This window comes from Dromaius novaehollandiae, unplaced genomic scaffold (genome assembly GCF_036370855.1).
Source record: "Dromaius novaehollandiae isolate bDroNov1 unplaced genomic scaffold, bDroNov1.hap1 HAP1_SCAFFOLD_64, whole genome shotgun sequence".
Lineage (NCBI taxonomy): Eukaryota > Metazoa > Chordata > Aves > Casuariiformes > Dromaiidae > Dromaius > Dromaius novaehollandiae.
This window is the reverse complement of record NW_026991421.1, coordinates 144,521-202,218: the sequence shown is the minus strand read 5'-3', so window position 1 is coordinate 202,218 and position 57,698 is coordinate 144,521. Positions and strand designations below refer to the sequence as shown.

The 57,698-nt window shown below is 47.0% G+C and overlaps 2 protein-coding genes and 5 long non-coding RNA genes across 8 annotated transcripts; 5 read left to right on the top strand and 2 right to left on the bottom strand.

Annotated features, from left to right (window-relative positions):
* Positions 1-630: 630 nt before the first annotated feature.
* LOC135326478 (uncharacterized) lies at positions 631-9,145 on the bottom strand. 2 transcript variants are annotated; one of them, XR_010386862.1, is made up of 2 exons: positions 8,692-9,145; positions 631-5,586 (listed from the first exon to the last, which is right to left on the bottom strand). It is a non-coding gene; the product is annotated as an uncharacterized LOC135326478 (long non-coding RNA). The 2 variants fall into 2 exon arrangements; XR_010386861.1 differs by lacking the exon at positions 631-5,586 and adding an exon at positions 7,780-8,122.
* Positions 9,146-16,496: 7,351 nt separating this feature from the next.
* Positions 16,497-17,689, top strand: LOC135326442 (uncharacterized). Its single transcript, XR_010386832.1, has 3 exons — positions 16,497-16,563; positions 16,824-16,916; positions 17,626-17,689. It is a non-coding gene; the product is annotated as an uncharacterized LOC135326442 (long non-coding RNA).
* Positions 17,690-18,603: 914 nt separating this feature from the next.
* LOC135326460 (maestro heat-like repeat-containing protein family member 2B) lies at positions 18,604-21,736 on the top strand. Its single transcript, XM_064504328.1, has 7 exons — positions 18,604-18,671; positions 18,818-18,937; positions 19,991-20,098; positions 20,456-20,606; positions 21,062-21,102; positions 21,441-21,582; positions 21,717-21,736. The coding sequence occupies exons 1-7, from the start codon at positions 18,618-18,620 to the stop codon at positions 21,734-21,736; spliced, it is 636 nt and encodes a 211-aa protein (XP_064360398.1). The 5' UTR covers positions 18,604-18,617.
* Positions 21,737-22,299: 563 nt separating this feature from the next.
* LOC135326443 (uncharacterized) lies at positions 22,300-23,184 on the top strand. Its single transcript, XR_010386833.1, has 3 exons — positions 22,300-22,337; positions 22,652-22,759; positions 23,100-23,184. It is a non-coding gene; the product is annotated as an uncharacterized LOC135326443 (long non-coding RNA).
* A 21-nt stretch (positions 23,185-23,205) lies between these two features.
* On the top strand, positions 23,206-36,034 carry LOC135326459 (maestro heat-like repeat-containing protein family member 2B). The gene is made up of 19 exons (XM_064504327.1): positions 23,206-23,219; positions 23,387-23,509; positions 24,037-24,189; positions 25,004-25,126; positions 25,491-25,570; positions 26,055-26,187; positions 26,334-26,426; positions 26,916-27,020; positions 27,389-27,512; positions 28,274-28,377; positions 28,969-29,121; positions 30,147-30,301; positions 30,564-30,726; positions 31,036-31,229; positions 32,536-32,673; positions 32,870-32,981; positions 33,172-33,318; positions 35,544-35,666; positions 35,915-36,034. The coding sequence occupies exons 3-19, from the start codon at positions 24,079-24,081 to the stop codon at positions 36,032-36,034; spliced, it is 2,178 nt and encodes a 725-aa protein (XP_064360397.1). The 5' UTR covers positions 23,206-23,219; positions 23,387-23,509; positions 24,037-24,078.
* Positions 36,035-36,143: 109 nt separating this feature from the next.
* Positions 36,144-37,294, top strand: LOC135326441 (uncharacterized). Its single transcript, XR_010386831.1, has 2 exons — positions 36,144-36,491; positions 37,045-37,294. It is a non-coding gene; the product is annotated as an uncharacterized LOC135326441 (long non-coding RNA).
* Positions 37,295-43,270: 5,976 nt separating this feature from the next.
* On the bottom strand, positions 43,271-53,498 carry LOC135326476 (uncharacterized). The gene is made up of 3 exons (XR_010386858.1): positions 53,391-53,498; positions 52,633-53,199; positions 43,271-52,063 (listed from the first exon to the last, which is right to left on the bottom strand). It is a non-coding gene; the product is annotated as an uncharacterized LOC135326476 (long non-coding RNA).
* Between the last annotated feature and the right edge of the window lie 4,200 nt (positions 53,499-57,698).

Here is a 57,698-nt window from a genome sequence, read left to right as displayed (position 1 = left end):
CTAAGCTTCAGTACACTTCTATTCATAGAACAGTGTAAAGTACCCTCAGGTACCTGAAAATGAGGCCTGAGAATTTTAGTTATCTGTTTGTATTTCGGGGCATTCAGTAGTAATGATAAACCATTATACTGCAGGATGAGCTGGTCTGTTAAAGACATATTGACATTCGATAAAAGTTGTCTTCATACAACAACTCTGAATAAAAAAGATTCTATGTTTATGACTCAGTACTTAAGCCCTTTCATAGTAATCGTAAATCTTTTTTCTGCTTTCCCACTATCTACTGAGATTTTTCACTTGAACATTCACCAGCATTTACAAATTGAATGTATTCTGTTCAGTAAGTTCAGAAACTGATTTAAAACCGTATTAGATGGCAAACGCAAGTAAGCACTAATATTGGAGGTCATCGTTGCTCTCATTGATTCACAAGTGCTATCTTGCTTATCTCTAAGTGATCAACACAGAAAATTCCTTCCAAAGTTTAGTCAGATTCCCTGGATTAAAATCATTCAATTAGAAGTATTTTAAATGAAAGTTATTAAGGTAAAATTCATTTTAACAGCAACACAAAAAAATCATGTGCAAATTCACAACTTTCAAAGAGTAATGAAGACAATTTAAAAATAATTTCTATTTTAGAACTGAGTCTAATGGATTTAATTCTGTAAATTTAGTGCAAACTTACAAGTGTTGCATAGGATAAAACTTAGCCCAGGCAGCTTACATTAGATTGTTGAACCCAAAGCCCAAGGAGAAAAGTTTTACTAAAACCTCCCAGGTAAAAAACAACCCTGTGGGAAAAACAAAGCAAAACAAAACCCAGAAACCGAAAATAACACTTGCCAAATTCAGAAGAACAGGAAACGACCAGTTATAGCTTTTGCTCTTCAACCAGAAAGGTAGACTCTTAAAGATACCTACAGGGCTTATTTTATACTTTTCTATTGCTCTGTTCTTCTCTGTCAATGCAGTACTCAAGGGAGGAAAAAACACTTACAATTTGTTTTTACAGAATCAATAACATGCCCATTTATTCCTTTTCTCAGATTTCTTTGATTTTTTTACTGTAATTTCTGTATGTTTCTTTTTTTTTTATTCATCCAGAGAATCTCAGAGCCTCATTAAACTCTATAGATTTTCATGACAGATATGAAATAGCCAAAACACATTGGATTGACATTAGGTTTAAAGACAGGGATCACATGCCTAAAAGAGAATATAAATGTATCCTGCCTATATTCTCAACCACTTACACTTTTTTATTTGTTAATTATGATATTTTGCCTATATGTTAACATATAATATTACTAGGATCAAAATAAATAATAGTGTTATGCTCAAAATCTTGTTTATGGGCAAAGAGGAAACATACCTTACATATAAAGCCAAGAATTTAGTGTTAATATAGTGGGAATCTTAACGGTCTAAATGCAGGATCATTATTCGTCCAGAAGAAATTGTTACATGAGAAGAAGGGTTCTATACACCAAAAAAGCCTCAATAATAATAATAATAATAATACTGTTAAAATTGTTACACTTCAGAGTTTCTACCTCTTTTCCCAGTATTATGTTCACCCTTCCGCTGCTCCGTAGGTCCTAGGTCTGTGGTTCATTTATGGCGGGATGACGGTGGGTGTTAGAGCGAGCTGTCAGCATCTGGGCTCCTTCGCCGGGAGGAATATGATGTTCATGGTGATGGTTTCCTCCTACTCACTCTAGGATTCATCTGCGGCTATTTTTATATGTTTTCTAGTATGCTTTTACATCATTCTTTCTTCATTGGTCTGCAGCTCTGTGTTGGATATGAACTTCTGGTGTTTGGGGCCTTTTACATAAGTTAAATGTGCATTTTTTGTTGTCCTGTTTGTTTATCAACCTATGGTTCTACCGTACAAAGATAAACACAAGTAAAATAAAATAGCCATCGCCATCCGGGCAGTCAGAAAAACTGCTGCCCCAGCTAAGCCGAGGGAAGCAGAGCTGCAGGCGAGACGAGTTCAGACAAAACTCGGGCCAAGCCTGACCAGCCTCAGTCCCGAGGCTGTGCAAACTCAGTGCGAAGCTTACGGCCAGGAGCTAGCAATGCCCATACTGTATTACAGGGTAACAGTAAAATCTCTCAAATTACAAAAATTCAGATTTGTTTTATAAAAACAAATTTAGACATCTGAACTGTCGACGACCACACATGAACTGGAAACTCGGAGTAGTTGAACGATAGGTGAGACAAGTCCTAAAGCAGCTGTCTTCTGATGTGTCTGACTACACTTAACCTAAATAATCTGGGAATTTAAATTGGTTCCCAAGTCTGGCACACACCACTTTGACCCATTTACTCCAGTGTTTGACAGAGACTAAACCTGGGTTCACCGCCTAGGAGGCAGCCAAAACACATCTAACCTGGACCAGGCGAATCCTTGTTTTCTCTCCTTTCTGTCACCATTCCCAGCAAATCTATGTACAACCCGAATAAGCAGCACATGCCGAATTTGGGTTCTGACTCAGGTGAGAGTCAGAATCATTTACCAATAGGTAAATGCAGCAGAGATAAGGCATAAGGATTCACATACACCACATGCTTTTTATGTTTGATATGAATATTACTCTTGTTTTTGTTATGCTCAAAATTATGATTATGGATAAAATTGAAACACAACTTTTATATTAAGACAAGAATTTATCAGCAGTTGCTGATTTTTGGAAGAGTTGAATTAGCTCGACAGTGGTGGCTGCAGTGATGGTTGTACGAGGCATCAGAGAAAGCTGGCTGAGATTTCTGTGAACAGAGGCATGTGCTACTTCTGGATTTCCATGAACGCAGGTGGTGCTAAATGGTGCACTGGTGTGAATAGACCTTATTGACATATCCTTGAAAACCAGGTAGAAATGTTTGTTTGTGTCACCTTTCTAGTCAAAGCTTGCACACAGAAAGCAGCCACAATTTGGTCCTAAGTCTATCCAAACTATCTCAGAATTTAAGCAAAATCTGCTTTTAGCATATTTTTAATTGAAGAATAAGAAATTAAAATCATGAAAAGACAATGCGTATAGCTGTGCTAATGATTTTTTTTATAAATTCAGGGTGAAATATTTCAAATCACATTAAAATGAAATCAGACATGTCACATTTAAAATATACGTATATGATTTTCTGCTGTTTTAATTCATTATCAGTACACAAAACGCAGTATGAATACATAGGATCCCAACACTGAACAAACAATATATCTGAACCAGCAAGAAACCCTGCTTAAAACACAGATTGCCCTGCTGAAGTCCTGTTAACCCCAAAATATATGTGAGATTTCTATGTCTGTAGCAAAAGGTCAGAAAAAGAAGAAAAGAAGGTGTGTTTTGACTAATACATTGACTTAAACTTTGGCTAGTGTGTCATTTTTTTGCTATGACATGTAGGGACTACTTTATCCGCAATCAAATTTCTTGAATGAAAATACAGTATGCAGGTGCTATAAAAAAAGAAATAATATGGTCAAAGTAATAAAAGAGGTAAAGTTCATACATTTGATTTGTTTCTCATATTGCTCATATTTACTTTATTGACCAGAAGGGTGCAATTGGTCAAGGGTTGTAATTTTTAAGCTCTTCATATTGATATATACATATTGTGTGTATATGTGTATATATACATATATATATATATATCTATAAAAAATGTTGAAATGAATTTTAGCCTAGATATTATCTTCCTTGACAGCTAAGAAGAAAGTCTTTCCTTTAAATAGTGTTCTTCTCACATAGCTGTTTGTGGTTTGTAACACAGAGGTATACATGCACACAAGGGAAGATATTTAGTTATAGTGCACACAGGGCATAGTTTAAAGTGGGTTTAAAGAAGAGTAACATTTATTTTTGGTGGCTTTTTTCTTTTTTTGCCCTCCCATGAACATTTGGATAAACAGCAAACAGCTTATCAATTGTTGGATTTGTTGTGGCAAAAACCTGTGCCGTAGGGCTCTGCGACCCAAAAGGAAAGATAATGAAGTCGGTCAGTGAAATAAGATAGAAGTAATTGAATCGATTTTTTCAAGTAAAAAACAAAACAAGGAATCTGTAAGTCTGTTTCATGATTTTTGACTTTCTCTGAAAAGCCTTCAAAGGCGGTTATAAAGGTCAGGTATCTACACACAGTTAGCCATTTTTGGTAATCTGTGAAAATTTGTGGTTATTCTTAGGAGGAATCCTAGCATTTTTAATATGTCTGACTTTTTTTTTTGTCTGCTGATAGATGACCCAGTGTATTAGCGTTAACTCAGCATTTACAATGGAATGCAGTGAGCGTTTTTTGGGAGGGGAGCTGAGTCTGGGGGAAGGGAGAAAGGAGGGGCAGGGAGGAGGAGATTCTTATAATGAAGTTGTGGTGTTAAAGCTGAAAAGTTAAAGGTAAAATGTAACAGCTTGTCATAATTATGTTTCATATTGGCAGGTGTTCTGAACTTTCTGTTTGATAACTAGACATACAAATTTCAGCTCTTAAAGCTTTGCAGCCAATTTAAGGGCTCATTTATTTCACTGACAGCAAGATGTATATGTTGCCTGGCAGAGTGGATGTCTGGGGCCAAATCCACCAGTTTGTTGCTTGCTTGTCTCACGGGAAGTAAATAGTAGCAATTTTTCAGCATAGGCATACCAGCACAAGGTGTTTAGCAAATAAATGAGCATAAGATGACCTGTGGTGTCCTGAAATTACTAAAATTCATGAATAATAAAATGATCTATAGCTTGTTAGCAGAGGGCTATAGCAAAGGCTAATTTGCAGTCACTGAAGCTTTACAGGATAATTTGTAACTTTTGAAAATTTAATGACTTCATCAGCTTTTACCAGTTTTTCTTTTTACCAATATAATTGTCTGAAAGCTACCTTCGGCAGAGCTCTTCTGTCTAGATAATATCACAATCACCTATGTCATCACATTATGAATACTTAACGGACTTTATCTGAAGAACTACTTCTCTTTTCTTTTATCTTTCCTTTCATGTCTGTATTACGGTAACTAACAAAAATGTGTCTTTATCCTATGAAGACATACTTTTCATTTTGTTAAATCTTCTTGACATGGGAGACAGTTATAAGAAAAAAAATCAGTAGAGTAATGCAAAGGGAAGAGGAATTTAAAACATATATATGTTAACATATACATAAATACATATACATATTTGAGCAAACTATAGCTCACTGGAAATACACTGAAAGCACCCTAAAACAAGATCAAAGAAATCAGATGGAATCTTAAAGGGCTCTGCACATAACATATCACACATATTCAACAGCATTTAGTTACGGCTTTGTCAAGGAAAAGAGGGACCTGTGAGTTTTGATCCTCGATCACAGTGTTTATTTTTAATTAGATGAGATAGTCACTAACCCATGCATACAGAAATAATCAAGGGAACAGGGACCAAAACCACAGCTGTTGTCTCCTTCACCTGAAAGGCTGATCACTGAGTACGCTGTTCTTTCGTCCTTCCAGATTCAAACATTTTGAATTCTTTGGTGTCTTAATACTCGCTGTCTCCTACGTACATTACAGTTGGAGCCAGATTTGTGTTACCTTGGATATTGCTACATGAAAACGGGATGTAAGCCAATAGTCAGGCATACTTCAAAGTGAAGACTGTGGTTATGTTAAGCATTGCAGGAGTGCACACACTCCTGCAGCTTATAATTTGCTTTTCAAATGGTGACACTGTTTTAAGGCCTCTGAATTCTCTGTGTCACCTATCTCATAGGTTTCCTGGGCACATTTAGAAAAATATGCCCCTTCGCTACACTTTTGTGTGTCCCCTTTCTACATAAAGATCCCCACCCCTCGACGGGTATAAATATAACTACAGGTTGACGGCACCTTTTTCTCACCTAGTGCCATACCTTTGAGAAAGAAGAGATCCATCTAAAACTAGTGAAGAAAGTCCTATGCCAGGATTTATACGGGACTAACTCATTTCAATACCAAATGTACCTATCAGAGGAATGTTCCACCTGCAAAAACATACATTTCTATCAGGAAATATTTGAACGTTAATCTAGAAAAGCAAAAATAGAAAATGGGAGCATCCCCTGTGCAATCGCTACTTTTTTAAAAACATACTCTTAGTTAGGGAAGTTGAATTTTTAAACCATTAAAAAGTAAAGATAATTAACATCATTCACATAATACAGAGAAACAGCGATATTCGTCAGATACTTTTTAAAGTGCTTTAAGGGGATACTTACGAAGAGAATATTAGAAAAAGAGAAAGTACAACTGGAATATAGCAATATCTGGAAAATACAATTTAAGGAAAAGAGTATTCAAAGGAGGAAAGGGAAAGATAAAATAAATGAAATAAGTAGCTAGTGCACTTATTTTACAATTTTAATTCATTTTTAACCTTTGAACACTATTGAAGGCAAAAAATTGCAAAATTTATTCATTTATAGAGCCTTTTTAGTTTATTTTAGAAGTAGTTATTCTCTGACAATGCAGAACAAATCTCTCTTTTTAAAATATTTTTGATTTATGATTTAAAATTAATGACTTAGAAAGTATCATTCTACACAATATTTATATTGGTCTTCAAGTATTATATGTTGAGAAATCGCTGTATTATATGTTGAGAAAATATAAGATAGATCATGTGCAACAACGGGTTTCTCCAGATAACGGGCATCCTGAAGGAAACTTTACATAGGTAATCACAGTGACCTTGCTCTCTGTGGACAGTGTTTTTTGTAGTCAGAGCATATGGACCATGTACTTAGTCCCAGAACTTCAGAGTGGGTGCTTAAATCACAGTAAGTGGGAATTGCTCCTGAAAAAGGAGCTCAAATCACAGTAAGTGGGAATTGCTCCTGAAAAAGGAGCTCTTTTTTTTTTTTGATTTTGTTTTATCCCCATCTCTGTCAAAGCAGTGATGTATCCTTCTGAGTTTTCTTGGGTAGAGGAAAAAAAAAAAAAAGATTAGGGACCTTGATCATATCACCTTCACTAGTCTGCTACTAAAAAAAAACTGAAAAAAAATCCTATTTCATCCCCTTACCATGCTTCCCCAGGAACTTAAGCTCTGTGAGCCAAAGGTAGTAGAACAATGAAGCAGTAGTTTAATGTTGTTTTTATGTTTAAATAAATTATTATCCTCTTTCTTTTTTCTGTATCCCATATCTTTTTTGTTCTTTCAGGCTATGAATATGCAGATCAAGTACTCTGTCTTTCTCTTTTTTTCCAGTAGCAAAACCATTAATAATTCCGTATAGGATTCTGACTATTTGGTAGTCTAAGAGCAGCTGTGAATTGCCCAGAAAAGATCCACCCCTTGTGGACACCGTGTCGGCATGATACCCGGTGATGACAGTGCACCTGAAGTCTCTTTAGGCTTGAACACACCACAGGCACAGTGTGCTGGGTCTGCCTGTTTGGCTACAGGCTAACCTGGACACAGTTCGCTGGGAGTCTCTGAATAGTCACACACCCAGAAGGCTGAAACTTGTATACATATACATCTCTGGAAACCGTCTTTTTAGGTTGTACATACGCTATAACATTGCTATATGTCTTGGCTGCAGAAAGTATTTTCTAAATGTGTAAGGTTGTTGGATAACTGCATTCATTCTGAGCTTGCATGGCAAATCTCATATGCTCCATAGGTAGAGAAACAGCAATTAATATTATCTACCAGGATGAGAGAGAGACTCCTGCAGCACCGAGACTGAAGAATAAAGATATTAAATTTTCATACCATCTTAACACCAAGTAATGTTTACCAGCTCATTCAATCTCCTTATTCAAGGTCTAAAATGAAATAATCACTTTAACTGTTCATGGAGAATATTGCACAATTTTGACTATGTGATATATTCGTGATCTAAACCAGAATCCATTTAATCAGTTACCGAATCAAACTTGAGATCTAGGGTGGCTTTTCTATCGAGGACAGCGGGATGCGTTCCCGACAGAACTTTATCAAGGGTTCTCACCACAAAGGTCTGTCTTAGTTACTCTTTTTTGCACTAAGCACAGACAGCAGCAGTTCACACACCAGCACGAAGCCCGGCATCACAGCCCTCGGAAAGGAAGTCGACTGTGCCTGCTCGGTAACCCTCAGGTGGGGAGGTGGGCGAACTGCACCAGATAAAAGCATTAAAGCTGTTAACACTCTGGTCTGATCATTCTAATATGCAACATTCCAGCAAGTCAATTTAATGAGCTTAGTGCAGTAAGAGCAATTTCAGCTATTTTCACATATTTGAGTGCTTGAATGTGAGCTATATTTCCTTCTTTTATCTTTTTAATACACCTAATTAAAACTACACAGACTTGGTTAACTTTTTAAAATAGCCACTCTCTACAGAATACTGGGAAAGGAGCAAAATTAGTCAAGTATTAGTTTAAAAAATAATCCTTTTTTTTACCTGATATTTTTACCTGATATTGTGTGGTTTAATGGCTTTGGGGGGGTGGTTGCAGGAAGGGTGGGACTCTGCGGGGCCCTCAGGGCAGGGGTGCCATCCCAGATGCGTAGGGAGCGCATAGGGGTGCCCCACGTGGCTGTCAGCTTGGCAGGAGGAGCCACGGGTCTCCCACCCCACCAGACAGGGTGGGGGGGGAGGGGGAGGAGGAGGAGAAGGAGGAGGAGGAGGGGGGATTTATGAGCTCGCAGAGGACGCCAGAGGAGGCAGCAGGGAACTCACCAAGGGCCCCGCATCCCAGACGAGAGGAGGCATCAGGCTGCTGTGCCGCTGCTGGAAACATCCAGACCCCTGCGCAGCGTACGAGCGCCTGGGGAGATGTCAGAGGCAATGGAGGACCCATCGACACATGCTGCACCAGGGAAACTCATGGCTTTAGGGCAGCTGTACAGGAGGGAGCAGGGCTCAGCGGGGGTTCCAATCAGTTGGTGCCCAGGTCGGCTGGTACCCACAGTCTGTGCCTGGGGGCAGGGGAGGCCTCAGGGTGTCCAGGAGCATCTGTCTTCTACCCATCTTCTTGCTTGCCTAGCCACAATTCTCAAGTAAATAACTTGGGGCTGCACTAATCGTATCTAACTCAAGTTGACCTTAACCCTATTTGGTCCAGAGGTTTTAAACTCCTTCATGACCTACCAGCACTCTCGGGCACGCCTATTGCATCAGGAGCCGTCCTCCCGCCGACACCGTGCCCTAATCCCGCTCCGGGGCCCGCCTGCCCCCCCGCTCCTCCAGGCTGCGTCCGCAGGGGCGAGCGCACGCCCCGGCCCGCGCTGGGGAGGAACCGGGGCCCTACAGGCGACACACGCAAAAGGGAGAGTCAGAGCCGCGCTCCGGCAGACCCGGCGCCGCGCAGACCCGGCGCGGCGCGGCCCCCGGCCCGACTCCCCCCCCCCGCCCCGCCGCCTCCACGCAGCGACGGCCCCGGCTGGCAGGACACAGCCCGACACCCGCGGCCACCCGAAGGCACACGCTCGCCTCACCTCGCCTCACCGCGGCCCCCACATGCTCGACTCCAGCGCGCCTCTGCCCTCGCCCGCCGCCGTCCAGCCAAAACACCCGCCCTGCTCGCCGCCATCTTGCCCGAGCGCGAGGGGCGGGGGGAGCGCGAGGGGCGGGGGGAGCGCGAGGGGCGGGGGGAGCGCGAGAGGGGCGGGGGGAGCGCGAGGGGCGGGGGGAGCGCGAGGGGCGGGGGAGCGCGAGGGGCGGGGGGAGCGCGAGAGGGGCGGGGGGAGCGCGAGAGGGGCGGGGGAGCGCGAGAGGGGCGGGGGGAGCGCGAGGGGCGGGGGGAGCGCGAGGGGCGGGGGAGCGCGAGGGGCGGGGGGAGCGCGAGAGGGGCGGGGGGAGCGCGAGAGGGGCGGGGGAGCGCGAGAGGGGCGGGGGGAGCGCGAGGGGCGGGGGGAGCGCGAGAGGGGCGGGGGGAGCGCGAGAGGGGCGGGGGAGCGCGAGAGGGGCGGGGGGAGCGAGAGAGGGGCGGGGGGAGCGCGAGGGGCGGGGGAGCGCGAGGGGCGGGGGGAGCGCGAGAGGGGCGGGGGGAGCGCGAGAGGGGCGGGGGGAGCGCGAGGGGCGGGGGAGCGCGAGGGGCGGGGGGAGCGCAGCGCGAGGCAGCCCAGACCCGCAATGGCCCCACCCTCGCGTGGTCGCAGAGCCGCACTGCAGCCGGCCGGCTCCCGCGCGCCAACCGCAGCCCGCCGCGCCACCCCGGCGCTCAGGCCGAGCAGCGAGCGCCCCGAGGCTGCTCTGCCCGCGCCCGAGAGAGCGGCGGGCATCAGCGAGCAGGCGCTGGGGCTGCCCCGGGGAGAGAGCGCCGCGGAGCAGCTCCGAGACAGCACTGCCCGTCCCCGCGCCCCCAGGAAGCACCGAGAAGGAAAAGCCCTCTCGGGAAAAGCGCTCCCGGTCCGTGAGCACCGGGCAGGGGGCACGAGCGCGGCCCCTGCGCTTACCCGTCCCCGAGAGAGCGCAGAGTAGCGGCCAACGCGGCGACCGGCAGCGCGCACGTGTGCGCCGGCTGCCCGCAACGGTCTTCGTACGCAGCGGTGGCCGCCGGCGGCTGCAGTGCTGCCTTGTCGACACGCGAGGGCAGCCGTGAGCGCGCCGGAACGCAATGCGCATGTGATTTCCCCCTCCCGCGTGCAGTGCCGCCTTTCAGACACGCGAGGGCAGCAAGGAGCAGGGCGCAGCGCTTTCCTGTCCCCCTTGCAAAATACTCGCTAGGCAAAAGTGGCTTGGGCTCCTCCCGAACGCTTACCTGGCTTCATTACTACAGCTATTAGGAACCGAAGTGCATAGCCTTCTAGAAAAGGGAACGACCGTCTTTTCAGAACTTCCCGCGACTCCCCAGACTTGTCACTGCCTTGCATCAGCAGCCAGCTTCTTCCAACCCAGCCGCAAGAAACATTTTGCCTTCCCGGCAGAACTTTCTGCTCCCCGGGGGGTCCAAAGGAAACCCGTCACTCACTACTGTCTGTCAAAACGTACCGGAAGCCCTCAAATACAGGACAAGACGCCTTCTCTAAGGAAGCTGACTACTAGGTCTGCTTCACGGCAGCTTCTCCCCAGTATCAGGGCCCACTCAATAAACAAAATAGGACGAGAAATGTCTTAATCTGCTCCAAGTGCTTTCGTAGAAGAGAACAACATCAAAACGAGGTATTATTGCATTTAGCCTCCACTACACGTGCTACCCCAGCGCCACTGTGACTGCTTATTAGCAATAGCAATTAACAACTATGATTAGTGGTTTGATTTTCTGTTAGTCTAAGTATCTGATGTTCTTATACATGCTATATTAGATTTTTGTCACAGGAACAGTGAATAAACAAGAAGCCACTGTCTTACCATGTGAGCAAAATGAGAATTGTGAATACAGTTCTGTGATTAAACATTTGGGTGGGGGGGATGTCTGAAAGTTCCTGGCTAATGAATTCCCAGGAGTTGGCTGATGAGAAGAATAATTTAAGATTTCTTTAATTGATATTTTTTAAACATTTTAATATGTGGATCTAAATGGAAGTTGCTTGTAACTCAAAAATCAATTTTTATATTTTAACATTGCTATCTGTAATACTTGTACATTTAAAATATATTAATTGAAATGCACACTAACTGGAAAAAAGCTTTAGGCAACAATAATAGAATGCTGTTACTTTTTTTTTTACATTTGATTGGAAATATGCACAAAAATGTATTTCCATACACAGAAAAAGAAATTTTCCAGAAAATATGTTTACAATTTTATCTTTATTCACTGTCATATGAAAATTACAGTCACATAAGGTTGTCTTCTTGTAATCTATTGAGAAATACTCTATCTCCAGGGTATGGCATAAGCCTCTTTTTCTGAGGGCATCGACATCATGGCAGAAAAGAAAGAAAGAAAAGAGCCCATCAGCCCAGGTGACCACTCCATCTCCGGTCGCTGGAAAATGCCAATTGAACAGAAAAGGAGGTGTGAGAAGACGCGCAGATACCGTCCATACTCCTGACCACTCCAGAAGTAAGACCCACGAACGAGTGACTGAGCGAGATGGGGAAAAGTGGCTTTGTGGGAGGGCAAGGAGCCTGCTCCTGAGCCCGTGCCCACCTCTGGTGCCATCCCCCAAGGGAGGGACTGCCTGGGACACCAGCCCGCAGCGGTCAGCAGACGTCTGTGAGGTGTGCGTGGGACGCGGGGGTGTCACAATGGCCTTGGCTGCCCGCCCGGGCGTCTGGGGAGGTGGGGTCTTCAGTGGCTTGCTCCTTCACCTGTGAGGAGGTAGCTGGAGCGAGCACTGCTGTCCGGAAGGAATTCCTTCTGAGATGAAGAGATTACGATTGTGGTGGGGTAAGGGCCACTCCTCAGTTCTTTATGGCAGGCCCACAGAGCTCCTCCCGTTCGGGGCTGTCCTCTGCTCGATTTCTAAATGCCTGATCTCGACCTGGATCCTCCTGCTGTGAACTTCTCACCCAAGGAACTCATCCACAAAATCCCTCGGAGGGAAGGGAAAGGAAGCAACCAAGGCAGAGTCGTTTTTCTGCTGTGTCTCCTCGGCACACTGCAGACAACTTTGATGCCATCTACCAGACGTCAGGCCTGCCTGCCTGAATCTGGTGGCTCCAATACGCCCACCTTTGGCTGGGTAATAGAGGCACCTGCTGCAAACCAGCTGGTCTTCTGGTGTTAGCAGTGAGGGGAGGAATTTCCCTGAAGGCTGGGGAGCCGTTTGACCCTGCCTGATGCTAGTACCTGAGGGCAGGTAATCCTCAGCTTGTTTCCTTCCAGGTCGCTTGACTAAAAGAGCTTCCCGGGTGAGACCTGAGGAGCCTGAGGATGGAGGCGTGGATGCAGAGTCTCCTCCTGCAGCCACCAACACCTTGCCTGGCTCTGTGGTCTCCTTTCTGTGCCAACTGCAGGAAAATGAGGTAAGGGAGTGGCAGTTTCAGTGGATTCCGCCTGAATTCAAGCACTTGGATTCCGAACGTGCCTGGCTCAGGCACCAGGGGATGTGCTCTTGCCACATGGTAAATGCACTCTCCTGCAAACACCGCATCACAGAAATGCAATTTTTGCCAGTCATTAGGAGACAATGCTACTGCACATCATCCTTTCTCACAGAAGGCAGGAGTGCAGTAGAGGACACGGCCAACCTTCTGGTCATTTGCTCTCCCCAGGCTTCCTCCTTTTGTCGACATATTCTCTGAAAACTTCCTGAGCGCAGCAGTAGTCCTACACCCACCCTAAGCCCCCGGCCACCTCTCTGTCTGGGCTGCTGTCTGCGGCTCCGACCATGCTTTGATCTTTGTCGACTTCTCAAAGACAGTGAAACATAAACATAATTTGAGAACCAATCTGTGCAGGGAAGGCAGATCTCCCGGTATGATCCACAAAAGTTACCCCAGGAACTTCCCTAAGGAGCCGGGGGAAGCCTGTGAGTCAGGCCCTACCAAGGAAGTCTGGAAATGCCATTGTCCCGTGTATTCCTTTTGCCCCCGGCACTTTGTTTGGTCTAGAGGAGCTATGAGCTCTTTGGGGCAGCAACTGTGTGGTTGCAGAATATCCAGCAGAGTGGAGGGAGCTGTGAAGTTGGGGAGATCCTTACCAGAGCAATGGGTGGATCCTCCGTTTGGCGAAACACTTCCTTGTGAGGCTGGTCACTCAGCTACTTTCTAGGACTAGATCCTCGAAATGGAGCTGTCTGCATGATGCCGTTTGGGAAGGCTGTACGGACCAAGTGCTCTACGACATCCTGGTCATCAAGGAGAAAGAAGTTCAGATGTTCCCTGTTCTGATTTGTCCTCAGGGTAATCGGGTAGAAATTTACCAGGAACTGGGGAGAATCCTCCAGGAAGATGGCGACCATTTGGAGAGAGATCTGTTAAGCCAATTAATAACATTGGCTTCAAGGGATTTGAGAGTGGCAAGCTTGTTCTCTTCGAAACTAGTCAAAGCATCCTGCCTAGAGCCCTGTTGTCTGGAAAGCTATAGCATGACACCAAAGATCTCCCCTTTGCCTTAAGAACCAATGACAGTCCCCAGATCCCACTATGGGAGACTCTTCCTCAGGGCAGCTGACTCCTTGAGGGAAAGGGCCATATCCAGCCAAGCTCTTGAGCAGGTGCAACCTCTGAAGTAGCTGCCCTGTGTAAAGTGGCACTGGGCCTTTGGCTGCAGCTGAGGCAAGCAGGCCCACGACTGCTGTAACAAGCATGTCTGTGCTGAAGGGAAAGGCTCCAGGCAGGGAGGCAGAAACTCAGCCTGCTTCCACACGGTTGGCCATTGGATTACCGTTCTTAGGTAGTCATCCTGCTTTGAGGAAGAGGCATGGCGAAGTGCCAGTCCCTTCCCTGCTGTACCCAATATTCCATCTGGCCTTCTGTGTGGAGCGTGTTCGTTGCTGGAGCCTTCTGGGAGCTTCTCTGTTCCTATTCTCCCGCTGTCACAAAGGGAAGGGAGAGGCAGCAGTAGCACAGAAGGGCAAATGGTCAAACTCTTTCTTGACCAACAAGTTTAGGACTGCTGAACTGCTTACCTTTCACAAAGGGGCAAAGCGGTGGCAGCCAAACAAGGCAGGGAATATTTATCACTGATGGATCTCTCTGGAGAGATGACGTTTCTCTCACTCTTCCCTTCAACATGGAAATGTAGAGCTGAAGTCATACAGCCATCGTTGGCTAGTTCCATCTGCCCCGCTGCCTCAGTCTTTCCTGTGTTGATGGTTTTCCTTCATGGTCCTTTTGTAGGGTGTAACGGATGTCGTGCAAAGAGCAGCAAGTGACATCCTGGTCTCCCTGGCCCGCTCTCACTTCCTACAAGTCATGGAAGAGCTACAGCGTCATCTGAAGCCTGTGGAGGATATCCCTCAGGAATTTGTTTTTATAACCCTCAGCAAACTGGCCACGAGCTATGGTACGGCAACTTGGGCTGCATGCTTTGGTGCTGGCTTCTTTGAGCAGCGGGAGAAGGGTTTCAGTTGTTGGAATATGGGAGGGCTACAGGGTTATGGCTTCCACATCTTTTGCTGCCTGGGAGCAGTCGGAAGTGGTGGCTTTGTCCCCTGAGCTAAGTGCCCTAAGGATGGGACCGTGGGAAGACCCAGCCTAGCGGAGTTCTGCTCCACTCTGCTTCCAGTCCCACCCTGAAGGGCTTCCCTGCTCCCATCCCTCGGGGAAGGGCACCCTTGCTGAACAGCTTTCCTGACAGCAGGTTGTTTGCTTTCCCTCTGCCCTTCTCTGCAGCACTGAGCTGCATCCCGTTTCTGGAAATGACCTGGAATGTCATGTACACCATGCTGGGGCGAGTACAGAGCAGCAGGATGAAGCAAGCCTTCTGTGCTGGTAAGTGTCCACCTCTAGTGCCAGGGCTGCACTGGGATGCAGAGGGAAGGGGAAGTTAGTGAGCGGCAGTCGGCACCCAAGTCTCTTCTCTCTCAAGCTGCTACTGCAGGTTCTGAACCTCTAGGGAGCTCCAGCCCTTTAAAGCTCCAAACAGTCTGTACAACATAAAAGAATGTCTAAAGCTCAGGAGATGGCTGTGGCCAGGAAGGGAATGGAGTTGTTGGAGTTTTACTACTCAGCTAATTTTACTACTCAACAGCTAATCTTGGAGGGGGGAAAAAGGACTAGCAGGAACAAGGAGGAGAAGAGGGAGGAGAGAAACAGCTTAGCATTTCAAGGAAGGCATTTTCAAACATTTCACGCCTGCCCCAGAACCCAAAACTGCTCTGGAGCTAAGTGCTGATGAGCATGGGACGGCAGTTTGAGACAGGCTGGAGTGATAATGCAAACTCTTCTCTCTGGGACATACTTGACAGAGTGACCTTTCTCCCCATCTTTCATGCAGTTCTGGAAACGTGGTCGAAAGGGGTGACTGTTTACTTCCAAGACTGGGCAAAGTGCTCCTTCCCTCGAATAGGGGAAGCCCAGCTTTGTGAGAAGACATACCCTTTCTTCTGCTACGTGGTCAGAAACTGGCTGGACTGTGAAGAGAAGGAGGTGAGACTGGCTGCCTTTGTGGCCCTTTAGCAGCAGCAGCTGCAATGCTGGAGTTCACCTGTCTTTCTGGGGAACAGTGGTGTCACGTCAGGAGAAGTGCTTTCCAGGGAGGAAGCAGGTCGTTGAGGCGTTGTCTAGAGCTGGGAGCCTGCTGCAGCTCGACAGTGTGGAAATGCTGTGGGCCAACAGGCAGTGTGCCTGGAGTCCTACTTTGCAGCCTCGCGATGAACTAGTGAGGCCAGGCCGGGTCTGGAGAACCGCCGCTGGGAACCAGCCAAATTCCAGTGGCCTTTGAGCCCCAAGGGTCTTGGGTTTAGAAGAGGGGAAATGTTCTCTCTCTTCTCGAGCAAGACCGTTTCCTCCAGAGGAAGCTGGGAAATGGCCGTCTTTGGGAAGGGGGAAGTTTGTGTCTGGGGGATGCTGCCTCCTAGAGCAGAGCTTCAGTCGGAGCAAACAAAGGTCTTCTGTCTTCCTTGTGTGCAGCTCAAGGAGGACATCATCAGGGCTGTGGCAGCTATGATGGGCCTCCTCCTTCATCAGGAAGAGTATCAAGGGCATGTGTGCGACCAGCTCTGCTGGCTCTTGGACCAGTATGAAGAGGTCCAAGATGGTTTTCACGTGACCAAGGTGAGGTGTCTGGCAAGATACGATGTGGCTGCATGGGTCAGGGTGAGTGTGTGCTGGGAGCAGGGAGCTGTGGGAGTTCCTGGAGGAGCTGGGAACCTGTTAGAGAAGAAGCCAAGACAGTCGCACACAGATGGAGGGGGAGGCTTGATACTGCCTGTTTTTTCAGGGCAGAGAACAGCCAACTGTGGAGGCATGCTGTCCTGTGTTAATGAGCTGCTCTCACTCACAAGCCACCCTCTCGTTTTCACTTTTTCTTGTAGCGTCTCAGGCATTTCTTGGAAGCTGTGGAGAAAACTGAGCCCTTTATCCCCAGGGAAAGAGTTTTTATCATCTGCATTGTTGTGCACAACCAGGTAAGCAGGGGCTGAACATCTTGCACTTCCCTCTGGGTTAGCAGGTCTGCCTCTGGTTGGCAGGAAAGACCCATGGGGTGGCAGGGCAGAGTTTCCCTCCTTTGGGCTTTTCTCATACCTTGCAGTCAGGTCCATACAGCTGTTGAGGCCCCCATTCCGGCCAGGTGCCCACGGACTTTTCCAGGGCTGCTTTGCCTGGTTCCAGGGACAGCTCAGTTCACAAAGGAGTTTCCTGCTCGGGCAGAGAGCAGGAGGAATCTGGAGCCCAGAGAGCTGAAGCTGAGCCTTGGAATCCCAGCCAGCCCTTGTATCCTAACGGCCTTTTGCTGCTGCGGAACTGACTGGAACTCAAAGGTTGCTCTTGCCTCTAGGGCGTAGCCTTTGTTTTGGCTGTGGGTCCCCTGTCGTAGGCTCAAACTCCCTCTGGAGCGTTAGAGTGGAGCTGACAAGACGCTCAGGAAGGTGTTCATCTCTGACTCCAGGATCTAGAAGCTGTCTGTCAGAGCACAAGCTCATCTCTGGCCTCTCCGTAGAGTTCCAGAGAGACAGAAGGGTGGGGGGGAAGCAGAAGACAGCTTTGAGAGGACAGAGCACTGTCCTTCTTGAATGGCATCTTTCCCTGTGAGTCCCCAGGGAGACAAGACCTCATAGGAGCGATTCTTTTCAGTCTCTCTCAAGACTGATCCTAAAACGTACCTCATTCCCACAGCTCTCGGATGTGACCAAGAAGCACCGCATTGGCCATAAAACAGAGCTGTGCCACTGCATGCTGCTACTAGGTAAGGAGAAAACAGAATTTGGCTGTGGTTTCTTTGAAACTCTCCTGCAAAGCTCTGCAATGGGAGAAGAGCTTGATTGTTAACCTAGAACATGATTTCTTCCCTCCAGCCCGAAGCTTCCCTGAGGAGACCATGGAGTTTCTGTACTCACAACTGGAGGCTGAGAACGAGGCTTCTAGAATAGCAGCCCTGTCTCTGCTGAGATTCTTTGTTCATTGTGACTGTAAGTAACACTAGGAAGAAAATAGGAGGAATGATGTACTTTGGCTGAGGGACTACGAGCAGAAACAGCCAAGAGCTGAAGCCATGAACTGCCAGAGCCTGATCAGAGGAGGTGTTCAGGCTGTGCAGTTGGGCTGTGGTAGACCAGACTCCTCTGCAACCTGAGTGCACAAGAAGTGCACACTCCCTGAGGTATCTCAGAAGTCGCCCGAGTCCCCTTCAGCTCTGAGAAACAGGCCAGCAGCCTTGTCAAAATCCATGGAGGGCACACGCTTAGTGTGGACCAAGCACCTTACCATGTTTCAGCTGAGAAAGGGTGAAGCACAGAAATGCGTGGGTGCTTACAAAGACTATGTTACCCAAATGAATTGTAGTCTCCAACCGTATCAAACCCAGCCGAGCAGTCTGTCTGGATAGTTATTGACCACGCTTCGTCAGGGGTGACAGCTGAAGCTCAGTAACACTCCGAGCATAAAGAGTAGTGAATTCCAGTGTGGATCCCATTTTTCTAACTCTCTGTGTTAGGCAGTCCCTGTTGCTCCTGGCTTCTGCTGCTTCCCCTGAAGTCAGATTTTGGCCCCGTGCTTTCTGTCTAGCTGTCCATGAGAAAGCAGAGACATTTTGACAGTGCTCTTTTGGAGGGGTGGGCTCTGCCTCAACGTACCTGTACTTCCTTTCAGCAATGGCGATAAGAAAGAACATGTTCCTGGTTGTCAAGGCAGTGGAAACTGTCTTTGGAGACCACCGGAGTAAGGTGAGGTGGCTGGGGAAGGGATGGTAGCCTGATGAGTGACAGGGGAAGCATTTCCCTACGCAGTTTGGATCTAGCCTAGGCATATGTTTCCTGCTTCGGAGAGAAGGACTCATGGTTACTCTTGTTTGCAATCTCCTCCCCGGCAGGTGAAGGTGGCTGTTCTTGGTTTCATCAAGGAACTGTTCAGCTCTGGTGTCGAGAACTGTTCGGCCTGGGGTCTGGTGGCCTATGTTTTCAGGGAGTTCAGTCGGGCCACCAGCAGACTGGTAAGAGGAGAATGTGACATTTGGGGCTTTGTTTTGTGCCTTTTGTCCACTGACTACTGCACTGAGCTTCCCTGAAAATGTGGAGGCCCCCAAGCAGCAGCCCTTGAGTGCCTGGTGCCATGACCTCATCAGCATCCCAACCGACTTGAATCGTGGATCTCTCTGTTGCTGTCAAGGGTGCGGCTGTGGTGCTACACCACCATGTCATGCAATGGGAGGCACCGTGGGAGAGTAAGAAAAGAGCAGTGGTGCTGCCAGGGATTTCAGCAAAACTGCTTGGCAAAAGCCACCCTGGAAAAGTGGATTCTCAGCAGGATACAAAGGTGGACAAGTCTTTTCTGAACTGCTGATGGATGATCAGCAAAAGACAGAAATTGTGGGCTAAGCAGGACAAGCCGGAAAAGCTCTCCAGTTCTTTCCTTGTCCTCCATATTTCTGTCCAAACCTGTCCTGCCCTCCATGCAGTGCTTTCGGGCCCTGTGTGCTTTCTGGAAACAAAGGGACCACAGGCACCTCTTTCTTAGGTGTTGCCAGCCAGGTCCACAGGGAATGACTCCTTGTAGGTGGCTCACCAGAACAAGGACTTGGTGAAACTCTTGGCTTTGGCTGTGCCTTTCCTCTTGTTCAGTCATTTGCTGTGAGGCTCCTGAAGGCTGCATTTGTAAGGAGAAGCGTGTCAAGAACTCCCACCTCCTCTTCCTTGTCCTTGGGGCCAGTTCTGCTCTCCTTTCAGTGCAGGAATTGAGCAGAACTCCTCTGAAGAGCGTTTCTTTGGTGTCATTAAAACAGAGCTCGGGCCATTGAGCATCTGCTGTCGCGAATAAACCATTTACCCCCATTGGTTGGGTAATTGCAAACAGGCAGTTGCTCTCTCTGCATTCTGTGTAGTTTTCCTTGCAGTCCAGGATGTGACCCCTACTATAGGATTTCCCATTGTCTTACCTCAGGTGACCTGTGCTCCCAAAGCAAAAGCCAAGTCTCCTACTGAAGCCTCTAGCCTCTTCCTGAAGAAACAGTAGCTGATGGGAGTGTTTTCAAACTTGTGTCTTGCAGGAGACAGGAAACCTCTCTGAGAGGGAAGCAGTGGCAGAGACCGCGCTTCAAACTCTCTGCTTACATGTCCTCGACACCCTGGACGTCTCAGCAAGCGGCATGACAAGAGTAAGTCATCCCACCACCTGGTGCTACTCCTTGCCTTGAGGATACCTTCTTCTAGCCCTCCCCCTCCCTGCTGACAAGCTCTTCCGAGCACGGGGCTACCAGAATGTCTTGTCGGAGGAGAGGGGAAATGAAGCCTTGTGAATAACAGTCCAAGAGATGGGCTCAAGTGAGGATTAGGACAGTGGACTAGAAGGAAGAGAGACAGAAGAGAAAGGGTGGGAGAGACATGAAGTAATGCCCTGGAGAGGGCTAACAGTGGAGGGGCTGGGTCATAGCCACAGAGGACAGCCACTATGAAAACAGGAGTTGAAGGGATGGAAAGAATGACGTGCTGAATTGCTGTATTTTGCTCTGCAGCTCCTATGGCCAAGGCTCCTCCAGTTCGTAGTGCCAGCTCAGTACACTGGCACTCTGGTCCCACTCTCCCGCTGCCTCAGGGAGCTCGTGGAGAGACAGGAGAGAGCAGAAGAGAAGGAGGAACCCAATTACCTGTGCTACCAAGAACGCGGTAAAAGAGAGAAACTTCCAAAGTATTCTGTCCTGCTCTGTCAGGTGGACAGGCTGAGCCTGTGTGTGTCTCTGTCCCCTGGCAGACCCAACTGGGAGGCTGGGAAGAGTGAACAGCACAGCCTTGCCCTTCTGCTAGGTGACAGGGAGTCCTGCCCTGTATTTCCTTTGTGGAAATTTCCTCTGCATTTCCCAGAGAAAATGCTTTGCTCTTCATTTCTCAGCATTCTCCCTGTAAAATGGAGGACTCCTTGCTGGCAGTGCTGGGGAGTTACCTTCCTTTCGGCACGTTAATTGCATGGATACCCTAAGATGGGAAAAGCTGGGGGAAGGCAAATTTATCAGCAGATTATCAGGCCCCTTCAGTCCTGTCCTGGAGGCTTTGCCTGGGATGGACGGGTGATCATCTTGTGTGGGACTTGGCCTGCTGAAATGGATCTTTCTTTCTCTTTCCAGCCAAACTGCCAACTCCCCAGGCTCTGCTGGTACGTCTCCTGGTGAGTAGTTGGGGACTCCTCGGGGCAGAGTTTTCCTGACCAAGGGAAAGGGGGAGAGCTCCGGATGGAGACTGCTTTCAAGGCAGATGCTTGCAGCCTTCAGGGAGGAACAAGCCTGCTGGAGGGCGTCTTGCCCTCCAAGGACTGCCTGGGCATTCCCAGTGTGGACCTCTCGAATAGCAAGGACGCGCCATTCCTCAGGGAGGCAGTGCAAAAAGAGAAGCAGTTCTGCTGTGTGCTGCCTGCCATGGCACCTGCAAAGCCCCTCTCCTTTCTCAGACAAACTGCTGTTCCTCTGTCAGGCTGGAGCTCTAATTCTCTCTCCTTCCCTCTTCCAGGTGCTTGCTTGCTCTCCTTATGAAGGAGGTGGCCATGGAGCTGTTGCCCTGCAGCTGCTGAAGACCCTTCACAGGGCAATTCACAGAGCGGTGGGGATTCCCTGGATGGCCCAGATCCCTTCCTTGCTGCAGTACCTTGAAGGTAAAGTGTCCGCTGGGAGGGGATTGATTTGAAGAGGACAGAAGGGAAGTCAGGAAAAGGCAGGTCCCCAGAGTGCCTGAGGACAACGGAGCCCTTGAGTGTCTTAAAGCTGTCTTGTTCTTCATCCCTCCCAGTTCCAGGGAGCTGGAACTGACAGCTGAGAGAAGTAATGCTCCTGAAATAATCTGATCCCTGTGTGGGCTTTAGCCTGGCATATTGCATCAGAATGGCAGGCTCTGGCAGCATCCTCCCACCCTTGCTTGGACAGTGTTTGTGAGTGGTTACATTCCCCCTTGAGGAGATTTTGTGGCACTGCCCTCTCCTTGGAAGCTCAGAGTCACCAGTCGAGTCCAGCTTGGCAGTGGCAGTTCTCTCTTGCACTAAGCTCCAGCTGGTTGTGAAAGGCCCTTCTGCCTCATTTTTCTTCCTGTGAGGAAATAGACAGCTGCTTTGACCAGCAGTCAGTATTCCCCAGCGTTGATTCCATGGTCCTGAACAAATGGGACTTGGACATACCTTATGCATTTGGACTCACAAAGGGGCTGGTGGAGTAGCTGCCTTTGAGCCCTGACAGAACAGGTACATTCTGGGAGCTGGTAGCCTGGGAATGCTGGACTTTTTGCTTCCAAAGGAGACGTGTGGATGCTTCTTTTGGGCTCACTGTAATCAGATGACCTGCTGTTGTGTCCTCTTGTTTCCCAGGAAAAGATGAGAGCTCCCTGGACTATGCAGAATGGGAGTGCCGTCTGCTGCAGGTACAGAGTTCTTTTATGACAGCTGGGAGGTGGGGTCTTGGCAGTGAGGTTTTGGGCAAGCCTGTCCTCTCCCAGAACTTGGGCCTGTTGTCCTAAAAGCGCCACTGCCTCTTTCTCTATAGTTTCCTGAGACCCAGAAGGATCTTAGCTGCATATTGGAAGAAGGGTCTGGGGCAGATTAAAGGGGTGGGAAGGGAAGATGGATTATCCGTAGTGTGAGCTGTCCCCAGACACCTTCTTGTTACACTGGAATGAGAGAAAGACCTTGACAAAACCTGAGGAAGCATTTGCTTCACTTTTTGTTTTCTCCATAGTTCCTGAGAACATCTCTGGAAGCCATAAAGAATGAGACCTGGAATATGAAGCTGAATGGCGAGTTAACTCAGCAGATGGCCCACTATCCAAACTTTTCCAAGGAGAAGGTTGGTCCTCTGCTAAGACTTGGTCTTTACTTTTCTTCCTTGAGAGGTTTGGTGGCAGAGCCACAGGATGCTTCTCTCCCTGCATGGTTTTTTTCAATACAGTTGCTTTTCACTGCTTCCTATTCTCAGCCCTACATAATGTCTTTTTTTTTTTTCTTCCTTTAATTCTCTGTATAGAGCTGGTAACTGGATTGGGCCAAGAAATGGGCTGTTTTTATAGTCTTGGTGCCTTGGCTGTCTCTTGGTCCTTGAGATGGGGTGGTAGCTGGGTGTTCCGCTTCTCCAGTGATGACAGGTTGCTGTGTTAGCAACCTCTTCGCGCTGGCCTCTTCTCTTTCAGAATTTCCTCTATAAGGCTGTGGGGGGAGCACTGGCAGCGTCTCAGAACATCAGCTACATTGAAGAACAGCTGCAGAGCTACTTGGAAAGACTCAGACGTCTGGAACCTTCTGAGAGAGAGGTGGGTGCTCTCTATCCCTGCGCTCTCCAGTTTTCCCTCGGCAGCTTGGATCTCGTTGCCTGACTTGGAGCTTTTTCCTGCTGATTCCCTCAGGCAATATGCTTGAAAGCTTGAAAGGGATGAATGTGTGGGATGGAAACAGACTCACTCTTTCCCTTGTGTTGCAGGGACCGATTTCGGTGTTAGCATCCTCTGCTGAGGGCCACTTCGACCTGGCCTTGAAGACAGTCCACGACTTTGCTGCTGCTGGGGAGAATAGGAGACTTCCTAGGGTCTTCACCCTCCAGAAGGTAAGGGAAGCAGGTTTTCTCTGTTGTCTTGGCTTTCTTTGCTTGTGTAAGAACTGCCGGAAGCCTGTAGCCAGGAGTTCTGGTGCTTCAGGCGTCTTCAGGACAGATCCCATTACAAAGTCATGGATCAAAATTCCCCAGCAGTGGCAACAAACAGCAACTGGCCATTGGAACAGTGTTGGGTGTGGTTTCAGTTCAGCTGGCAAATGGAAATGAGGGATGGTCAATGGGCAGTGCTCAAACTCCTGGTGCTGTCAAGGAAGGAGGTTCTGCACTTCAGCCCTCCTTTGTCTAAGAGTTCCAGCTCTTAGACACAAGAGAGGGAGACAGTGGGAGGGAGAACAGCTCTCTCCCAGAGAGTTAACGGAGGCATTGAAGAGTTACTTGGTGAAATGTTTTGAGAAGTGTGGATGAAAAAGGCAAGCTCGTACCTGTTTGGAGGCAGTTTCTCAGCTAGAAGCAAAGGGGAAGTCTAAGGTAAAATGAAGAGGCTCGACTGAATCCTCCTGACTTTCCCAATTTTCCAGGAGCACCAGAAGGAGAACGGAGCAAAGACAGCTGCTGCTGTCATGCTCATCTACAGTAAAATAGCACTCCATGCACCCAAGCAGCAGCTTCTTGCCCGGGTCGAGACGGACATTGTAGAGAACATCCTGTGCCAGTACAGAACCAGCCCTCAGGTAGGAGCTGTGAATGCTCGGTGTCGGGACAATTAGTCTAGAGCTAGCTCCCGCCCTCCTCTGAACCGGAGCTTACTGGGACAGAGCATCTGTTTGGAAAGATCTGCTCTCAACAAGAGTCCTGGATCTCCAGTTCCAAACCTGCCACTCTATCCCTTTGACATATATCCCCGTGTCATTGCTGGTGTTCTTTGAGTTTTGGGGGACTTGTCTGAGATGTCAGAGACCCGAAGCACAAGCAGTATCCCAGGTCCAGTTCTAGCCGTTGCTCCCCATGCAGGGGACAGAGGGCTCCAGATGAGTCTCTGCAGCCTCGTAGTGTTGGCGGTAATCTGAACTGCTGCCGTCTTTCGCATACTAGTGTTTTCTGTTTCCCCGACTCTCACTCTTTCTCCTTGCACCTTGCAGGCACCGGGCATCACTTTCCCAGCCCCAGTAAATGCTCCCTGAATGAGCCTTGCTCCTTGCCCTTCTCCCATTTCCAGTTTCCGTTGTTCCAGATTTGCTTTCCCCACTGCCTTGGGCCAGAGTCCAGGGGGCTCTCTTTTGGGTAGGAAGCTGGGGAAAGCTCCTTTCTGCTTCCAGGTAGTCCATGTCTTCCTAGGATCCCAGGAGAGATCTCCTTCCACTGAAATAAGACCCAGAGGCCCTTCCCCCTAGGCTCCTGGAGGATGCAGTTTCTTCCCTCCGCAGCACTTTGAGAGTAGCTTTGGCCCTTGGGTTGATCTTTTGGCCCTCCTGTTAATCTTTTGGCCTTTGGTCCTTTGAACAGCTCCTCATCTATGTCACCTTTTTTTTCTTTCCTGGTCCTCAGGACACAGAACTCAAGCTGGCCCTAATCCAGAGTGTCACAGAAGTCAGCTGCGCCCTTCAAGGCGTTGGCACCTGTGAGAACTTCAGCTTTGCTTCGAAGAGGGTGCTGCTGGAGCTTGTGCTGGTGAGTGACATGGAATGAGAGAGGCTGTCCTGCAGAAGAGTTTGTGCACTGAGAGGGGTTTCCTCAGAGAGGCACTGTTCTCTGTGGGCTGAGAAAGGCCTTGGGCAAACTTGGGAGTGTCCGAGGCCTAGGCACCAGCACACTAGGGTCCCTTGTGCTGCCAGCTTGTGGGTGATCCCTGGGAAGAGCAGTGGGTCTGTCCTCTCTGGAGCTGCGGTCTTCCGGCAGTTCTGGGAGAAACCTGCATGGAGGCTGTCTGTGTTAGCCACACGCGCGGAAGAAGAATCTGCTCTTCTTGCTGAGGCAAGGCCCTCTTCTTTCCTGCCCTCTGACCTCTGTGTACCTGTCTCTCTGTGACCTGCAGGACTTCATGAAGCAGGAGCCCCTGGATTGCGTGGCTTCTCCCGTTCGCTACAGGGCAATTCTTGCGGTGGAGCACTTGAGGTAGGGCTTTTCCTCCTGTGTGCTGGGTTTTCCTCCGCATGTCACAGAGGAGCTGATTGAAGCTTCACAGTTGACCTGAGTGTGGGGTGAGAAGCTGCCTTTGGTGTGGGGTGAGGTGATGGTCCCCGTTTTGTATGATCCTGGAAGATGTGATGCGGTACAGATCCTGGAGCCCAGTGTTGGAGAGAGATGGCCTGAGGCTGTAGATTGGAGAAGTGTGGAACAGAGAGTGGTCTGGGCTGCAGAAAGGCTGCTGGCTGGCTGGCTGGCTGGCTGGCTGGGGGAAGAGAGCTCCCGGCTCTCTGTACCCTGGGAGTCTGATGGGCAAGAATCCATGGGAGTTGGCGGAAGTGCTCCCTCTTCATGGAACAGCAGTGTTGGGAACTGGGGCTCCAGCTTCAGATGAACTCTAGCTGCCACTGGACCCCCTCTGGCAAAGAGTAGCAAGTGTCCTTTCTGAACTCTTTCTTTTGTCTTCTGCCAGCAAGATCAAGCCATCTCTGACCCAGAAGGAAAACTGTCATCTTCTTCAGGAGTGCTTCCGAAGCCTATTTCCCCTTCCTCCCCTTGAGCAGACAAAAGAAGGGGAGGCAGCAGATGATGCTGAGCATGCAGAGGTAGCTGTCAATCCCCCTCTGCTGCTCTGCATGTTCAGAGCTGCACCTTATCATGCACTGAATGCTGGCAGAGCTGAGGCTCTGGACTCTGGCTGAGTTCTGAGGCTCTCTGATTTCAGCTACCACTCCTTCTCTCTTGCTTTTAGGCTCTCTATACACGATCCCTGGAAGCTCTTGCTCGCCTCATGACAAGTCTTGAGGAAGAGCTGACCTTGTCATGGCTCAAGGAAACCTTTCACGTGAGTAGCAAAGAGGAGAAAGGGAAACTCTCTTTTGTCAAGAGGAGAGCCAAGGATGGAGGGCCTCACGCTTTAGGGGATCATCTGAGAATAGGAGATGCTCTGGAGGCAGGTGCAAGGCATGCAATTCTTCCCTGGAGGTGGAGAAAACTATGGCCCGTCGTGGCTGTAGGAGTTGTGTTATTGGTTGTCAGGGCATGTTGCAATGGGAGCTGTTGCCAAGATGGCCATGGTGGACGGATACAAGGCACTCCCAATCTTTGCTGATGAGTGAGTGCTGTGTGCAAGTATCAGATACACTAATATAAGAAGCCTTCAGTGTTTGTGTACCTCACAGCGGTGATGAATTCCCATGGAGGCCAATGTATCCTTAGTGTGGTTCCTGGGGGAAGAAAAGGTGGGAGACTGTAAAGGAGTGTGTGTGTGTGTGTGTGAGTGTGTGTGCGTGCAAACGATGCATGCCCTGATCTAGCTGTGGTCTTCCAACAGCTCCTAGAGGCCTGGCTCCGTTCTGGGAAAGAGTGGGAGAGAGAGAGGGCCCTTTATGCCTGCACTCATCTGCTAAAGACTTACACCGAGAGACTGGAGGATGCTGTGAGTATTGACTCCCTCTTCCCAAAACTCTTTGGGAGTGCTTGTGGGTTCAGCTGGAGTCTCTCGGGGAACCAAGACGAGGGCAGCCCTGGCGAGCCAGGAGGCCCTGCAGGTCTTCTCTGCAGCTCTGCCCTAACCTCAGCACCCATCTGCCACCAAGACAGCATTGCTCCTTAAGCCCTTCTGCTTCCCTGGCAGGGAGGTTTGCTCAGAGCTGTGCTCTGGGTTGCTAATCTCCTGGGAGGATAAAGCTGAGCTTCTGTCGATCCAGATGCCCTGCTGTGGGTCAGGAGTCAGTGTCAGAAGGAGAAGGTTGAAGGGCCACTCCTGCAGCCTGAGAACTTTCTTCTTTCTTTGATTTCTACCAGAGAGAAAACTCTTCTGAGCAGTTTGGCTCCATGATTGGAGTGCTGGGGCCTCTCAGCTGTGACTCCCTGGCCACATCACGCCAGCGGGCAGTCGACTGTATCAGCTGCCTTCTCTCAACACAAGGTGAGAAGAACAGTCATTGCTTCCCACTTCCTTCCGCCTGCTCTTCCCTCTCTTCCCTGTCTGGCAGCAGAGGCAATGTGCAGGGAGGGGGCTCCATTGCCAGAGGAGAAGAGTAATGGACAGCAGACTGCTGGTTTCTTGCATCCAGACCTTGGTCATTCTTTTCCCTCCTGGCCATAGCACAAGGGAGGCCTGGGAAAGTTCTCTGAGCAGCCCTGCCTCAGGGGCACTTCTGGGTGCTGTGGAGAATGAGAGCCCTCCCACATTTCTGTCTCAGGGCAGCACTCTCAGGCACCAAGGATTAGAGGACAGCACTTTCTAGCTTTGTAGAGACAAAGTAATGATCCCAGTTGAGAAATTGTTTAGAAGGGAGTTGTACACCTGGGCTTCTGGAGTGGACTTTGGTCAGCATCACCTGTCCACACTGATGAATCTATGGAGACCCTCCTCCCAGTCAGAGGATAGGTGTGACCTGTGCTTGCACATGGGATGGAGGGGCTGAGAAAAAGAGGAGCCATAGTTGAGGACAATAGGTATAGTCTGAAAACTGCTGTAGGAGAAGGAGAGTGTTTTTTCTGACTGGCATAGAGCAGAATCTGATGGCCTGACTCGTAAAATGCTGCACCCAGAGTTCAGAAGGGTCCTGCACTACCCCTGTGGAATTCCCTACCACCATTTGGTGATTCCTTGATCAATGGCTGTGGACTGGGGGTTCATTTTCAGAAAATGTGCCTATCCTTTCCCACCTGTGTTTCTTTTAGGCAAGGTTATGCACACAAGGGAAGTGGATCTGAATCACTTCTGTGAGGAGCTGATGGCCGCAGATGTGGATTCGCTGCTGAGGACCTCTTCCAAAATCGCAAAGGTTACTGACTCCAAAGCCAGAGCTGTGGCTACCTGGTGGCTCAGCTCCCATCACTTTTCTCTTCTTTACTTCCAAGATTTCTCTCCCCTTTCAGAGTGGCCTATAGCAATGGGGCCTCTGTTGTTAGCAAGTAGTAAGAGGGTTTTGAAGCATAACAATATCTAGCGTTCCCACTGGGGAAAGAAGTAGACTCCATGAAGTTTCTATGAGTTTGTGTGTTTGTTTTCATCCATCCACACCCAAACACTCTCCATCTGGGGAAAGTGAGCTGTTGAAGCAAAGCAGGGAAGTTCCTTAGCCCGATGGCTTTCTCTTTATTTTAACATGTATTAGCTTGCCAGCTCTTGAGAGTTATTTTAAGAACATAAGTTGTGTAGGCAAGCAACCGACCTCATGGAAGAGCCTTCCAACTCTATGAGCTTCATAAATCAAAAGAAGAAGTTGTATGTGCAATTGGAATACAAAGCACCTGCCACCTTCAGGATTAGCTAATGGCTGAACTGAGAAGCTGCTCAAGTTTTCTTGTCCTTTGCTTGTAAGAGAGGAAGCAGACTTCTGATGTTGTTTCTCCTGTTTCTCATTTCTCTCCAGGTTGCATGCAAATCCTTTTGCTCAGAGCAGGCAAGAGGCTTTCTGAAGGCTGTCCTGGGCAGCATGCTGTCCTTCAGCCCCACTTGTGCTCGGGCAGCAGGCGAGTGGATGCTCATCTTCCTGAAGGAATGTGGAAGAGAAATGTTGCTGGAGGTAAAACACCCCTTGTTTATCTTTAGAGTTGGAACTTTGACACTGAGCTGCTGCACTACCCCTTGTCTAGCTGCTGTGGTCTGCAGAAATGCATCTTGCATGCAGAGCCAAGAATGTCTTGTTTATCCAGCTGAAGTCCTGGCAACCTAATCCAAGAGCTACTGTGCATCTGGTACCAGCAATACAAACCCTTCTGGAGCAAAGTCTCCAACTGTTCCAGACACAGTGCCAAGAAGGAGCAAATCTGATAGACACAATTTAGTAGAGCCCCCCCCTTTCTCTGGTCTGTGCTGCGTCTCGGGGTCCACTGGTGAACGGTGCCAGCCATCTTTTCTCCTGGGCTCTGTTCCTTTCATACGTGGTCAGCAGATCGCTTGGTGTCTGTCCTGTGGGGAAAAAGAGCAGACAGATAGTGTCTTGATGGCTGTCATCCACAGGAGAAGTGAGTAGTTTTGCTCTGTGCAGGCTACGGCCACAGTTTCTGGCGGTGAAAGGATCTGCCAAATGTCTTCCTCCAGAGCAAAGTTGTTCCCTCTGGGGAAGGTGTTAAATCTATGAGAAATGAGGAGGCTGGAGGCAAGGACAAGTATCCCTGGAGAGCTGGTTCCTCCAGGAAGGACCTGAAGGCCCTTGTGCAGGCACTGCATGGTATCTTCGGAAGGTGTGAAGAATGTGTTAGGTCTTGATGTTGCCTTATTTCAAGCACATAGTTAGAAGCGTTCAGACTGCTCTGGGTGAAACGTTAAAATGTCTTTTGTGTGCATGAGAAGAGAAGCTGAAAACAGAAGGGAGCCAAGGCATGTGCAATGACAGCACATCTGTGTGCGTGAGAGGGCAAGGAGCACACTTAGACCCAAAAGAAAACCCTCCACTGTGTGGAGTGGTAGGGCTGAAGTTTAGGGTGAGATCTTGACAAATGGTCAAGGAAGCAGGACTTGCTCATGTGCTGAAGAATTGGTCTGGCTTTAAGGGAAGCCCTAGGAAAGGCCTAAAACAACCTGCTGTTCTTTCCTTGTCCCTTCCAGGTGCCAGAAATCCTGACAATCCTTTACGATCATCTGCCAGCTGCTCAGCAGGGCACCCTGAAGGAGTTCCTCTTTGAGGCAGTGTCTGTCCTGGGCTGCTATCACCCTGAGGCAGTAACCAACAGCCTCCTCCAGAGACACCTGCCCATGGACAGGTAGGTTCCCCTCCCCTCTCCTTCCACTTCAGGAGCCCAGAGACGCCACAGCCTGGCGGCACTAGAGGGGACTCTGTTCAGCAGCCAGTTGTCTCTTTCCCCGAGGAGAAAAGTCCGACTGTTGCCAGAGCATGTGCTTGTGACTTGCCAGGGACTGGGGCTGCTAAAGCTCCGCGCTGGGAGGGGGGGAGTATTTAACCTGCCTTTGAGGGGCTGCAGGCCCAACAGTACATGCGATCACGGGTAAACTGTTCACCTGCAGTGATACCGTGGAGCTGTGGAGGACTCTTGGCAGAGGCATCTTTGCAATTGAAATGCTCCAGTTGCTAATGGGCAAACTGGAGAGCGCTGAAGACACCCCCGCCAGAAGCAACTGCCTCGATGAGGAAGGGAGCGACAATCTGGCTGCGCTGGAGCCTCTCATGGTATGTGAAGTGACATTTCTGCCCCTCTTTGGCTGAGGATCCCGTGGAATGAAAGCGAGGGGTTGGACATCCTCCTGGTACACAGGCACTTGTAAATCCACATGCAGAAGCCTCACAGTGTGCTTTGCTGGGTCATTCTCATTTTGATCACTGTGAGAAGCTGTGAGAGCTTGTTGTTGCCCATCCACAAGCTTGTGGCAGAAGTCAGAGCTCCAGAGGAGAGCAGCCAGGCAGGCGGGCAGGCAGGTGGGGTAAGTGGTGGCAAAAGCTCTTCCTTTCCAAGTGGTTTGTGACGGCATTTCTTCATAGGTAACCTGTGCCCTCCGTGAGCTGGTGTATTCCCTGGAGCCCCGGGAAAGTGTGTCTCTCCTGCTGCCACGGCTGTTTCCAATGCTGCTGAAACAAATCAGCAACACTCTTGGAAAGGAGCTGCCTTCATCTGCAGGAAGAGTTGAAGACGAGCCAGTCCTTGTGGCAAGTGGTGAAGGCAGCAGTCCTTGCAGGTAATGAGCAAAACGGGCAGAGATGAAGGATGCAGCTTTAGCTCACCTCACCAAGCCAGTCTTTGTCTATGTCTGTCTCCTCTCTCTGCGTTCTTGTCAGGCTTTGCTCCACTTTCTTAAAAAGCCTGTGAGTTGTCTCTTGTGCCCTAGCATGAGCTCAATATGCTTTTGAAAAAGTAGGCTGGTGGGAGCTAGTCTGAAGAAAATCTTGTGTGGCCCTGGTGAGGAAAAGCTACAGCAGAAATGAAGGCGGAACTGGCCCTCTCAGCACAGCTAAAATTCACCTATTGGTTTACTCTGTGTCATGCACAGGGAATTCTGCTGTTTCATCTATTTCTTTGGGCTTGGTTTTTGTCTACTTTGTTATTAGTCTTCCCTGGGCATCCTTGGATGATTTTATTCCCCTTTGGAGGTGCTTCTGAATCAAAAGTCTCAGTTATTCAATGATTGGGGTTTGATGAAAGCAGGAACATTCCTGCCTCACCAGACATGAGTGGAGACAGCTCCCTGGCCTTCAGCTGAGTCGACCCGTTTGTCAGCACTGGAGGATATGGCAGGACATCCTTCTGGTCCTTCCAGTCTTATAGCCTTGAAGGTAGCTGTTCTTCCTATGAGAGAGGCTTCTGTGCTCCATGGACAAGATTTCTGCTGTCACCATGTTTAATCCTTTCCTTAGGAAACCAGAACTGAATTTCTCTTTGTCCAGACAGTGGCCACAGCAGGTTTCCAAACATCGCTTGGGGTGCTGTTTGTTTTTCTCTCTCTCTTTTTTTTCTTTTTGGTGTATGAACCCTGAGAGACTTTGCTTATATGAATGACAGAGAACAAAGTACCTCTTGGCCTTGCAAGGGCGACTGTCCCCTCAAGCTGTGCTGGGCCTCCTCTTCTACCATTACTAGTCTGTTTGGGGAACCCACAAGTGGTGATGCAGCGACAGCATGGTGATTCCTGCCCACTGCAATTCATTTCCCCAGCTCGGAGGACCTTGTTGTGCATCTTTTGCATAAATGGTACTCTGGTACTGCAGAAGACCCCTCAGGTTCTAGCATCAAAGAAGTTGAGGCTTCCGGGTTTTCCCCTGTGTTCAGTGAGTTTGGGGGCATCAAAGCGAGTGATCATGCCAGTTTCCTTTTAGCCTGATGCCCTTTGGGATTATGAAGTGTGCTTTCAGGGGGTGCTTTGAGTATTACTCGCTGGGGCTTGGAAGAAGTTAATGAGTGCCTCTGAAAGTGGCTGAGCTTCCTCAGTGATCCTGACACAGTCTCAAGTGCTCCGATTCTGACATATGTATATTCTTTTCAATCAGGCTTTCCATCAAAGCATTAGATACTGTGCTCTGCAAGTGCATCAGTGAGAAATGCATGGGGATTCTCCGGAAGCAGAACACATGGGCTTTTCTTGAAAATCCCCGGACATACCATGAGGGCATGTGTCTGCTGACTAGGTAAGAGCCTTGTGGAGGCCTTCTCTCCTTCTTGGGGGTGACTGTAAGCCAGAAACGGTCTGGATGGGAACCTCTCCAGCATATCTGCCTGGGGAGGCTGTCCTGAGTTGCCAAAGAAGACCGTCTGCATCACAGCAGCTGACTGTTGGAACCTCATACTCTGTCGCCTTCTTGTCTTCTTGTGTTGTGTGTGCAGTGTTCTCCTCCAAACTGATGTGGTCACGGTGACCACCATACGTGCTGTCTTGCCATGGCTGGACTCGCCATCAGCAAACCTGAGGATCATGGCAGCATCTTTCTTTGCTGAGGTAAGACAGAAGGTGGAAAAGGAAGGCTTGAGAGCAGTTGTCTTTGCAAGCTGCTGTCTCGGCCATCTCTTTCTCCAGGAAGATCCTAGCAGAAAGTATCCCAGCCATGCTGGAATCCATGAACAGTTACGCATGTGCCATGAGTGCTCAGGATCAATCTAATGCTAATGGTCATGGTGCTCTTTCCTAGCTGATGAAGGCGCCAATGCTTCAGAAGTGGAAGCTACTTCAGCCTGTCCGCCGTGCATTGGTGGACAAATCCCTGGATGCCAGCAGCACTGTGCGCCGGATGGCAGTGAGGGGCCTGGGCAATCTGGCCAGTGGAGCACCTGAGAAGGTGAGCATGAGCTTGCACTCACTACAGAAAGCTCCTAACCAGACAGGTCCTGGTAAAGAGCTGCACAAGGCTTACAGAAGCTGGACCAACCACAACAGGGAAATTCTGGTGTGTCTTAAGACCATGCTCCATTCTCCGACATCACTCTGGCTTCAAAGGTGCAACTGGAGACAGAGTGTGTAGCCTTGGGCTAAGGTGTGCTCTGGACTGGTTTCTTGCCAATTCTGTTCTTGGGAGAAATGGTAAAGAACTTCTGCTGTAGGCATGAATGGTGAGGAGCTCTTGTGTGCCTTCTGCTTTGACAGCTGAGAAAGCACAAGAAGGCCATTCTGAAGGCGTTAATGAGGGCCATCAAGGACGTCACCTCTTCTGAGATCATGGGCGAGAGTTTGTCAGCTCTGGCGAAAGTGGTGGCAGAGCTGGGAGAGAAGGACATTGGAGTCACCTTTAAAGAAATCGCCCTTTATACCAAGACTTTCTTTGATGTCGTAAGTGAACGAGCAGTAGGTAACTCTTGTTTTAGTAGTCTGTGAGATCATCTGAAAGGTATGATGTGAGCAAGCACAGATGAGGACTGTTTGGGTTCAGGGAAGAAGCCTCATTCCTAGAAAAGCCTGAAGAGAAACTGATGAGACTTGGGATGATGTCTGCTGATTCCTAGCTCCATAGCGAGCTAATCACCTTTGGATTGCCCTTGGGAAGGAGTGAAGAAAGGCTGGACACTGAGGGAGGACGTCACCTCCCTTCACAGTAGTTCTCCATGTCTGGTCTAGCCCTCACAGGTTCTTTCATTGTCAATGGAGAGGAAGAGGGGTGTTGAGGGTCTCCTTTGCCTAGCTCTGTACCCTGGGTCTTTTCAGCATCTACCCTGGAAAGGAGGGCTTGCGCCTTGGACTGCCTCTTCCTCTCCATGGCCTCTACAGTCTGGAAGACTTGCTTAGATGCTCCTCGCAAATGGCGGGAGTTCACTTGCTCTGACATGAGAGGTGCCCATGCTGTGGTATGACAGACCACAACAGAGTCTTCAGAGCCGGAGTTCTTCCACAGAGCAGTACCAACTGGAATCAAGTATTCCATTTTGTAGAGCCTTTTGAATCTGAGGGTTTTTTTTTCTTTTTCTGAGGGAAATGGAAACTGACTGTTTACAACTCCCTTACAGGCCACCTGGAGGGCTGTCTCTGTGTGAAAGCCCTGAAGCCTTAGGAACGTGTGAGGCTGCCAGGTGGCTCTGAGTCTGGGAACTTTGGAGTCCAAGAGCTTCTAGGTTTTTAGCTCTCTGTCAGGTGCCAGTAAAGTGTTTGAGGACCTCGGAGACCAAAAGCCTAAGTGCCCAGTAGCTCAGGAGGCACGGTCCTGAGAAGCTGAGCAATGGACAAGGAAAGACTCAGCATAAGGCAACCCTTTCTTGATGCCAAATGGTGTCTTTCAAAGAAATGGATTCTCTTGATCCTCTGGCCTTGGACAAACTGCCTAGAACCATTGCTCAGGATATGGGCTCAGCATTTGGCTGGCCAGGAGATGTTTGTTTTGGGGTCCTAGGCAGCAACTTGGTGACTGGGGTTTCCTGATTGCAGGACGAGGCAGTCCTTCGTTCCTCAGCCTTCACCTTGTATGGAGTCCTGGCCTCCTCTGCCAAGAGGAAATGGAAATCTTTTCTCGGCAAAGAAATTACAACTTCTACGTGGACCAGAATTATGCTCCATCTTCAGGACCCAGATCCAGAAGTTTGCAATGTAAGAGCCACCTTTCACTTCTTTCTTCATGAGGAGGGTGCTACATGGTAACAGCAGAGCAATACTGGCCTTCCTGATAATGTCTCTGCATGGAAAGACAACCTCAAACTCTTCCAACAGCATTTTCTGTTTGAGGTGCAGGACAGTCTTCCCAGACTCCGCAGTGCTCAGGCCTCCAAGCCTTTGCTGACCATGTCCCTTCTGATCTCCCCTGCTTCCTGAGATCCGGGGCTTCTCCCAAGGGCACATCAGTTAACAGCTATCGTGCGGCGACAGCTCTCAGGCACCGATACTCTCTCTGGAGTGCCACATACCAGGCCAGGGGAACGATGGCTGCTGTTGCAATCCCTCCCCTCTCCTTTCTATAAATGGCGTTGAGTGAAACATCCCCCCCTCTTGAAAGAGAACAGCAGGGCTCAGCTCAATGAGGTCCCTTGAAAGGCACCTCGCTGGTCCTGGGGAGGGCTGAGCTGGGGCAACTCTCCTTTTCAGGCCTGTCGAAGCACTTTCCTGCTCTGCACTCCATTCCTGGGCCTGCAGAAGCTGCAAACCCAAGTTGCTCTGAACACCGAGAAGAGTGCAGAAGAGCTCCAGGAAGCTGTCTGCAGTCACCTGGTGAGTAAGCTGTGGCCCAGGGTGAGACTGCCTGGTGGCAGTGACTTTCCCTGGCTCAGAGACCTGGAGCATGGAGCGGCCTTCTGGGAAGTGGTAGGGTGGGAACTAGCATGGCAATGATGGGAACTGTCAGTCCCTTGCAGCCTCCGTCTCTTTCCTTCCTCTCCTAGTTCATCTGCCCTCTTTGCCAAGGGTCAATGGCAGGGCCTTTTCAGCCAAAGAACTCCTGTTTCTCTGTTTTCTACCAGGCCAGAGACATGCCAGAGCTTCTGCAAAGCGTCTATGACACCCTCCAGACCTACTTCTGGAGCTCGTGTTGGGGGATGCGGACTGCAGCCATCCAATTAGCTGGTAAGAGACAAAGCTGATATTCTCTTCTGCTGCTCCCTGCAAGAGACAGCAAAGGACAATCTCCACTTTCTCTGCAGTGGCACCAGGGACAGTCACCTGCCTTAGGAGGGTGGCAGCAGGAGGAATTAGTTACAGGCTGTAAAGGGGCTGAAGTCTCTAGCAAAGGCACAGTGGAATTAGTGCTCCACATTAGGCTTGGCCCCTGGCGCACACAGTTGCTCAGCTCTGCCTCCTGCTTCTGCCCAGGAACTTTAAAGCGGGAGGGACCCTTCTGGTTTGGTATTTCTAGCTTTCCCCTGCTCCCCAAAGCCTATCATCCATTGTCCAAGACCAGGAAGCGACTAGATTGGGAATTAGGGCTACCACAGGAAGTGCCTTGATGTTTACTTATTTGCATTGTGCGACTAGGTGTTATCCTGGAAAACGCAGACAGCCAGTGGCTGAGAGAGCACAGTACGAGTTTTCTGAGCACAGGTAGGTTACAGTTGCCCTTCCTGCATTCCATGGAAAGATGTCACCACCTTCCACTGCCCAACGCTGCCCCTTCTCTCTGGTGTCGTGCCCCAATACTCATCCTGGGTATGACTTTATGTCAGCTGCACATGGCCTCCGTGCTCTTGCATCCCCAGAGAGAGAAGCTCCTGATAAACTCTGAATGTCTTTTGGGTAACCGCTGGGAAAAGTCAGGCTCTTGAGAAACTAAGCTTTTGCACACATTCGGCCAAATGGCTGAAGTAGAAGAAGCCTCCTGGCCACTTAGAGGGAGATGGAAGACTCCTGATGGAGGAAGCTTTGGTGCCAGGAGAGAGCTTCTCTCGCTGACTATGTGCAGAAGGCCAAGGGTTTGCAGTGACAGTGTGCAAAGCAGACCACTCATCTCCCACCCTTCCCTCCCTCTCCCAGGTCTGAGCCCAGGGAAAGCTGCCCAGCTTTCTCGAGTGGTGCTCGCTCAGAGAGTCAGGGATGGCACGACCGTTCGGTCCTGGGCTTTGGCAGTCATTTAGGAATCTGCCTGTGTCATTTTCAGCTCTCCACTTGTTCCACGGAGACGAGCATCCCAGTGTGCAGCAGGCAGCAGCTCAAGTCCTCAGAGACAACTGGGTGGAGCTCAGGAATCTTCGGAGCAACTAGGAGGTCCTCCAAAAACATCTTTGAGTGCAGAAAGTGAGCAGCGGGAAGGCAAGACAGGCAAGGCAAGAGCAGGCAGTCCACAGAGTGTTACCACGGAGCCAGTGCAATCAGCTGACTGAAATAAAACATTGCCTATTGAACAGAAATCCACGAGGTGCTTCCTTGGGGTGGAGGGCCTCTTGACAAGCCACTGGCCAAAGCAGGGCTGTTGTGTGCGTGGCCCAGCTGTGCTGGCAGTGTGCTTGAGCTGTGTCTGTATGGGGGGGAGCTGGAGAGGGCTGTGCGTCTGGAGCTGACCTTGAACACCGTGAGGTGGGCGAGTGATTCCAGAGCATATTTGTCTGTGGGGGGGGACTGCGTTCTGGCCAGATGGGGATTCGCTTTCTGGAGTCTGGAGTAGCAGCCTCTGGCCATTCCTGTGTGTTTTGGCTCTGCTTTTTACAGCCCCAGCCGTGTGGAAGTAAGGACTGACTGGAAGACCTTCTCCTCTCTGGTGCCCCTCCTTAGCCATGTAGAAAGCTCAGCAGAGGCCCACCAGTACTTCCAGCACCCAAGCCTCTGTTCAGAGGGTACTTGTGTGTGTCGCACACGCAGGAGTCCTGTACTCCTCACCAAGCAAATGCCAGTCAGTAGAAAGAATGTGAGACAGCAGAGTACTGCTAGGGCTGTCTTTGAACGGTCGGGTCCTGCGGCTTTCAATGCAAAGCGATCTTCACAAAAGGGCAGAGAAAGAACAGGCCGTTCAAGAGGCTGCTTCTGAGTTTCTTTCAATTCCTGTTTAAGCATAGCAGTCTAAATGATAATTGCTGCTAAGTTGCTTAGAGGCTTATCTGAAGCCAAAGCTGTAGAGATGCTTTTTAAAGAAAGTAAGCAAACTGTTGTTGTGATAGAAAAGCCATATCCAGTAAACAAAGTAATGGTGTGTAGAGAAATCAATACAGTTTTAGGTGTGCAAATTCTTCACGACAGCTTTCAGTTTGATTCTTCTAACAGAAGCAATTGATCCATTATTTTTTAGTGCAACATTTCACCAGAAATTGTTTAACTATATTCCACCTACCTGGGAAGCCATATGCTGAAATTTCCCAAAATCTCAAATAGCAAGCCAGAAAAATGATCTTTCATTATGATCTATACCTCAAATACTCTATGTCCTTTTGTGATAATCAAGTAACTAACCTATAAGTTGAAATGTACATGATTAAAGACATACTTTTTGAGTAGAAAGAGCAGAAAGTCGTCCATCTCCTTCTTAAAATTCATTACTGTCCAGATACGACTGAAGAATTTTCAAAATCTCTCATCTTCAGAAGTATCTGAGAAGTTGCATGTGATCAGATTTTGATTAACATTTTCAATGTTTATTCTGTAGTTAATAGGGCCAACAATCATTTTATAATAATCTAACAGTTCCAGCACTGTCCCAAGGCATTGGAAATCTAGACTTTCACCAGGTTGCTGAGGATATTCACCCAAGTTCCTCAAATTTGGGAGAGTACCCTAAGCACAAGGGTGAAAACATTGTTCAGTTTTCCCATTGAAAATGCACAAAAATGCACCACTGTATAGCCAAGACCATAAGAGAAGGTAAGAGAGATCAGGCATTTATCTGAACAAGGGCTTTCCTGAGAATTTCTGACCTTATTGCTAGATTATTCCTATTTTATCCAGTACTGTTTAATATAAAATTGCATGAACAGTGCTTGGAACCATGCTACCTGATTTTCGTAGTCTGTATTTCACAGCTGATGACCACAGACTACTTATTAGACATTTCAGTGCTGAAATTAGGCAGCTAATTTGGTCAGATTTTGTTTTTTCTCTTAAGAGATTTCCATAGGTTATGTGGTTCTTAGTGACTGGCATAGGGTTCTTCCTTGTTAACAGTCTTATTCTCCTGGATACAAAGACTAGCAGAATATCACTGTGTTTCATACAAGAAATATTTACAGTTCAGTGACAAGTGAATTTAATCTTCATAGGCCACAGTCTCAACTCTAATAGGCATAAGCACCGCAGTTAATTGTTATTACAATCACTGTAAAATTAATCTGAAAAGCTCTAATCTATAAATTACAAAAGAAAAAAGAAACCCTGAAAAATGCTACCTGAAACCTCTCAGATTCCAACACTGGGCAGCTCAGAAGCTTATCTAATGCAACAACAGAAAAATAAGAAACTCCTTCAATCCCCCCCACCAACACATTCTCCTGCGGAGATCAACACTGACCATGATCTAATGAAAAATATTTTCAATAAATACCTCTGAAGGAGTACATCGTGTTCCTTACATTTAATAGATGAACAAAAGGCTGAAAATTTCTTAGAGCAAAGCTGTTCAAAACACAGCGATGGGGTCCACAACTTATGTAGTTCTGCATAGTATCACCGTATAAGAACAGAGTTTTGATAGCAGTATCTAGTACAGAAATAGCCTTTTAACTCAATTATTCACTCCAATTATTAGGAAGAAAGGGTTTTTGTTTGTTGTTGGGGGGGGAAGGGAATTCAGTGGGGAAAAAAAAAGACAGAACAAGTTATGTTTGATAATTTGGGAGGAATTAAGGCTTTTTGAATCATGAAGTTCTCTGTGATTGCTAGCATGAATTAATAAATATATGTATAAATAAACACAAACAAATCTGTATTATGTTGGATTAAATGCTAGAAGGATATTTGCATGTGTCTTGGTCCATACAGTTCATTCTTGTCAGTAGGTCCCATTATATTAGTAAATGATTTTTATGTAGTACAAAATGAAATACCATTTCTTACTTTATTCCCTGGTTACACATTATTTGGGAAGGGAAAGATAAGAATGGTTCTGACAAAACATCTTTTTGTTGTGGTGGGACTGATGTAAATGAAATCTGTGGTACATCAGTACGTCTAGTTAATTAATGCTACGAATCATGATAAATTTTTGTTTATTTCATGCTCTGTTAACGTAAAGCAAAAGTAGCAGAAATGAGCTTTCCTCCTGTGTCAGAGAAGCAAAATTTAACCATGAATGCATGAATCCCCCAGGAACTAGCAAGAGCTCAAATTTTAAGTGCAGTAGGAGTCATGCTGCTTAATTCTGAAAGCAGCATATAATTCTATTGGTTTTGGTTGATACACGGTACCAATGATGAATATCTCTGGAAAAAAAAAATCGTTTGTATTCTAACACATATACTTTGCTATATAGGTACACGTTAATAACTGCATATGTTGATTCATATAACAGCTCTTAAAAATGTATAGAAAAAATGTGTTCTCATTATAAAAAGTTGTTGGGAGAATAAAATAGATGAATCTCATGAAATCATGAAGATTAAAGGTGGAGAACTATTACATCAGAAATATCACCATCATGGAACTTTAAGAGCCTACAAAATCTGTGAACAATATGGTGGAAAACATTTTTCTTTCAGTTCAATTAAAGATATGATGTCTTTAATAGTAAATGCAATTTAAAATACAGATTTCCTTGGAGAGATGTTTATATAAGCTACTTACATTTCAGGATTTCTCTCTCGTAAACTCTTATCTTCACAGAAAATTACTTGCATAAGGAATAAGTCATCACTAAAATCAAATAAAAATGCCATCTATTTTGGCCCCTGTGATGCTATTAGTCCACTGAAAGTTAAAGCCTACAGGTCTCTAAAGAAATTATTGTTCACTTCTGGTTAATCATTGCTTCCAGTAAGGATTTATTTCAATTTATTTTATGTATTTATTTCACCAAAGCGTAAGGGGCCATTTAATTACCTCTAAAGACTGTGTCTTTTTCTTGCATCAGAACAATCATCGGTTGTTTGCTCTGCCCTGATCTTATAATCGGATCATCACACCAGAAAAGCAGCCTCTGCCAGCTGCGACCAGGACTTTCAGAAATTACACCACTGACAGCCCTCTCCTGCTACTGTGAAAATTACATTTACCTGCAGTGCTGAAGCGCTAGAGTCATCTAACTAAATTTGTGTTTTACAATGTAGCTGTCTGCAGCTGAGCCAGTTAACCTTTGCTTACTGAACAGGCATTGGAAAAAACACTGTGTAAAACAGTGTAACTCACCTTGTTCTGTCCAAAAAACATATGAAATACATCAAATGAATCTAGAAGTAACGATTTCTTTCTATGAAAGGAATACAGTGTGACTGTGATAGGTGTAGATGTCTACACACAGGCACCTAAAGTTTAAATGGGACCCAGCCCATAGCCTTACTCTAAGGTTGTGGTGGAACTAGAGACGGCAAATGGGCTGACTCTGCTGAACTTACTGACTAATATAAACTTATTTCCCATAGAGCATCCTGACAGTTTAAACAAAGTTGCTTCAAAATGATCTTTTATGTTGTCCTGCAGGGTCACCCCAACTATCTTAAGAAGGGCAAGAAGGAGGATATGGGCAACTGCAAGCCAGCCAACCTCACCTTAAATTCCTGCAAAGGTGATGGAGTAATTAATCCTGGGTATTATTTCCAGCCATGTGAAGGACAGGAAAGTGACTGGGAGCAGTCAGCACAGATTTACAAAGGGGAAATAGTGCTTGATCAGCCTGATCCCCTTCTGTGACGAGATGACCGGCTTGGTGGATGAGAGGAGAGCAGGGCATGTTGTCTCCCTTGGCTTCAGGAAGGCTTTTGGCACTGTCTCCCATAATATCCTCATGGTCTTGATGAAGTACAGGTCAGAAAAGTGGATGATGGGACACAGTGCATCACCAGCAAGTTTGCAGATGATACAAAGCTGAGAAGAGCAGCAGATACATCAGATGGTTGTACTGCCATTCAGAGGGACCTTGACAGACTGGAGAAATGGGCAGAGAGTGACCTCACAAAGTTCAATAAAAGGAAATGTAAAGGCCTGCACCTGGGTGGTGGTGGGGCAGAGTAACTCCATGCACCAGGACAAACTGGGGACTGATGGGCTGGAGAGCAGTTTTGCAGAGAAGGACCTCGAGGTCCTGGCAGACAACAAGTTGGACACAAGTCAACAACAGCCCTCGTGGCAGAGGTGGCTGATATCGTCCTGAGCTGCATTAGCTCCAGCTCCAGCCTGAGCTTAACAGCTGCACTAGGAAGAGTGTTGCAAGCGGGTTGCAGGAGGGGATCCCTCCCCTCTGCTCAGCACTGCTGAGGCCACACCTGGAGTCAGGCTGGGTCCGGTTCTGGGCTCCCCAGTACGAGAGAGACATGGAGCTACTGGAGCGATTCCAGCAAAGGGCCACAGGGATGTTTATAAATATCTGATGGGAGGGTGTTAGATCACAGCATGTGTAGAAGAGTTTTTAGAGAATGTCTTCAACCAGAAAGACTCAGAACATATCTTGTATTTACACTCTCCTACCAGCACCGCTTTGTCTGCCTTGTCCAGCTGCGGTGTCCTTAAATGATGGCAGCTACAAGCAACTTTTGCCCCTGGTCTCCAGGACTGGCTCTTTAACAAGTGTTGTTCGTTCTGGTAGAGCCCAGAGTGACCTGCCACTGACTGCCTCAGTGCGTGGTGATGCACATAGTTGTGGTACGATGCCGAAGTCAGCCTTGTTAGCAAGACTGCTTGTGTCATCAGAAGACAAATACACAGCCTCTTTAGTAATAAATCCAGACAACATGTTTAGTATTTTGATTCAGTGAATTATTCATATATATGACTTTTTCTGTAAGAGGGGAGTTGAGAGGTAATATTTCTCTTACCAAGCTTACAGCTGAATTAGTCACTCAGATCACTGCTTATCATCACTGGAGAGAAACTCGTAGAACACAGTTATTATTATCTTAAACATTTAACATTAACATTACCTATTCATTGCCTACGTCTCTCCATTTACTGTGAGGAGAGCTTAGTTTGGTTCAGCTGTAGACATTCTGCATTGCTTAAAACTGAATTAAGAGAAATAAATATTAGTCACATAAAATCAGTGGGACAATTAAGAAGCTTAGAGGTGAGCTGGTTTTTGTCAAAACAGTGTTCTGAACCAGAATTTTATGTTAGCTAAAAATACATTTGTAATTTTATTTGAGTAACTGGCTTCTACAAACTCTTTGGTGTCCATATGAATATATATGTTTGTGAATGCAAAAATAGATCTCTGTGTGTGTGCATGTGTGTATGTATAAAAATTCACTAAAATCTTCATTAAAGAATATTTTATTATGCTTTATAAATTAGTATATAGAGCTTATCTCACTGGGATTACTCTTAGTAGTATCTTAAATATTTTTCTCTCAGTAGAAATAAAGAAATAAAGCTTGGCTGATTGATAGCTTTTTACAGTATTAGTCTATTGACTTACAAGGCATCATTTCCTCCACAATTCCATCTTACTACACAATTGGACTTCTTAAACCCAATTCTTTCAAGAGTTTTTTGCCTACTACCTAACAGTTAAGAATTGCATGGAGAAGAGGCATGGAAAGGGAAAGGGGAAAGAGAAGGGGAAGTGGAAGAGGAGGGGGAAGGGGAAGGGGAAGGGGAAGGGAAAAGAGAGAGAAAGAGAAAAACGAGAGAGAAAGAGAGTGGGGACATGACAAATCTATGGAAGTCAATGGGATAAGGATCATGGATCTTCAATTTTTTTTTATAATCTCATTTAGCATCCCAAATAATATTTGCTGAAATTTTAATAATAAATGAAAGCTTTGACTTTAAGAAGAGTCTGGTACTGTGTGTCTTGTACAGATATATCTCAGGATTATGCTTCTAACCTGAACATTAATATTCATAGAGAACTCCACTGGTGTCTTATTCTGTTCTATTACTGAAGCAAAGAAAAAAATAAGAAATTATTTTTTCATTTATATTACTAAGCTTCAGTACACTTCTATTCATAGAACAGTGTAAAGTACCCTCAGGTACCTGAAAATGAGGCCTGAGAATTTTAGTTATCTGTTTGTATTTCGGGGCATTCAGTAGTAATGATAAACCATTATACTGCAGGATGAGCTGGTCTGTTAAAGACATATTGACATTCGATAAAAGTTGTCTTCATACAACAACTCTGAATAAAAAAGATTCTATGTTTATGACTCAGTACTTAAGCTCTTTCATAGTAATCGTAAATCTTTTTTCTGCTTTCCCACTATCTACTGAGATTTTTCACTTGAACATTCACCAGCATTTACAAATTGAATGTATTCTGTTCAGTAAGTTCAGAAACTGATTTAAAACCGTATTAGATGGCAAACGCAAGTAAGCACTAATATTGGAGGTCATCGTTGCTCTCATTGATTCACAAGTGCTATCTTGCTTATCTCTAAGTGATCAACACAGAAAATTCCTTCCAAAGTTTAGTCAGATTCCCTGGATTAAAATCATTCAATTAGAAGTATTTTAAATGAAAGTTATTAAGGTAAAATTCATTTTAACAGCAACACAAAAAAATCATGTGCAAATTCACAACTTTCAAAGAGTAATGAAGACAATTTAAAAATAATTTCTATTTTAGAACTGAGTCTAATGGATTTAATTCTGTAAATTTAGTGCAAACTTACAAGTGTTGCATAGGATAAAACTTAGCCCAGGCAGCTTACATTAGATTGTTGAACCCAAAGCCCAAGGAGAAAAGTTTTACTAAAACCTCCCAGGTAAAAAACAACCCTGTGGGAAAAACAAAGCAAAACAAAACCCAGAAACCGAAAATAACACTTGCCAAATTCAGAAGAACAGGAAACGACCAGTTATAGCTTTTGCTCTTCAACCAGAAAGGTAGACTCTTAAAGATACCTACAGGGCTTATTTTATACTTTTCTATTGCTCTGTTCTTCTCTGTCAATGCAGTACTCAAGGGAGGAAAAAACACTTACAATTTGTTTTTACAGAATCAATAACATGCCCATTTATTCCTTTTCTCAGATTTCTTTGATTTTTTTACTGTAATTTCTGTATGTTTCTTTTTTTTTTATTCATCCAGAGAATCTCAGAGCCTCATTAAACTCTATAGATTTTCATGACAGATATGAAATAGCCAAAACACATTGGATTGACATTAGGTTTAAAGACAGGGATCACATGCCTAAAAGAGAATATAAATGTATCCTGCCTATATTCTCAACCACTTACACTTTTTTATTTGTTAATTATGATATTTTGCCTATATGTTAACATATAATATTACTAGGATCAAAATAAATAATAGTGTTATGCTCAAAATCTTGTTTATGGGCAAAGAGGAAACATACCTTACATATAAAGCCAAGAATTTAGTGTTAATATAGTGGGAATCTTAACGGTCTAAATGCAGGATCATTATTCGTCCAGAAGAAATTGTTACATGAGAAGAAGGGTTCTATACACCAAAAAAGCCTCAATAATAATAATAATAATAATACTGTTAAAATTGTTACACTTCAGAGTTTCTACCTCTTTTCCCAGTATTATGTTCACCCTTCCGCTGCTCCGTAGGTCCTAGGTCTGTGGTTCATTTATGGCGGGATGACGGTGGGTGTTAGAGCGAGCTGTCAGCATCTGGGCTCCTTCGCCGGGAGGAATATGATGTTCATGGTGATGGTTTCCTCCTACTCACTCTAGGATTCATCTGCGGCTATTTTTATATGTTTTCTAGTATGCTTTTACATCATTCTTTCTTCATTGGTCTGCAGCTCTGTGTTGGATATGAACTTCTGGTGTTTGGGGCCTTTTACATAAGTTAAATGTGCATTTTTTGTTGTCCTGTTTGTTTATCAACCTATGGTTCTACCGTACAAAGATAAACACAAGTAAAATAAAATAGCCATCGCCATCCGGGCAGTCAGAAAAACTGCTGCCCCAGCTAAGCCGAGGGAAGCAGAGCTGCAGGCGAGACGAGTTCAGACAAAACTCGGGCCAAGCCTGACCAGCCTCAGTCCCGAGGCTGTGCAAACTCAGTGCGAAGCTTACGGCCAGGAGCTAGCAATGCCCATACTGTATTACAGGGTAACAGTAAAATCTCTCAAATTACAAAAATTCAGATTTGTTTTATAAAAACAAATTTAGACATCTGAACTGTCGACGACCACACATGAACTGGAAACTCGGAGTAGTTGAACGATAGGTGAGACAAGTCCTAAAGCAGCTGTCTTCTGATGTGTCTGACTACACTTAACCTAAATAATCTGGGAATTTAAATTGGTTCCCAAGTCTGGCACACACCACTTTGACCCATTTACTCCAGTGTTTGACAGAGACTAAACCTGGGTTCACCGCCTAGGAGGCAGCCAAAACACATCTAACCTGGACCAGGCGAATCCTTGTTTTCTCTCCTTTCTGTCACCATTCCCAGCAAATCTATGTACAACCCGAATAAGCAGCACATGCCGAATTTGGGTTCTGACTCAGGTGAGAGTCAGAATCATTTACCAATAGGTAAATGCAGCAGAGATAAGGCATAAGGATTCACATACACCACATGCTTTTTATGTTTGATATGAATATTACTCTTGTTTTTGTTATGCTCAAAATTATGATTATGGATAAAATTGAAACACAACTTTTATATTAAGACAAGAATTTATCAGCAGTTGCTGATTTTTGGAAGAGTTGAATTAGCTCGACAGTGGTGGCTGCAGTGATGGTTGTACGAGGCATCAGAGAAAGCTGGCTGAGATTTCTGTGAACAGAGGCATGTGCTACTTCTGGATTTCCATGAACGCAGGTGGTGCTAAATGGTGCACTGGTGTGAATAGACCTTATTGACATATCCTTGAAAACCAGGTAGAAATGTTTGTTTGTGTCACCTTTCTAGTCAAAGCTTGCACACAGAAAGCAGCCACAATTTGGTCCTAAGTCTATCCAAACTATCTCAGAATTTAAGCAAAATCTGCTTTTAGCATATTTTTAATTGAAGAATAAGAAATTAAAATCATGAAAAGACAATGCGTATAGCTGTGCTAATGATTTTTTTTATAAATTCAGGGTGAAATATTTCAAATCACATTAAAATGAAATCAGACATGTCACATTTAAAATATACGTATATGATTTTCTGCTGTTTTAATTCATTATCAGTACACAAAACGCAGTATGAATACATAGGATCCCAACACTGAACAAACAATATATCTGAACCAGCAAGAAACCCTGCTTAAAACACAGATTGCCCTGCTGAAGTCCTGTTAACCCCAAAATATATGTGAGATTTCTATGTCTGTAGCAAAAGGTCAGAAAAAGAAGAAAAGAAGGTGTGTTTTGACTAATACATTGACTTAAACTTTGGCTAGTGTGTCATTTTTTTGCTATGACATGTAGGGACTACTTTATCCGCAATCAAATTTCTTGAATGAAAATACAGTATGCAGGTGCTATAAAAAAAGAAATAATATGGTCAAAGTAATAAAAGAGGTAAAGTTCATACATTTGATTTGTTTCTCATATTGCTCATATTTACTTTATTGACCAGAAGGGTGCAATTGGTCAAGGGTTGTAATTTTTAAGCTCTTCATATTGATATATACATATTGTGTGTATATGTGTATATATACATATATATATATATATATCTATAAAAAATGTTGAAATGAATTTTAGCCTAGATATTATCTTCCTTGACAGCTAAGAAGAAAGTCTTTCCTTTAAATAGTGTTCTTCTCACATAGCTGTTTGTGGTTTGTAACACAGAGGTATACATGCACACAAGGGAAGATATTTAGTTATAGTGCACACAGGGCATAGTTTAAAGTGGGTTTAAAGAAGAGTAACATTTATTTTTGGTGGCTTTTTTCTTTTTTTGCCCTCCCATGAACATTTGGATAAACAGCAAACAGCTTATCAATTGTTGGATTTGTTGTGGCAAAAACCTGTGCCGTAGGGCTCTGCGACCCAAAAGGAAAGATAATGAAGTCGGTCAGTGAAATAAGATAGAAGTAATTGAATCGATTTTTTCAAGTAAAAAACAAAACAAGGAATCTGTAAGTCTGTTTCATGATTTTTGACTTTCTCTGAAAAGCCTTCAAAGGCGGTTATAAAGGTCAGGTATCTACACACAGTTAGCCATTTTTGGTAATCTGTGAAAATTTGTGGTTATTCTTAGGAGGAATCCTAGCATTTTTAATATGTCTGACTTTTTTTTTTGTCTGCTGATAGATGACCCAGTGTATTAGCGTTAACTCAGCATTTACAATGGAATGCAGTGAGCGTTTTTTGGGAGGGGAGCTGAGTCTGGGGGAAGGGAGAAAGGAGGGGCAGGGAGGAGGAGATTCTTATAATGAAGTTGTGGTGTTAAAGCTGAAAAGTTAAAGGTAAAATGTAACAGCTTGTCATAATTATGTTTCATATTGGCAGGTGTTCTGAACTTTCTGTTTGATAACTAGACATACAAATTTCAGCTCTTAAAGCTTTGCAGCCAATTTAAGGGCTCATTTATTTCACTGACAGCAAGATGTATATGTTGCCTGGCAGAGTGGATGTCTGGGGCCAAATCCACCAGTTTGTTGCTTGCTTGTCTCACGGGAAGTAAATAGTAGCAATTTTTCAGCATAGGCATACCAGCACAAGGTGTTTAGCAAATAAATGAGCATAAGATGACCTGTGGTGTCCTGAAATTACTAAAATTCATGAATAATAAAATGATCTATAGCTTGTTAGCAGAGGGCTATAGCAAAGGCTAATTTGCAGTCACTGAAGCTTTACAGGATAATTTGTAACTTTTGAAAATTTAATGACTTCATCAGCTTTTACCAGTTTTTCTTTTTACCAATATAATTGTCTGAAAGCTACCTTCGGCAGAGCTCTTCTGTCTAGATAATATCACAATCACCTATGTCATCACATTATGAATACTTAACGGACTTTATCTGAAGAACTACTTCTCTTTTCTTTTATCTTTCCTTTCATGTCTGTATTACGGTAACTAACAAAAATGTGTCTTTATCCTATGAAGACATACTTTTCATTTTGTTAAATCTTCTTGACATGGGAGACAGTTATAAGAAAAAAAATCAGTAGAGTAATGCAAAGGGAAGAGGAATTTAAAACATATATATGTTAACATATACATAAATACATATACATATTTGAGCAAACTATAGCTCACTGGAAATACACTGAAAGCACCCTAAAACAAGATCAAAGAAATCAGATGGAATCTTAAAGGGCTCTGCACATAACATATCACACATATTCAACAGCATTTAGTTACGGCTTTGTCAAGGAAAAGAGGGACCTGTGAGTTTTGATCCTCGATCACAGTGTTTATTTTTAATTAGATGAGATAGTCACTAACCCATGCATACAGAAATAATCAAGGGAACAGGGACCAAAACCACAGCTGTTGTCTCCTTCACCTGAAAGGCTGATCACTGAGTACGCTGTTCTTTCGTCCTTCCAGATTCAAACATTTTGAATTCTTTGGTGTCTTAATACTCGCTGTCTCCTACGTACATTACAGTTGGAGCCAGATTTGTGTTACCTTGGATATTGCTACATGAAAACGGGATGTAAGCCAATAGTCAGGCATACTTCAAAGTGAAGACTGTGGTTATGTTAAGCATTGCAGGAGTGCACACACTCCTGCAGCTTATAATTTGCTTTTCAAATGGTGACACTGTTTTAAGGCCTCTGAATTCTCTGTGTCACCTATCTCATAGGTTTCCTGGGCACATTTAGAAAAATATGCCCCTTCGCTACACTTTTGTGTGTCCCCTTTCTACATAAAGATCCCCACCCCTCGACGGGTATAAATATAACTACAGGTTGACGGCACCTTTTTCTCACCTAGTGCCATACCTTTGAGAAAGAAGAGATCCATCTAAAACTAGTGAAGAAAGTCCTATGCCAGGATTTATACGGGACTAACTCATTTCAATACCAAATGTACCTATCAGAGGAATGTTCCACCTGCAAAAACATACATTTCTATCAGGAAATATTTGAACGTTAATCTAGAAAAGCAAAAATAGAAAATGGGAGCATCCCCTGTGCAATCGCTACTTTTTTAAAAACATACTCTTAGTTAGGGAAGTTGAATTTTTAAACCATTAAAAAGTAAAGATAATTAACATCATTCACATAATACAGAGAAACAGCGATATTCGTCAGATACTTTTTAAAGTGCTTTAAGGGGATACTTACGAAGAGAATATTAGAAAAAGAGAAAGTACAACTGGAATATAGCAATATCTGGAAAATACAAATAAGGAAAAGAGTATTCAAAGGAGGAAAGGGAAAGATAAAATAAATGAAATAAGTAGCTAGTGCACTTATTTTACAATTTTAATTCATTTTTAACCTTTGAACACTATTGAAGGCAAAAAATTGCAAAATTTATTCATTTATAGAGCCTTTTTAGTTTATTTTAGAAGTAGTTATTCTCTGACAATGCAGAACAAATCTCTCTTTTTAAAATATTTTTGATTTATGATTTAAAATTAATGACTTAGAAAGTATCATTCTACACAATATTTATATTGGTCTTCAAGTATTATATGTTGAGAAATCGCTGTATTATATGTTGAGAAAATATAAGATAGATCATGTGCAACAACGGGTTTCTCCAGATAACGGGCATCCTGAAGGAAACTTTACATAGGTAATCACAGTGACCTTGCTCTCTGTGGACAGTGTTTTTTGTAGTCAGAGCATATGGACCATGTACTTAGTCCCAGAACTTCAGAGTGGGTGCTTAAATCACAGTAAGTGGGAATTGCTCCTGAAAAAGGAGCTCAAATCACAGTAAGTGGGAATTGCTCCTGAAAAAGGAGCTCTTTTTTTTTTTTTGATTTTGTTTTATCCCCATCTCTGTCAAAGCAGTGATGTATCCTTCTGAGTTTTCTTGGGTAGAGGAAAAAAAAAAAAGATTAGGGACCTTGATCATATCACCTTCACTAGTCTGCTACTAAAAAAAAACTGAAAAAAAATCCTATTTCATCCCCTTACCATGCTTCCCCAGGAACTTAAGCTCTGTGAGCCAAAGGTAGTAGAACAATGAAGCAGTAGTTTAATGTTGTTTTTATGTTTAAATAAATTATTATCCTCTTTCTTTTTTCTGTATCCCATATCTTTTTTGTTCTTTCAGGCTATGAATATGCAGATCAAGTACTCTGTCTTTCTCTTTTTTTCCAGTAGCAAAACCATTAATAATTCCGTATAGGATTCTGACTATTTGGTAGTCTAAGAGCAGCTGTGAATTGCCCAGAAAAGATCCACCCCTTGTGGACACCGTGTCAGCATGATACCCGGTGATGACAGTGCACCTGAAGTCTCTTTAGGCTTGAACACACCACAGGCACAGTGTGCTGGGTCTGCCTGTTTGGCTACAGGCTAACCTGGACACAGTTCGCTGGGAGTCTCTGAATAGTCACACACCCAGAAGGCTGAAACTTGTATACATATACATCTCTGGAAACCGTCTTTTTAGGTTGTACATACGCTATAACATTGCTATATGTCTTGGCTGCAGAAAGTATTTTCTAAATGTGTAAGGTTGTTGGATAACTGCATTCATTCTGAGCTTGCATGGCAAATCTCATATGCTCCATAGGTAGAGAAACAGCAATTAATATTATCTACCAGGATGAGAGAGAGACTCCTGCAGCACCGAGACTGAAGAATAAAGATATTAAATTTTCATACCATCTTAACACCAAGTAATGTTTACCAGCTCATTCAATCTCCTTATTCAAGGTCTAAAATGAAATAATCACTTTAACTGTTCATGGAGAATATTGCACAATTTTGACTATGTGATATATTCGTGATCTAAACCAGAATCCATTTAATCAGTTACCGAATCAAACTTGAGATCTAGGGTGGCTTTTCTATCGAGGACAGCGGGATGCGTTCCCGACAGAACTTTATCAAGGGTTCTCACCACAAAGGTCTGTCTTAGTTACTCTTTTTTGCACTAAGCACAGACAGCAGCAGTTCACACACCAGCACGAAGCCCGGCATCACAGCCCTCGGAAAGGAAGTCGACTGTGCCTGCTCGGTAACCCTCAGGTGGGGAGGTGGGCGAACTGCACCAGATAAAAGCATTAAAGCTGTTAACACTCTGGTCTGATCATTCTAATATGCAACATTCCAGCAAGTCAATTTAATGAGCTTAGTGCAGTAAGAGCAATTTCAGCTATTTTCACATATTTGAGTGCTTGAATGTGAGCTATATTTCCTTCTTTTATCTTTTTAATACACCTAATTAAAACTACACAGACTTGGTTAACTTTTTAAAATAGCCACTCTCTACAGAATACTGGGAAAGGAGCAAAATTAGTCAAGTATTAGTTTAAAAAATAATCCTTTTTTTTACCTGATATTTTTACCTGATATTGTGTGGTTTAATGGCTTTGGGGGGGTGGTTGCAGGAAGGGTGGGACTCTGCGGGGCCCTCAGGGCAGGGGTGCCATCCCAGATGCGTAGGGAGCGCATAGGGGTGCCCCACGTGGCTGTCAGCTTGGCAGGAGGAGCCACGGGTCTCCCACCCCACCAGACAGGGTGGGGGGGGAGGGGGAGGAGGAGGAGAAGGAGGAGGAGGAGGGGGGATTTATGAGCTCGCAGAGGACGCCAGAGGAGGCAGCAGGGAACTCACCAAGGGCCCCGCATCCCAGACGAGAGGAGGCATCAGGCTGCTGTGCCGCTGCTGGAAACATCCAGACCCCTGCGCAGCGTACGAGCGCCTGGGGAGATGTCAGAGGCAATGGAGGACCCATCGACACATGCTGCACCAGGGAAACTCATGGCTTTAGGGCAGCTGTACAGGAGGGAGCAGGGCTCAGCGGGGGTTCCAATCAGTTGGTGCCCAGGTCGGCTGGTACCCACAGTCTGTGCCTGGGGGCAGGGGAGGCCTCAGGGTGTCCAGGAGCATCTGTCTTCTACCCATCTTCTTGCTTGCCTAGCCACAATTCTCAAGTAAATAACTTGGGGCTGCACTAATCGTATCTAACTCAAGTTGACCTTAACCCTATTTGGTCCAGAGGTTTTAAACTCCTTCATGACCTACCAGCACTCTCGGGCACGCCTATTGCATCAGGAGCCGTCCTCCCGCCGACGCCGTGCCCTAATCCCGCTCCGGGGCCCGCCTGCCCCCCCGCTCCTCCAGGCTGCGTCCGCAGGGGCGAGCGCACGCCCCGGCCCGCGCTGGGGAGGAACCGGGGCCCTACAGGCGACACACGCAAAAGGGAGAGTCAGAGCCGCGCTCCGGCAGACCCGGCGCCGCGCAGACCCGGCGCGGCGCGGCCCCCGGCCCGACTCCCCCCCCCCGCCCCGCCGCCTCCACGCAGCGACGGCCCCGGCTGGCAGGACACAGCCCGACACCCGCGGCCACCCGAAGGCACACGCTCGCCTCACCTCGCCTCACCGCGGCCCCCACATGCTCGACTCCAGCGCGCCTCTGCCCTCGCCCGCCGCCGTCCAGCCAAAACACCCGCCCTGCTCGCCGCCATCTTGCCCGAGCGCGAGGGGCGGGGGGAGCGCGAGGGGCGGGGGGAGCGCGAGGGGCGGGGGGAGCGCGAGAGGGGCGGGGGGAGCGCGAGAGGGGCGGGGGGAGCGCGAGGGGCGGGGGGAGCGCGAGGGGCGGGGGAGCGCGAGGGGCGGGGGGAGCGCGAGAGGGGCGGGGGGAGCGCGAGAGGGGCGGGGGAGCGCGAGAGGGGCGGGGGGAGCGCGAGGGGCGGGGGGAGCGCGAGAGGGGCGGGGGGAGCGCGAGAGGGGCGGGGGAGCGCGAGAGGGGCGGGGGGAGCGAGAGAGGGGCGGGGGGAGCGCGAGGGGCGGGGGAGCGCGAGGGGCGGGGGGAGCGCGAGGGGCGGGGGGAGCGCGAGAGGGGCGGGGGGAGCGCGAGGGGCGGGGGAGCGCGAGGGGCGGGGGGAGCGCAGCGCGAGGCAGGCCAGACCCGCAATGGCCCCACCCTCGCGTGGTCGCAGCGCCGCGCTGCAGCCGGCCGGCTCCCGCGCGCCAACCGCAGCCCGCCGCGCCACCCCGGCGCTCAGGCCGAGCAGCGAGCGCCCCGAGGCTGCTCTGCCCGCGCCCGAGAGAGCGGCGGGCATCAGCGAGCAGGCGCTGGGGCTGCCCCGGGGAGAGAGCGCCGCGGAGCAGCTCCGAGACAGCACTGCCCGTCCCCGCGCCCCCAGGAAGCACCGAGAAGGAAAAGCCCTCTCGGGAAAAGCGCTCCCGGTCCGTGAGCACCGGGCAGGGGACACGAGCGCGGCCCCTGCGCTTACCCGTCCCCGAGAGAGCGCAGAGTAGCGGCCAACGCGGCGACCGGCAGCGCGCACGTGTGCGCCGGCTGCCCGCAACGGTCTTCGTACGCAGCGGTGGCCGCCGGCGGCTGCAGTGCTGCCTTGTCGACACGCGAGGGCAGCCGTGAGCGCGCCGGAACGCAATGCGCATGTGATTTCCCCCTCCCCCCCCCCGCGTGCAGTGCCGCCTTTCAGACACGCGAGGGCAGCAAGGAGCAGGGCGCAGCGCTTTCCTGCCCCCCTTGCAAAATACTCGCTAGGCAAAAGTGGCTTGGGCTCCTCCCGAACGCTTACCTGGCTTCATTACTACAGCTATTAGGAACCGAAGTGCATAGCCTTCTAGAAAAGGGAACGACCGTCTTTTCAGAACTTCCCGCGACCCCAGAATTGTCACTGCCTTGCATCAGCAGCCAGCTTCTTCCAACCCAGCCGCAAGAAACATTTTGCCTTCCCGGCAGAACTTTCTGCTCCCCGGGGGGTCCAAAGGAAACCCGTCACTCACTACTGTCTGTCAAAACGTACCGGAAGCCCTCAAATACAGGACAAGACGCCTTCTCTAAGGAAGCTGACTACTAGGTCTGCTTCACGGCAGCTTCTCCCCAGTATCAGGGCCCACTCAATAAACAAAATAGGACGAGAAATGTCTTAATCTGCTCCAAGTGCTTTCGTAGAAGAGAACAACATCAAAACGAGGTATTATTGCATTTAGCCTCCACTACACGTGCTACCCCAGCGCCACTGTGACTGCTTATTAGCAATAGCAATTAACAACTATGATTAGTGGTTTGATTTTCTGTTAGTCTAAGTATCTGATGTTCTTGTACATGCTATATTAGATTTTTGTCACAGGAACAGTGAATAAACAAGAAGCCACTGTCTTACCATGTGAGCAAAATGAGAATTGTGAATACAGTTCTGTGATTAAACATTTGGGTGGGGGGGATGTCTGAAAGTTCCTGGCTAATGAATTCCCAGGAGTTGGCTGATGAGAAGAATAATTTAAGATTTCTTTAATTGATATTTTTTAAACATTTTAATATGTGGATCTAAATGGAAGTTGCTTGTAACTCAAAAATCAATTTTTATATTTTAACATTGCTATCTGTAATACTTGTACATTTAAAATATATTAATTGAAATGCACACTAACTGGAAAAAAGCTTTAGGCAACAATAATAGAATGCTGTTACTTTTTTTTTTACATTTGATTGGAAATATGCACAAAAATGTATTTCCATACACAGAAAAAGAAATTTTCCAGAAAATATGTTTACAATTTTATCTTTATTCACTGTCATATGAAAATTACAGTCACATAAGGTTGTCTTCTTGTAATCTATTGAGAAATACTCTATCTCCAGGGTATGGCATAAGCCTCTTTTTCTGAGGGCATCGACATCATGGCAGAAAAGAAAGAAAGAAAAGAGCCCATCAGCCCAGGTGACCACTCCATCTCCGGTCGCTGGAAAATGCCAATTGAACAGAAAAGGAGGTGTGAGAAGACGCGCAGATACCGTCCATACTCCTGACCACTCCAGAAGTAAGACCCACGAACGAGTGACTGAGCGAGATGGGGAAAAGTGGCTTTGTGGGAGGGCAAGGAGCCTGCTCCTGAGCCCGTGCCCACCTCTGGTGCCATCCCCCAAGGGAGGGACTGCCTGGGACACCAGCCCGCAGCGGTCAGCAGACGTCTGTGAGGTGTGCGTGGGACGCGGGGGTGTCACAATGGCCTTGGCTGCCCGCCCGGGCGTCTGGGGAGGTGGGGTCTTCAGTGGCTTGCTCCTTCACCTGTGAGGAGGTAGCTGGAGCGAGCACTGCTGTCCGGAAGGAATTCCTTCTGAGATGAAGAGATTACGATTGTGGTGGGGTAAGGGCCACTCCTCAGTTCTTTATGGCAGGCCCACAGAGCTCCTCCCGTTCGGGGCTGTCCTCTGCTCGATTTCTAAATGCCTGATCTCGACCTGGATCCTCCTGCTGTGAACTTCTCACCCAAGGAACTCATCCACAAAATCCCTCGGAGGGAAGGGAAAGGAAGCAACCAAGGCAGAGTCGTTTTTCTGCTGTGTCTCCTCGGCACACTGCAGACAACTTTGATGCCATCTACCAGACGTCAGGCCTGCCTGCCTGAATCTGGTGGCTCCAATACGCCCACCTTTGGCTGGGTAATAGAGGCACCTGCTGCAAACCAGCTGGTCTTCTGGTGTTAGCAGTGAGGGGAGGAATTTCCCTGAAGGCTGGGGAGCCGTTTGACCCTGCCTGATGCTAGTACCTGAGGGCAGGTAATCCTCAGCTTGTTTCCTTCCAGGTCGCTTGACTAAAAGAGCTTCCCGGGTGAGACCTGAGGAGCCTGAGGATGGAGGCGTGGATGCAGAGTCTCCTCCTGCAGCCACCAACACCTTGCCTGGCTCTGTGGTCTCCTTTCTGTGCCAACTGCAGGAAAATGAGGTAAGGGAGTGGCAGTTTCAGTGGATTCCGCCTGAATTCAAGCACTTGGATTCCGAACGTGCCTGGCTCAGGCACCAGGGGATGTGCTCTTGCCACATGGTAAATGCACTCTCCTGCAAACACCGCATCACAGAAATGCAATTTTTGCCAGTCATTAGGAGACAATGCTACTGCACATCATCCTTTCTCACAGAAGGCAGGAGTGCAGTAGAGGACACGGCCAACCTTCTGGTCATTTGCTCTCCCCAGGCTTCCTCCTTTTGTCGACATATTCTCTGAAAACTTCCTGAGCGCAGCAGTAGTCCTACACCCACCCTAAGCCCCCGGCCACCTCTCTGTCTGGGCTGCTGTCTGCGGCTCCGACCATGCTTTGATCTTTGTCGACTTCTCAAAGACAGTGAAACATAAACATAATTTGAGAACCAATCTGTGCAGGGAAGGCAGATCTCCCGGTATGATCCACAAAAGTTACCCCAGGAACTTCCCTAAGGAGCCGGGGGAAGCCTGTGAGTCAGGCCCTACCAAGGAAGTCTGGAAATGCCATTGTCCCGTGTATTCCTTTTGCCCCCGGCACTTTGTTTGGTCTAGAGGAGCTATGAGCTCTTTGGGGCAGCAACTGTGTGGTTGCAGAATATCCAGCAGAGTGGAGGGAGCTGTGAAGTTGGGGAGATCCTTACCAGAGCAATGGGTGGATCCTCCGTTTGGCGAAACACTTCCTTGTGAGGCTGGTCACTCAGCTACTTTCTAGGACTAGATCCTCGAAATGGAGCTGTCTGCATGATGCCGTTTGGGAAGGCTGTACGGACCAAGTGCTCTACGACATCCTGGTCATCAAGGAGAAAGAAGTTCAGATGTTCCCTGTTCTGATTTGTCCTCAGGGTAATCGGGTAGAAATTTACCAGGAACTGGGGAGAATCCTCCAGGAAGATGGCGACCATTTGGAGAGAGATCTGTTAAGCCAATTAATAACATTGGCTTC

Excerpts from the sequence above, each read along its gene's own strand:
- LOC135326460 (XM_064504328.1), top strand. The coding sequence starts at position 18,618 with ATGTTCCTGGTTGTCAAGGCAGTGGAAACTGTCTTTGGAGACCACCGG. Across the intron at positions 18,672-18,817 it reads TTGGAGACCACCGGAGTAAG|GTGAAGGTGGCTGTTCTTGG; the intron begins GTGAGGTGGCTG and ends CCTCCCCGGCAG. Across the intron at positions 21,103-21,440 it reads CTCTGCTGGTACGTCTCCTG|GTGCTTGCTTGCTCTCCTTA; the intron begins GTGAGTAGTTGG and ends TCCCTCTTCCAG.
- LOC135326459 (XM_064504327.1), top strand. The coding sequence starts at position 24,079 with ATGCTCATCTACAGTAAAATAGCACTCCATGCACCCAAGCAGCAGCTT. Across the intron at positions 25,571-26,054 it reads CTTGCGGTGGAGCACTTGAG|CAAGATCAAGCCATCTCTGA; the intron begins GTAGGGCTTTTC and ends GTCTTCTGCCAG. Across the intron at positions 30,302-30,563 it reads AGACACCTGCCCATGGACAG|TGATACCGTGGAGCTGTGGA; the intron begins GTAGGTTCCCCT and ends GTTCACCTGCAG.